This window comes from Bradysia coprophila, unplaced genomic scaffold (genome assembly GCF_014529535.1).
Source record: "Bradysia coprophila strain Holo2 unplaced genomic scaffold, BU_Bcop_v1 contig_93, whole genome shotgun sequence".
NCBI lineage: Eukaryota > Metazoa > Arthropoda > Insecta > Diptera > Sciaridae > Bradysia > Bradysia coprophila.
Window position 1 is genome coordinate 869,031 of NW_023504021.1, and position 72,089 is coordinate 941,119.

At 37.2% G+C, this 72,089-nt stretch overlaps 2 protein-coding genes and 3 long non-coding RNA genes across 5 annotated transcripts; 3 read left to right on the forward strand and 2 right to left on the reverse strand.

The window, feature by feature from the left end:
* The first annotated feature begins 26,085 nt into the window (after positions 1–26,085).
* LOC119084742 lies at positions 26,086–26,889 on the forward strand. Its single transcript, XR_005089129.1, has 2 exons — positions 26,086–26,176; positions 26,834–26,889. It is a non-coding gene; the product is annotated as an uncharacterized LOC119084742 (long non-coding RNA).
* Positions 26,890–31,436: 4,547 nt separating this feature from the next.
* Positions 31,437–52,288, reverse strand: LOC119084743. The gene is made up of 3 exons (XR_005089130.1): positions 52,277–52,288; positions 49,339–49,350; positions 31,437–31,731 (listed from the first exon to the last, which is right to left on the reverse strand). It is a non-coding gene; the product is annotated as an uncharacterized LOC119084743 (long non-coding RNA).
* On the forward strand, positions 33,576–34,045 carry LOC119084744. Its single transcript, XR_005089131.1, has 2 exons — positions 33,576–33,944; positions 34,003–34,045. It is a non-coding gene; the product is annotated as an uncharacterized LOC119084744 (long non-coding RNA).
* On the reverse strand, positions 37,309–38,588 carry LOC119084740. The gene is made up of 5 exons (XM_037194812.1): positions 38,448–38,588; positions 38,297–38,382; positions 38,118–38,238; positions 37,577–37,713; positions 37,309–37,516 (listed from the first exon to the last, which is right to left on the reverse strand). The coding sequence occupies exons 1-5, from the start codon at positions 38,511–38,513 to the stop codon at positions 37,405–37,407; spliced, it is 522 nt and encodes a 173-aa protein (XP_037050707.1). The 5' UTR covers positions 38,514–38,588; the 3' UTR covers positions 37,309–37,404.
* LOC119084741 lies at positions 41,752–42,945 on the forward strand. Its single transcript, XM_037194813.1, has 2 exons — positions 41,752–41,825; positions 42,649–42,945. Exons 1-2 carry the CDS (start codon positions 41,765–41,767, stop codon positions 42,888–42,890), a joined length of 303 nt encoding a protein of 100 aa, XP_037050708.1. The 5' UTR covers positions 41,752–41,764; the 3' UTR covers positions 42,891–42,945.
* Positions 52,289–72,089: the final 19,801 nt, after the last annotated feature.

Below are 72,089 nucleotides of genomic sequence, written 5' to 3' on the forward strand. Positions count from 1 at the left end.
TGCTATACCCAACAACACATGCACATCCGAACATCATTGACGAAAATTGAGGAGAAAATGTCAACGGTTAAATGTAATCAGAGATTTAAGTAAGTAATACTATAGCAATGTTTGTTTGTTTGTGTTATGACAACAATCAAAGAAATAATTAAAAATTTAACGGAACATGAGAAAGAATTTGAAAGAATATATAAATGCTTAAACAAAACTAAACAAAATAGTGAAAAAACTACTCACGCTCATTTAAACAATTTAAATAAAGAATATTACTCTATTCGAAATATTTACGCTAATTATGGTCACGTATTAAACAAAGACTATAAGAATACAGTGTTAAAAATAATTACAAAAAGTAAAGAGCGATTGACAAAAATTTCTATTCAATACAACGTTGTTTTTGAAAATCTAGATAAAAAACAAACAAATAACGATACCACTGGTAATCAAAATAAATCTGACAAAAATACGACTAAAGACAATAATTCTTCTGAAACAAAAGAAAATACAATGGTTCAAGCGGCAACAGATCTTTTGCGGCTTGCCGCTCAAACAATTAATAAAAATTACTCGGGGGACCCTCTCGCATTAAATGCATTTATAAACTCAATTGAACTGTTAGAGGCAGTTACTGAGGATGTTAACATAAATATTCTAAAACAATTCATATTGACAAAACTCGAAGGAAAAGCTCTGGAAGAAATTCCTGCAAATCCCGAAACCATCAAAGTTATTAAAGATGCTCTAAAATCTACTATCAAACCAGATAACTCAAAAATTATCGAAGCCCGAATGTTGGCTTTGAGAAATGACAACATGTCCGCTCAAGATTTCTCTAAAAAAGCTGAAGATTTAGCTGACTCTTTAAAACGAACTCTTATAGTTGAAGGTATTTCACAGCCTAAAGCTAACGAAATGGCTATAGAAAAAACTGTTGAAATGTGTCGTGCCACAGCTCGCACTAACCTCGTAAAATCCGTTTTAGCTTCTTCACAATTTTCTGATGCAAAAAGTGTAATTGCAAAATTCTTAGTCGAAACCAACACAGATGCCAAGGAGAAACAAGTGCTAAGTTATCATGCAAATTATAGAAATAACAATCGTGGAAATTACAAATTTCAAAATAACTATCGCGGTAGAAAAAACTATAACAACAATGGTTATACCAACAACAGAAATAACTATTCTGTTGCTTATAACCACCAATTCAATCGCAATCCCGATTTTTATAGCTCGAAGAAGTCTCAAAGAACTTATCGGAACAACAGTTACAAGAACAATAATAATACCAGAAATGCAAATATTCGTTTTACCGAGTCGGGAAACTCAGAGCTCCCTCAACAAAGGGGCTTGGGGGAACAAAGAAATTCAGAAATAAATTAAATCATAGAAAAACTAGTGAAAATTCAAACGATGCTTCAATACTGTACTATAACCTAAACTTTTCAGATTTCATCAAAATTAATTGCGACATAAGCTCCAAACCATGTACATTCTTGTTAGATACACAAGCTGACATATCAGTCATAAAGTTTTCATCAATTTATAATAACATTCAATATGATTCCTCAGACTACATTGATATTAAAGGTGTCACAGATAATCCAATTCGATCCTTAGGATCACTACACGCAAATTTAGATATCAATGGGCACAAATGTAGCCAAAAAATTTATATCGTTCCAGATGAATTCAATATTCCATCTGATGGTATACTTGGAAAAGATTTCTTAAAACTATTTCAATGCACCATACACTATAGCAACATGACTTTAATCTTACACACTGACACTGGTACCACAATTATAAAAATACTTGAAGGTCCAGACGCAAATACTTTTGCTATACCTCCTCATTGTGAAGTAATACGTAATTTCAGTATCAAGTCTGATAGAAATGAAACAAGGTACGCACCAACTCAAGAACTTATTGAAGGAGTTTTCACAGCTAATACTATAATTAATTCCAAAAAAGCATTCATTCGTATAGTCAACACTACAAATAACACCCAAATCATAGACAGAAATAACCTTAAAACACACAACTTGAATGATTATATCGTATATACATTCGACAAAGTCAATCAAAATAGGAATGAAAAATTAATTAATCTTCTCACTGACAACGTTCCTGACCATGTAAAAACAGATTTTTCACAATTGTGTACTAAATTCACAGAAATATTTGCTCTTGAAGAAGACACCATGACGGTAAATAACTTTTATACTCAACATATCCGAACTGTAGATAAAGAACCAGTATATATAAAAAACTATCGTATTCCACATAGTCAGAAAAACGAAATAAATCGACAAGTAGACTTATTCTTAAAAAGTGGTCTTGTTGAACCCAGCATGTCTAACTACAACAGTCCAGTTTTAATTGTACCCAAAAAAGCTGAAGGAAAATGGAGAATGTGTATAGATTACAGGCTAGTAAACAAAAAGATCATTGCAGACAAATTTCCTTTGCCGCGCATAGACGAAATAATAGATGGTCTAGGCCGTGCACGCTATTTTTCAATCCTAGATTTATTTCAAGGATTCCACCAAATCCCGCTCCAAGAAGAGTCACGCGATATAACCAGCTTCAGCACTGACAGCGGATCTTTTCGCTGGAAAGTACTTCCATTCGGTTTAAATATAGCTCCAAATTCGTTTTCAAGGATGATGTCAATTGCATTTTCAGGACTTACTCCTATGCAATGTTTTCTATATATGGACGATTTAATTGTCATCGGAACTTCCGAACAACACCATTTAAACAATTTAAATTCAGTTTTTGAAGTATGCAAAAAATACAATCTTAAACTAAACCCATACAAATGTCAATTTTTTCGACCAGAAGTTACTTATTTAGGGCATAAATGCACACAAAACGGTGTACTTCCTGACGACTCAAAAATTAAAACTATGACAAATTATCCAATACCTACCGACAAGGATTCAGTCAAAAGATTTGTAGCGTTTGCAAATTACTACAGAAAATTTATCAATAATTTTGCTAGTATCGCAGCACCATTAAACAAACTTACTAGGAAGAAATCATCTTTTGAATGGACAGATGAATGCACTAAGTCTTTCAATTTACTTAAACAAGCTTTAATTTTACCTCCCATCTTACAATATCCTGACTTTTCAAGACAATTTATAATAACTGTTGATGCATCAAAATATGGAACAGGCGCAATTCTTAGTCAAACACATAATAATGAAGATCTACCTATAGCCTACGCATCTAAAAATTTCACAAAAGGTGAATCAAACAAACCCACTATTGAACAAGAATTAATCGCAATCCATTTTGCAATTAAACATTTTAGACCATATATTTATGGAACTGACCAATTCCTCGTGAAATCCGATCACAGACCATTAGTTTATCTATTCGGATTAAAAGACCCATCTTCTAAACTCACTCGAATCAGACTAGATTTAGAAGAATACAACTTCGTTGTTGAGCATATCAAAGGTAAAGATAATGTAGGAGCGGACGCGCTTTCGAGAATGTCTACATCTTCTGATAATGCCACTTTGTCTCGAATGACTATCGACGATTTCAAAAAATTAAACAAAGACACAAAAAACGTACTAGTACTAACTCGATCGATGACAAATAAAAATAAAGAAACCAAAATAATAAATAACATACCTGTAAAACATACTGAGATAACAAAAGTTAATATTTATGACGAAATAGGTACCTTTAATTATAATAAAATACCAAAAATTAAACTTATTCCCAACAAGGATGACAACCATTCGAGGCTCGTCATTTATTTGAAAGGAAAAGTGTTGATAAAACTAAACTTATCAAATCTGATTAATAATGGAAAATTATCATTAGTGGAAATTCTTTCAATGCTTGAAAAAGAAGCAATTAATCAGAATAAGTTACAAATGCACGTGCAATTGAATGATAAAATATTTGAATATACTTCGGCCGAAGAATTTAAAAATATAGGTAACTCAGTACTAAAAAATCTAAAAATCGTCATAACAAAACCGGTAAAAACAATTACAAATGAAGAAGAAAAGCTAGCAATATTAAAACAATTTCACGACAACCCACTAGAAGGTGGTCATTCAGGTACAAAACGCCTATATGCAAAAATTCGTACGAAATACTATTGGAAGAATATGTACAAAACTATCACAAATTACGTAAAACAATGCCATAAATGTCAAACCAATAAAACAAAAACACATACTAGAGAAGAACTAACATTGACAAAAACACCTCAAAAACCATTTGATATCGTAACTATTGATACAATAGGACCATTAAATATATCAGAACAAGGCAACAAATATGCTGTAACATTAATATGTAATCTAACAAAATATCTTGTCACTGCAGCAAAAGCTATATTCGACAAATTCATCCTAATATACGGACCAATGAGGCAAATACTAACAGATCTGGGAACTGAATACAAGAACCAAACCCTAGAAGAGCTCTGTAAACTTTTGCAAATAAATCTTGTACACTCTACAGCACATCATCACGAAACCGTTGGTATTGTTGAAAGAAACCACAGAACATTTAATGAATATCTAAGAACTTATTTAAATGACTCACGTTCCAATTGGGAAGATTGTCTCTCTAACTTTACATACTGTTATAACATCACACCGAATTCAAGTTTACAACTTAAATACACTCCATATGAGTTAATATTTGGTAACAAATCCAACACACTAGATATTTTCTTAAACAATCAAATAGAGCCGTTGTATAATATTGAAAATTACAGTAAAGAAATAAAATATAGACTACAAATTGCTCACTCTGTAGCCTCAAGATTAATTGATATTGCAAAAATTGATAATAAAAAACAATACGATAAAAAGTCAAACCCAATATTATTGAACATTGGAGATAAAGTTATTGTAACCAATGATTCAGGACATAAACATGAAAAATTATATTTAGGACCATATACTGTAACCAAAATAATTGATAAAAATGTAGAAATTTTAGATACAAATGAAAATAAACTTCACATTGTTCACAAAAATAGAGTTAAGAAATATGTAACCAAATAAATTGAAAAAAAAATACTCATAACCACAATAATAGATTAGATAATAATCAATTTTGTTAATGACCAAATCCGTTCACCTAAAGGGAAGGAAACACCAACCCAAGGTGCAATTCAAAACCATCACCGATTTGATCATTTATACATAATTTTAACCAAAAATATTTTTGAAATAATTTTAGTATTATATAACGTAGCAGTTTTTACTGGCGATCTATATCACCTTTTTCCTGCTGTATAAGAAAATTAAAAACCAAACATAGCGAAATTTTAAATGTAAAATTCCACTTCCGCAAGAAGGGGGATGTAATGAGAATATCTTTCTTCATATGAATATGTTTCATCTGAATAATCACAACAGTTTAAGTATATGTCAATCTATCAGAAAACTACTATAACGAACTGCGCAAGCGTATAAGATTTTGTACAAAGTACACAAGATCAGATATAGCGCATCTCATCTCAGAGATATTGTATGTAACACTATGTATGAGATTATGATATGAAAAGATATGCTACATATACAAAACGTACTTAACATAGAATTTATTCAAACGCAATGAACACATTTATTTTATAATTCGCTAAACTTAACTATCTATGATTATACGACCTTAAGTCATACTTTCTTGAAAGATCAGTCCGGTGTAGACCGAGCGAGTGTTCACAGCCCTCCTATCCTGGGATAAGACTCAGCTGTAACATTCGTAGCAGAAAAGAGTTGATAGATACTGTTATTTAAATAAAGAACATTAAGTTTGGTTTTGAAAACAGTGTTTCATTTAATACTCGCTGGATGGCGCTTCACTGGAACCATTTGACGAAAGCTCCAAAATTTTATGTGGAGATAAATATCCGACGATAAATTTGGTCGCACTCCATTTCCATAGTCTGCAGACACATATAGAAGAAAAGCCAACAGATTGTTCAGAGATGAAAACGTTGAAGCGACAAGCGGCGCATTGCTTCCAAGAATTGCCTGTCTTCTTGACCCTCAGTAATTTCATTCATTTCCCTTTTCGTCAAATGTTTTTTTTTATTGCTCCAAATGTTTGTTAACAGGTACAGGTCGTTAAAGTTCGTAGACAGTCGAACAAGGAGAAACGTGATTACTTTTCGGCAACGGATGATGAAGGAGGAGGAAGAGCGATCATTGGAAGACTCATCAGGTCCATCAAAAATTGCTGTACAGCCAGAACAAAGCAAGCGTAGATTCGCTGATTTCGAAGACGAAGCAGTGGAATCGTCTGAATTGGAACGATACTTGAACTTTCTTTTGCCTGAACGTAAACCAACGGGTGAGAAAGTGAATCATCATCGCTTGATTTAGTCAATTTTAATCAAGAATTTGTCTTCATTTTTATTACAGAATCCAGGGCATATTTTTCAAAAATGTTTGAGAAATTTAAGAAATTTTTTAGAAGTTTTGGTAATTTCATACGCGTTATGTTAAAGAAAATATTTACGTAATTTCAAAGGTATTTTCTAAAAAATATTTACATGCCAGGACGCGGTAAAGTACACTTTACTTCACTTAATTTAAAAAAGGTATTTTACTCCCTTGCACCCCTGGGAAATGATTCATTACCTGACGACATTTGTCAGTAAAATAGCATACGTGCATCTTTCCGAATGGCTATTTTGACTAGCGTGGATCAAATTATATGAGTCAATAGGATATAGGATAGTTAGAAGTGATGGCTTTGTATTTGGTATAAACATCGTCAGTTAGATTCGGATATGTGAATTATTTTTAGAATCTCCAGTTTTATTCCTTACAATATTTCGAGAAATTAAATTTTTGAAGTATCCACTTACGAAATTATATTGTATGTAAGTTCGGTTAAAAATGCCACAAGTCTGGGTGTTAAGCTCCATTTTAAGAAGTGATTCATACTTTTAATCGCCCGCATAATACAGAGTTCTGTAGAGTACAAATATTTCTCCGACCGAAAATTTTGTCAAATATCTGCATAGTATAGGTTACTCTTGATACTGAGGTAACAATTTTGTGATAAAGCAAACTCTCAAGTGTGTTTTTGAGCAACTTGTTCCTGTAACTGTCTTTTTGATAAATGTGGAGTCTTTATATTCGAGATGAAGCCGTGGATACATTTACACTTGTCGAAAAACAGTTACCGACGCAAGTTGCTCAAAAAGCCACAAATGAGTTTGCGAGTATCACAAAGTAGTTTCCGGGTTAATGAAGTACGTAGCAGCTTCCAATGTATTCTGGTTTACTACCTGCCCCATGCGAAAGTTGATTTCCACATAGGGAAAGGGAAAGGAAAAAAATTAACCCAATAGTCCACATTTTCAAATGGAAGTAATTTTTATCTAGAATAGTGATACTGAACTTTTTCATCCTGGAGTACATAAAATCTTGTTGCTAAGACATTGATCTTCTCATCTCTTGCGCAAAACTATTCCGATGAAGTTTCAACTGAAAATCGGTCGATTCAAATTTGTTCGATTCTACAAAATGAAAATAAAAAATCTTTTACAAATCGACCGTAATCACCAAACTTTCAATTTTTAAGCACTAGTTAAGGGCTCCCCATAAATAGAGTGTGCACTATTAGAATGGTCCATAACGAGTGCTTAAAAATGGCAAGTGGTGGAAATGAGGAAAAAGGAAATGTGGGTCTGAGGTTCAGATTTAAAAATCAATAATGAAGAACAGCCTCTTTTTTCAGGTCAATTCCGAAAAAAGTTTGAAGACCCGTTTTTATAAGTGTTTTTATAAGTGTTTTATAAGTGTTTACAAAAACAAGGCATCAGAACAGTCGGAGCGTTTGCTGCGACTTAGCCCCGTACGACCCGTAATCCTATTTCGTCCGTAACCATAATACGTCCGTAGCCGTAATACGCCCGGAACCCTAATACGTCTACAACCCTCTAATGCGACTGTTACCAAAATGAAAGTCAAGTTGGGCATGATCAAATTTACTGAAAGTGTTCATTTTTAAAATTGCGCATAGCGCAATTACGAAAGCCCGTACGAAGTACCTCTCAAATAAAACCAACAATTTACGACATTATTTTAGAAACCCAAAATTTTTTGCAGGTACAAACTGGCAGCAAATGGCAATGGATCGTACGAAATGGAAAGAAGTTGGAGAGGCCTACATCCAGCAGTGGATAGAAACAGGCTGAAAAAGAAGAAGAAGAAGAAAATTTTTTGCCAACTTTCCATTAGGCATTCAATTACCTCTCAAATAAAACAAAAATTAGCAAAATTGGATGATATTTACTCGATTTATGTGCAAAAAACACTTAGGGCCGAGTAGCGGCCTTAATCCAAGGGCCCAAATTTAAAACTTTTTTTGCCACCATTCTATTCGGCATTCAATTATCTCTCAAATGAAACAAAAACTAGCAAAATCGGATGAGATTTGCTCGATTTATGTGCAAAAAACACTTAGGACCGAGTAGCGGCCTTAATCCAAGGGCCCAAATTTAAAACTTTTTTTGCCACCATTCTATTCGGCATTCAATTATCTCTCAAATGAAACAAAAATTAGCAAAATTGGATGATATTTACTCGATTTATGTGCAAAAAACACTTAGGGCCGAGTAGCGGCCTTAGTCCAAGGGCCCAAATTTAAAACTTTTTTTGCCACCATTCTATTCGGCATTCAATTATCTCTCAAATGAAACAAAAATTAGCAAAATTGGATGATATTTACTCGATTTATGTGCAAAAAACACTTAGGGCCGAGTAGCGGCCTTAGTCCAAGGGCCCAAATTTAAAACTTTTTTTGCCACCATTCTATTCGGCATTCAATTATCTCTCAAATGAAACAAAAACTAGCAAAATCGGATGAGATTTGCTCGATTTATGTGCAAAAAACACTAAGGGCCGAGTAGTGGCCTTAGTCCAAGTGCCCAAATTTAAAACTTTTTTTGCCACCATTCTATTCGGCATTCAATTATCTCTGAAATGAAACAAAAACTAGCAAAATCGGATGAGATTTACTCGATTTATGTGCAAAAAACACTTAGGGCCGAGTAGCGGCCTTAGTCCAAGGGACCAAATTTGAAACTTTTTTCGCCACGTTCTTTTCGGTATTCAATTATCTCTCAAACGAAACAAAAACTAGCAAAATTGGATGAGATTTACTCGATTTATGTGCAAAAAACACTTAGGGCCGAGTAGCGGCCTTAGTCCAAGGGCCCAAATTTAAAACTTTTTTTGCCACCATTCTATTCGGCATTCAATTATCTCTCAAATGAAACAAAAACTAGCAAAATCGGATGAGATTTGCTCAATTTATGTGCAAAAAACATTTAGGGCCGAGTAGCGGCCTAAGTCCAAGGGCCCAAATTTGAAACTTTTTTCGACATGTTCTTTTCGGTATTCTTCTATAAAAAACTAAATCTAGCAAAATCGGATGAGATTTACTCGATTTATGTGCAAAAAACACTTAGGGCCTGTAGAGAGAGATTGTATGTCTATCTACAATAAAACACTAGATGTGTCTTCGGCCGAAGCCGGGAATGGAATGAATTGTATTTAGAATGAACTCTGTATATAAAGGGAATGCAAAGGCAACATGATGTAAATCAATTCAATGGCAATCTTTGATGAATGCATATTGTAGAATCACCACAAGCCCCCCAACAAGCCCACGTTGCATCTTACCCAAAAACAATGTTTAACAACTTTGTTCTACTCGTCAATACCTTTCATTTGATATATCACAAGCAGCTATTGCGTGCGTATTTCGGTAGATTTCGTCGAAAGACTGAAAAACACCTATAGGGCCCTAGCTCTGGAAGGGCCGACCCTACCATGCCCATTTTCGAACTTGACCTTACTTTTGTCGATACCAATCGGGGAAAAAAAGAATTTTGAAAAAAGGTTGTGATTTACTCAAGCTAGAGGTGTCACGGACAGACGGCCAGACGGACATTTTTAGCCCCGTACGAAGTACTGGGGGCTTATAAGATTAATATGGCGTTTGTAACATGTTGAATTGGAAGCAGACGGTAAGGGCAAAGCATTTGTCTATGTTCATAGATAACGAATCCGCAATAAAAACAAGGCATCCGAACAGTCGGAGCGTTTGCTGCGACTTAGCCCCGTACGACCCGTAATCCTATTTCGTCCGTAACCATAATACGTCCGTAGCCGTAATTCGCCCGGAACCCTAATACGTCTACAACCCTCCAATGCGTCTGTTACCAAAATGCAAGTCAAGTTGGGCATGGTCAAATTTACTGAAAGTGTTCATTTTTAAAATTGCGCATAGCGCAATTACGAAAGCCCGTACGAAGTACCTCTCAAATAAAACCAACAATTTACGATATTATTTTAGAAACCCAAAATTTTTTGCCAACTTTCCATTGGGTATTCAATTACCTCTCAAATGAAACAAAAACTAGCAAAATCGGTTGAGATTACTCAATTTATGTGCAAAAAGCACTTAGCGCTGAGTAGCGGCCTTAGTCCAAGGGCCCAAATTTGAAACTGTTTTTGCCATCATTCTATTCGGCATTCAATTAGCTCTCAAATGAAACAAAAACTAGCAAAATCGGATGAGATTTACTCGATTTATGTGCAAAAAACACTTAGGGCCGAGTAGCGGCCTTAGTCCAAGGGCCCAAATTTAAAACTTTTTTTGCCACCATTCTATTCGGCATTCAATTATCTCTCAAATGAAACAAAAATTAGCAAAATTGGATGATATTTACTCGATTTATGTGCAAAAAACACTTAGGGCCGAGTAGCGGCCTTAGTCCAAGGGCCCAAATTTAAAACTTTTTTTTGCCACCATTCTATTCGGCATTCAATTATCTCTCAAATGAAACAAAAACTAGCAAAATCGGATGAGATTTGCTCGATTTATGTGCAAAAAACACTAAGGGCCGAGTAGTGGCCTTAGTCCAAGTGCCCAAATTTAAAACTTTTTTTGCCACCATTCTATTCGGCATTCAATTATCTCTGAAATGAAACAAAAACTAGCAAAATCGGATGAGATTTACTCGATTTATGTGCAAAAAACACTTAGGGCCGAGTAGCGGCCTTAGTCCAAGCAGGCCCGGACTGGCCATATATGGCAACTAGGCAAAGCACAAGTGCGCTTTTTGGATTTTGCGCCTTTTCAAAAATAAAATGTACTATTGTATCGCCTGTCTAGATTATCATATTATGAATTGTAAAAGGCGCTAATTGTAATTTTTATATTTTTTCGTTCAAAAACGCGAAAATTTTCGCCTTCGGCGCTAATGAAAATAGTTCTTAAACCTTCAACGGAATACAGTTTCACCTTCGATTTCAGGCGCAATAAATGAGTTTTCTTTAGGTGCTTGCGTCGTAGGGGCTAAATTAAGCGTGTAAATACTTCGTCTACTTGATTTTGAACAAGCCTAATTTTTGACAGAACGTGTAGTTGCACAAAAATTAGCTGCGGTTGCACACGATAGAGGTTGCACACAAGTTCTGACAATAGTTTCGGCAACTGAAGTGATCTGAAGTTAAGCTTGTAATCAATTTCTTTTGATTCTCCTAGTTCAATTATACGATCTGCGAGTTGTTGAACGTTAGTAATTTATAGTTACTCAAGCTATATTTGTTGGAAATAAAAATTTCGATGTGATTACAATTTCAATCTAACGAACCTCAGGAATTTTATCAATCAACCATTTTTTGATAGAGGTAATTACTCTATTACTTTTGGTAAAAATAGTATGTTACATACCATGTTCCGCTTCGCGTCGCTCCATCCCTGGACGTTTTCACCACCTGGGTCTAAAACACACCTTTTTGATCCGCGGTTTGTATACTATTTTTCTTCCTGGAGTACCAAAGTCACATTCCGAACAAAACATAACAACAAAACTGAACAACATACCGGTGCAAAAGCATTCCATATTAATGCCAAAGTAATCCGTATGAATGCCTAAAGAAGTCCGTTCCGTGTGCATATATTCTCAAAAATGTCGAAAAATAAGCAATCTGTAGGAATGCCGAAAGACATCCGAATGAATGCCGAAAGCAGTCCGTATGAATGCTGAAAGCAATCCTTATGAATGCATTGTCACAAAACACTAAAAACATTACATTCGCGTACATACAATAACTTGACACATTTGGGAAAGAATAAAGATAGGATCGAAAATGACATAAGCGGGAATGAAAATTGAGAGAAAATAGTAGGGGAGAATGTTGCTCTTTCGGTACTAAATTTGGTGAGTGAATGTGACGGTTTTGGTACTACAGGAAGAAAAATATATTTTTAATATAATTATATAATCTTCCAGATGAAAAGACCAATATTACTACTACTAAAAATAATAAGAAGTTCATTCTTCAGTACAAACTCTTTACTTCGCTTAGAGTCTTCTCTGATCATAATGTAAAATTTTGGTTCCAAAAATTTTGAACTGTTAATTTCAACAAGAAGTAGGACTTTTTGGATGGGTCAGATTCTTTGACTGACTGTCTGAATTTCGATTTTGGTTACCTGAATTGAAAATGAAACCCATTGAACAGAACAATGCGTTTTTATTCCATACAAAGAAACACCAAGATATCATTTCGAGAATTTTTTTAGGAATAATTCCTAGATTACTACTCAGATGTTTTCCTCGTCGAATAACAAAGTTGGAAATATGTTGAGAATTACTCAAGGTATCAAGTGACGAGGCAAATTTTCTGTCGGGAATAACTCCGAGTCACAAGTCCGTCATAGCCCATCTTCGAACTTCACATCGGAAATTTAAATCTCCGTCGTGTTATCAAAGAATTGCTAAATTCTGACAAACATTTTCTTGCATTTAAGGTTTTTGATCATACATGCATGTATTAGGGAACGTCAGATTTATCGAACAGGAACGCAATGTCCAACGAAACGGAAACACAAACTATCTTTCCTTGCAACAGACGCTTCGCTCCAAGGAATAGTGAACAATTTGTGACCAACATTTTCCCTGACTCACAGTCAAGGAAATAATCTTACGACGTTAATAAGTTAGAAACTTTGGGATTTTAAACGAAAAATCCATTTGGTCGATTTTCACATGATTATGATTTACCTATGCCTAAAAAACAGTCAAAAAGAATCGCCAAAGTCAAATCGCAAAAAAAAAAAATTCTTCAGAATTTACTTCAGACTTTGGCGTTTCATCACACTTTGGCGATTTTTCTTGGCGTTTCATTGTTTTTTATTAACTTGTTAAATCACAAGAAAAATCGGCAATGCGTGAAGAAACGCCAAGAAAAATCGACAAATTGTGAAGAAACGCCAAAAAACGTGAGGAACGACCAATTTTCCATTCTTGGCGTTTCTTCGTCGATTCTTCTTGGTGTTTCTTCACACTTTTAGTTTTTTCTGGTGATTTAGCAAATCAACAAAAGATGATAAAATTGCTAGGATCTTACGAAGCGCCTTTATGTTACATTTTGTAAAATGATAAAATTACTGTGATCTCACGATGACAGGGCTTATTATTAGGAATTTTTTTAAGAATTTTTTAAGACTTTTTAAGAATTTTTGAGAATTTTATGAATTTTTAAGAATTTTTAGGAATTTTTAAGAATTTTCAAGAATTTTTTGTTTTTGCTGTAAAAAGATAAATTTATGCAATTCATTTGTCAGTTACGTTTATATAATCGAACAATTCAAAATTCAATTTTATCAGATGAAGTTGTGTCTGATACGATTTCGGCTGATGAAGTCGCCCCTGACATAGTGCTGACCCATCTTAAACGAGCTGGACAAAACGCTCACAAACTCAAATGAAAGCATTGTCAAAGCGACAAAAAACCATTGTTAATGTTAAGACCATTTTGAGTTTGAAACTAGGCCCTACCTCTTAGGTGGGTCAGGCCGCTTGACTGACTAAATTTCCCAATAATTGCAGTCCCTTACCATTTTTAAATAAGCTGGTGTTTTCAAGAATGGTCTGTTTGCTACATCATTAATTGTGAATCTCTTTTATTTTCACTGACTGTTTAGAAAACTCAAAATTAATTTAATTTTCTGAAGAAACAAAGAGAGCTGTGAGTTGAAGGTTCAGCGAGCCATGTTTTACACCCAATAAATATGAGTCTACTATCTCTTGCCTACCTCTTGAATTAATTAAACTTCTCTGAATTACGGCCCTCGCTTCGCTCTGGCCGCAATATTTACACTCGTTCAAATATTACCTTTCATATGTCCTATAAGCATGGAAAAAATTCTTTTAAGAATATAATTTCACGCAAAAATTAACTTCTTCGAACTTAGCCACCCACTGGTCGGAACCACCAGAAAACATTTTAATGTCATGTAAATCCATGCTTAAACTTACTTTCAAAACTCACTTTTCTGAACTAAGACCGAGTGAAGTTATAAGACTATTTTCCTCCACCACAGACCACCTAAGCCCATATCTCTATAAACAATATGGCTAACAATTCGTATCATAAAACTAAATCTCCCTCTATTCGTCTTTCAGTGATTTCATGTGTATTTTATGTGTGTTTTTCTTAGTAAAAAGTAGCTTTCTTCTACAATTTTTCTAGAACTTAATGACTAGTCTACACGGAAAAAAAAGTTTTGGAAAGAATTGTTTGCTGCAAATATATTTATATTTGTGACAAATAAGTTTATATTTGCCACAAATTTTTCAGGTAATTTATTTGTCACAATTATATATAATTATTTATGACAAATTATTTCAAAATATATTCGTAACAAATATATAAATATTTATCACAAATATATTTAATTATTTGTAGCGAATTTTTTCAAAATATATTTGTGGCAAATAATTAAACATAATTGGTACAAATATTTATATATTTGTAGCGAATATATTTAATTATTCGCTACAAATGTATATTCTAATATATTCGCCACAAATTTAAATATATTCGATACCAATTTTTTACACTAAATTGGTAATAAATATTAAGTTTTTTTTCCGTGTACCAACCAACGAAAAAATGTCGTAATAATAAAAAGAAAAGAAGTTGTGTATAGAATTACTCCCATCTCACTACTTCAATATTGCTAATCTACGAACTTAACCTCATGATTTTCATTCTCCATCGAATGAGCCCAAAATTTTGAAAATCGATAAAGAATTACTTGAGTAACAAGTGTACGGACGTTTTCCGTATTTAACGTTTTATGCCAATGTAGAACATTTTCAAAATATCTGTCATAAAATCCTGACTTTCATTCAAGGAAGTAGACGAAAAATTTAATCATATTAAATGCAAAATATTTTCGAAGAATTTTTTTAGAATTTTTTGAGAATTTTTTAAGAATTTTTAAGAATTTTAAGAATTTTTTAAGAATTTTAAAGAATTTTGAGAATTTTTAGAATTTTTTAAGAATTTTTAGAATTTTGAGAACTGAAATTCCCAATAATAAGCCCTGCACGATGTGCCTTCATATTACATTTCGTAGAAGGATAAAATTGCTAGGATCACACTAAACGCTTACGTTTTGTAAATGAATAAAATATGCTAAAGTGAGAAGAAACGTGGAGATAAAAAAAATCATTTTGGTATTTTTTCACACCTCGACGATTTTTTTTGCGTTTGGTGATTCCTCTTGTCGATTGACCATTTTTTATTTATTTGTTACATCACCAGAAAAAATCGTCAAAGTGTGAAAAAACGCTAGAAAGACAAATTTTCCATTCGTAGCTTTTTTCACATTTCTTAGCGTTTATTCTCTTTTCTGGCGTTTCCTTACACTTTGTCGATTTTTCTTGGCAATTTCTTTTTTTTGTGATTTGATATTGGCGATTCTTCACAGGAATACTAAAAAATTTTCTAATAATTTAATTGTACTCCAAAGCAAGTTTTCAATAAAATTTCAGCTTTGAACGGTTCATTAAAAAAAAATCGCTCGCTCTGCTCGCCAAGTATACAATTTAGTACTTTCAACAATTTCAACTGTAGCATAACAAACTGTATCCGAAATAATATATAGTATTTGTGCAAGTAACAGCTGAAAGGAAGCATATGCTTACATTCTTTCTAAATAATAAGTTTTCGTTTCTTGCCGTTTCTTGCGCCTTTTGGCTCATCGCACAAGTGCGCCTTTTGGGAGCCAGTCCGGCCCTGAGTCCAAGGGCCCTAATTTGAAACTTTTTTTGCCATAATTCTATTCGGCATACAATTGTCTCTCAAATGAAACAAAAACTAGCAAAATTGGATGAGATTTATTCGATTTATGTGCAAAAAACACTTAGGACCGAGTAGCGGCCTTAGTCCAAGGGCCCAAATTTGAAACTTTTTCCGCCACGTTCTTTTCGGTATTCAATTACCTTCCATAAAAAACTAAATCTAGCAAAATCGGATGAGATTTACTCGATTTATATACAGAAAGCACTTAGGGCCGAGTAACAAGCCCACGTTGCATCTTACCCAAAAACAATGTTCAGCAACTTTGTTCTACTCGTCAATACCTTTCATTTGATACATCACAAGCAGCTATTGCGTGCGTATTTCGGTAGATATCGTCGAAAGACTGAAAAACACCTATAGGGCCCTAGCTCTGGAAGGGCCGACCCTACCATGTCCATTTTCGAACTTGACCTTACTTTTGTCGATACCAATCGGGGAAAAAAAGAATTCAAGTCAAGTCAAGTCAAGTCAAGTTCGAAAATGGGAATGGTAGGGTCGGCCCTTCCAGAGCTAGGGCCCTATAGGTGTTTTTCAGTCTTTCGACGATATCTACCGAAATACGCACGCAATAGCTGCTTGTGATATATCAAATGAAAGGTATTAACGAGTAGAACAAAGTTGCTGAACATTTGTTTTGGGTAAGATGCAACGCTGGCTTGTTGGGAGGCTCAAAGGTCGTTACTCGGCCCTAAGTGTTTTTTTTACATAAATCGAGTAAATCTCATCCGATTTTGCAAGATTTAGTTTTTTATGGAAGGTAATTGAATACCGAAAAGAACGTGTCGAAAAAAGTTGCAAATTTGGGCCCTTGGACTAAGGCCGCTACTCGGCCCTAAGTGTTTTTTGCACATAAATCGAGTAAATCTCATCCGATTTTGCTAGTTTTTGTTTCATTTGAGAGATAATTGAATGCCGAATAGAATGGTGGCAAAAAAAGTTTTAAATTTGGGTCCTTGGACTAAGGCCGCTACTCGGCCCTAAGTGTTTTTTGCACATAAATTGAGAAATTCTCATCCGATTTTGCTAGTTTTTGTTTCATTTGAGAGATAATTGAATGCCGAATAGAATGGTGGCAAAAAAAGTTTTAAATTTGGGCCCTTGGTTTAAGGCCGCTACTCGGCCCTAAGTGTTTTTTGCACATAAATCGAGTAAATATCATCCGATTTTGCTAGTTTTTGTTTCATTTGAGAGATAATTGAATGCCGAATAGAATGATGGCAAAAAAAGTTTTAAATTTGGGCCCTTGGACTAAGGCCGCTTCTTCTTCTTCTTCTTTTTCAGCCTGTTTCTATCCACTGCTGGATGTAGGCCTCTCCAACTTCTTTCCATTTCGTACGATCCATTGCCATTTGCTGCCAGTTTGTACCTGCAATATTCTTAATTCCGTTTGTCCATCTCTCTGGTGGTCTACCTATAGCTCGTCTTTTATATGGTCGCCAGTTCATGATCTTTTTGGTCCAACGTTCGTCTGTCCTTCTTGCAATATGTCCCGCCCAGCTCCATTTCAGAGATGCTATTCTTTCCATGACATCAACGACCCTGGTTTGTTGTCGAATCCATTGATTCGTCATTCTGTCTCTGAGTGTTATTCCAAGCATACTCCGTTCCATGGCTCTTTGTGTCACTCTCAATTTATCTTCGGATGCTTTTGTTAAAGTTAACGTTTCCGCTCCATAAGTGAGCACTGGAAGGACACAAGTGTCGAAAACTTTGCGTTTCAGACTATTATTCATTTTGCTTTTGAAAATTAGTCTGAGTTTTCCGAACGCTGCCCATGCAAGACCAATCCTACGTCTTATTTCTGCAGTTTGGTTGTCCAGACCTAACTTCAGTTTATGTCCTAGATATACATAGCTGTCGACTCGTTCAATGACAGTGTCACCAATTTTGATTTCTCTATCGTCCCCGATGTTGGTCATGACTTTTGTTTTCGATAAGTTCATCTTGAGGCCAACTTTGCTCGCCTCTTCACTTAACTGTTGTAGCATAAGCTGAGCCTGACCTAGATTCGCTGCTATCGGTACAATGTCATCAGCGAAGCGGAGATTGCTCAGGTACTCTCCATTTATCTTTATTCCCATTTTACTCCAGTTTAACTTCCTAAAAATACTCTGCAGAATCGCCGTGAATAATTTCGGTGAAATGGTGTCACCCTGCCTTACACCTCGGCCAATTCTGAATTTCTCCGTGCTCTTATGAAGTTTTATACATGAAGTAGCATTTGTACATATCGAATTGTGTTGGAGTACCTTGAGTCTACTCTACATTCGTCTAATGCGTCCAATATCGACCATGTTTCCACTGAATCGAAAGCTTTTTCGAAGTCTATGAATAGCAAGACTATGTCGATGTTGTATTCACGACACTTCTCAATAAGCGTTCTCATCACCTGCAAATGGTCGTTTGTGCTGAAACCAGATCTGAAAGCAGCTTGTTCAACAGGTTGGTAGAAGTCGAACTTGTTAGTGTTCCTCTTCGTAATGATTTTCATAAACAACTTGTAGAGTGTTGACAATAGGCTGATGGGTCGGTAATTTTCCAGCTTTGTTATGTCTCCTTTTTTATGCAGCAATGTAATTACCGCATTTTCCCAGGCTTCTGGTACTTCTTCCCATTGGAGACATTGATTAAACAAAGCTAAGGCCGCTACTCGGCCCTAAGTGTTTTTTGCACATAAATCGAGTAAATATCATCCGATTTTGCTAATTTTTGTTTTATTTGAGAGGTAATTGAATACCCAATGGAAAGTTGGCAAAGAATTTTAGGTTTCTAAAATAATGTCGTAAATTGTTTTTTTTAGAGGTACTTCGTACGGGCTTTCGTAATTGCGCAATGCGCAATTTTAAAAATGAATGCTTTCAGTAAATTTGACCATGCATTTTGGTTGCAGACGTATTAGGGTTCCGGGCGTATTACGGCTACGGACGTATTATGGTTACGGACGAAATAGGATTACGGGTCGTACGGGGCTAAGTCAAAGCAAACGCTCCGACTGTTCTGATGCCTTGTTTTATTGCGGATTCGTTATCTATGAACAAATGCTTTGCCCTTACCGTCTGCTTCCAATTCAACATGTTACAAACGGCATACTAATCTTATAAGCCCCAGTACTTCGTACGGGGCTAAAAATCATTGAAATTGACGTTTTACATTCAGAATTTCTCAAATTTCTCAAATTTTAGAAATTTGAGAAATATTTTAGAAATTTAATAAATTTGAGAAATTTTAGAAATGGCATTTTTGGAAAATAGGCCCTGTAACAGAATCCTTCGAGCTGCTATCATTTTGACGCGATGCCCGAGAATTACCGATCATTAAGAAAATTGCGATGCGTGTGTTGGCAATTCCAACGTCGGAGATAACAGCAGAAAGAGTGTTCTCTGGAGCTGGCTATGCTATGAGTCCGCGACGAACTTTATTAGATATCCAAACCTTGTCGGAAGCAGTTTTCATTCATGAAAATTACCAATTACCATAAATTGGTTGTCTTTATATTTTCTATCAATTTTGTTTTAAATATTTTTCGGATTTGTGTTTCCTACGATGTACACATTGACTGTGTGTAAATAAAAGACGTTGCCGCGGAGTTCTAAAATCGTGTTCGTTACGTGGTTTCATGCTCATTTGTAACTTATTTCACAATATATTGTTAAAATAATTTGCGAAACAGGTCAATTCAGGTCAGGTAGAAGTGATGTTCGGTCAGTGTTTTATATTTTCAGGTTCAACAAAAATCAGGTCAGGTCAAAATCTATCAGATCTGGTTCAGGTCAATTCAGGTTTCAGTTTGTTCCTATTTCAATGATTTTCGATTAAACTGTGATGACCGCCAAATTACTTACGATACTACGAAGATATGTCTGTATTTACTGTCACATAGCACATCCTTCTGACAGGAAAACGAAGAATATATTTAACGGGAAAGCGTTGAGCCACGGTTAAAGCTTAGAATTTTATTAAGATTTGAGATAAGCCTAGGAAGTGTAGTAGTCAAGCCATTTGCCACGCTCACATTTTCTGATATTTTTCAAACGTCCAAATTTGTTGAAGTCACAATTGTAGTTGGAGGAGAGATTTATTACATAATGGCGTATGCGAGGGATACCCCACTAGATTAACAAATTATCTTGCAGCTAGCATCGTAAGGTATTTCAAAATTTTAAACTGTTAACGACTGATTCAGCTATATTGTCGCTGAATTCAAGTTCGATACCTAGGTGGAGAATTTTAATTTTCCAAGAAAAATCAGCAGACTTTCGTCACAGTAATAATCTGGAAAAATAAATGTTTGCAGTTTCGGGAAAGTAGACATTAAAATTAAGAACGTTACGGTCCTAAACAATTTTTCAACCGGTAGTGATCACCGAATGGTTCGTGCAAGAGTCACGTTAAATACCAGATTTCAAAGATCACAACTAGTTCAGAAAAGTGAAAGGATTGACGTACAACGGCTTTACACACAAAATGAAGAATTTGCTACGAAAATGACTGCCGAATTAGATAACGTCAACAATCAATGTGAAACATTGGACGAATTGAATACCAAAATCGTCCATACAATAATGGGTTTCATGAAATCCAAATGCAAATCCGTCCAAGGGAAAGAATCAAAACTCAGCAGAGAAACATTAGACCTGATCGCAAGCAGAGCAGAGTTGGTAAAAAACGGAGGACGAGATTCGGTGGAATACCGGAACCTGTCTAAAAGTATCAACAGAGCAAGGAGATCAGATGAAAGAAAATATAATGTCCAATTGGCTCAAAACATAATTGAAGCTAACTGCAATATGAAAGTCCTACGGAGAAAAATGACAAACGCCAAAAAAGAAATCTTCAAATTACGAGACAAAACAGGAACGATCCAAACGGATCGAAATGCGATATTAAACATTGCAACAGAATTTTATGAGAATTTGTTTTCTTCAGCAAGACAGAGCACAACGGAAGAAACCGAAGATAGACCAATAATAAGAAACGTGGGATCGGAGGATATGCCCGACATAACTGTTGATGAAGTCAAAGCTGCAGTAGCCGAGATGAAAAACAAAAAGTCTCCCGGAGAAGATGGTGTTCCAGTGGAAGCCATTAAACTAGGTGGAGACTCATTATTAAAGGCAATCACGGCTTTGTTTAATCGATGTCTCCAATGGGAAGAAGTACCAGAAGCCTGGGAAAATGCGGTAATTACATTGCTGCATAAAAAAGGAGACATAACAAAGCTGGAAAATTACCGACCCATCAGCCTATTGTCAACACTCTACAAGTTGTTTATGAAAATCATTACGAAGAGGAACACTAACAAGTTCGACTTCTACCAACCTGTTGAACAAGCTGCTTTCAGATCTGGTTTCAGCACAAACGACCATTTGCAGGTGATGAGAACGCTTATTGAGAAGTGTCGTGAATACAACATCGACATAGTCTTGCTATTCATAGACTTCGAAAAAGCTTTCGATTCAGTGGAAACATGGTCGATATTGGACGCATTAGACGAATGTAGAGTAGACTCAAGGTACTCCAACACAATTCGATATGTGTACAAAAATGCTACTTCATGTATAAAACTTCATAAGAGCACGGAGAAATTCAGAATTGGCCGAGGTGTAAGGCAGGGTGACACCATTTCACCGAAATTATTCACGGCGATTCTGCAGAGTATTTTTAGGAAGTTAAACTGGAGTAAAATGGGAATAAAGATAAATGGAGAGTACCTGAGCAATCTCCGCTTCGCTGATGACATTGTACCGATAGCAGCGAATCTAGGTCAGGCTCAGCTTATGCTACAACAGTTAAGTGAAGAGGCGAGCAAAGTTGGCCTCAAGATGAACTTATCGAAAACAAAAGTCATGACCAACATCGGGGACGATAGAGAAATCAAAATTGGTGACACTGTCATTGAACGAGTCGACAGCTATGTATATCTAGGACATAAACTGAAGTTAGGTCTGGACAACCAAACTGCAGAAATAAGACGTAGGATTGGTCTTGCATGGGCAGCGTTCGGAAAACTCAGACTAATTTTCAAAAGCAAAATGAATAATAGTCTGAAACGCAAAGTTTTCGACACTTGTGTCCTTCCAGTGCTCACTTATGGAGCGGAAACGTTAACTTTAACAAAAGCATCCGAAGATAAATTGAGAGTGACACAAAGAGCCATGGAACGGAGTATGCTTGGAATAACACTCAGAGACAGAATGACGAATCAATGGATTCGACAACAAACCAGGGTCGTTGATGTCATGGAAAGAATAGCATCTCTGAAATGGAGCTGGGCGGGACATATTGCAAGAAGGACAGATGAACGTTGGACCAAAAAGATCATGAACTGGCGACCATATAAAAGACGAGCTATAGGTAGACCACCAGAGAGATGGACAAACGGAATTAAGGATATTGCAGGTACAAACTGGCAGCAAATGGCAATGGATCGTACGAAATGGAAAGAAGTTGGAGAGGCCTACATCCAGCAGTGGATAGAAACAGGCTGAAAAAGAAGAAGAAGAAGAAGAAGACATTAAAATTGCATCTTTATTCTTCATGTCGATCATTTCAAATTTGAAAATTGATGTGAACTGAAACTGTTGTTTAGGCTCTGAACTTCTTGTAGCGATTTCACATACTCTCCACTGTACGAAAGTAGCAGTAGTAGTAACAGTGTCATACACAGTATGAATATGCATCGGCACTACAATACTTTTCTACCGCATTCATAATATCCGGAAAGGGTGGAAAGATATGACCCGAATCTCTTCCAAATTCCTTCGATATCATCCGTAGTTAAATGAGGTTCCAGGTATTTTTGTATTTTTTGACCTGAGATAGTCGGCCGTTGATGCTAAGAAATTTTTGTTGTGCAGCCATTTCACTTTCAATATTGTAAAACAGAGAAAGCAAAAACAGTTAAAATTGACTAGCGTAACATGGATGATTATAGTTAAACTCGAAGACATTTTGTTTCTTATTACACAGAAAATCAAAAGTAAATGTTGAATCTAAATGTACTGGACAATAACAATGAATCAAACAAAAACCAGAGAGACGACCAGCCGTCATATTATCATCTCTCTGATAAAAACAAATCAAACGTCAATGTGCAGTGCTGTTACACCATGTACTTGCGTTCTACACATTCCACATGACATTTGGTATCTGTGTTAAATAAATTAACTACGATCATGGGACTTTTTGTATGTTACATTTATAGTAAATTTGAAATGCGGCTTACAGCTATAATATAAGTTACACAGCTATTTTAACTACAGTCTTCGCAATATGCATTACACAGCTATATGCCAAAAAATGGGGGTGCTAAGTCCACTTATAGATCTCACACGTATATTGGGATTTTCCGTGTAGCTTGGTTCCTAAAATTTGGGATGACAGATGATTCCTCTGGCACTTCCTAACTTCCACCTGTTTTTTTTTGATGAATTTCGATGTTTAGTCTGGCACTGCCTAACTTCCTTAAGATTCATCTGGCACTTCGTAACTTCTATCGGATTTTTTGATGGATTTGGGTTATTGTCGACATTAGTTAGGTGTCCCAAGGTTGGTTCCTAAATTTTGGGATGGGAGATGTTTCCTCTGGCACTACCTAACTTCCATCGCATTTTTTGATAAATTTAAGTTATTTTCGACATGAGTGAGGTGTTCCAAGATTGGTCTTTGGGATTCAGGTTGATTTATCTAGAATTTTTTAATTTGCATAAGGTTTTTTGATGTTGTGTAAATGACATACTACACTCGCGGAATTTTGAAAACCGACACATTTTCTGTTTCGTGATTTACTGTTTTTTTTGTGAATTTTGAATGTATTTTCATATGAAGAAATCAGAAAGTCAAGTAAAACACAGTTCAGTGTGTGTACAAAAGTGGTGATATCAGTCAAAAAACCCTTAAAGGGTAAATGTGACGCAAGTCCTTTATCTTACTTACAAAATAACTGATATCGCTGAGGATGACGCATTGTGCGCCGTACGCAAAAGTTTTATCAACAAAAAATTACGTAAACTTAAATTGAAAAATCTATACAAAAGTGTATGCCTGAGTACAAGGTTTTAGCAAATGTTTATCTCTCTTAATCAGGTTTCTTTATGCTGCTATGTTTCTATATGCGTAGAAAGGAGTTTTTTGTTAAAAATTTTTTGTTGGAACTTTGGGTTTTTCTTCTTACTTGCACTGTACGACGGTGATTTTGTTTCTGCTGCTACGATAGGGTTATCTTCGAATGATAGCTTTCTATAACGTATCCTATTTCCATCAGTCGATGGCAAGTGTTTTAGGCAAATTTTTGAATACTCGTCCAAAGAAAAAGTTTGCTGTCTTGGGAAGGGTATCGATGGATACAACTGAGGATGGTCAGATCACGCTGGCCTGGGACCGCCATCGATACCCGAGGTCGAAACAGCATTTGTCTTTTCTGTATACTCACTTAACGTGAACCCTTGGGTACGTTACTCTATTTTCTGTGCAATGGAATGGAGCGCGGCAGATGGCAGACGATGTTTCTCTTATTGTCTGTTGATGCAGATAAGAGGAAGAAGAAAGAAAACAAAATTCAGTGAATCAGTCAAACCTAAGACCTTATGTGGAATTTGGGTGGAAAATGGTGTATATCACATGTTTCAGGAATTTATAAAGTGGAAAATCTTTCCTGTTTCAAGTTTTTTAGTCAAAAGACGAGACACGGGTATCTTTATTTTCAATTTCTAGCTGCTTTATGTAAAAAATTTGGAAAAAAAAATCATTTTGGCGTAGTCTATAGACTTATTACTTATAAATTTAAGTTTATCTAAATCTCTTATTTGCGAAAACCTTCTACTACGATCTCACTCCTACATCGAAGATGGACTGGAACGGTTATTGCATAAATCGAAAGATAATAGTAGTCAGTTTGCGTAAATGACATAAATTATAAGTTGGAAATAAGAAACCTGCAAAACATCTAGTATGAAGATGTGACTTAAAATTTTCAACTTATAAGTTGACTTATAGCTTATATGTCATTTAAGCAAACTCACTAATCATTCTTGGATTCATTAAGTTAGATGTTTTTAAAATAATAGGTCAGTGATTGTACATTCAAAATATAAAATTCCCCTTGTATAAGTGGTTAATACTTCAGATCGCAAGATAGTAAGAATTCAGTGCTCGGAAAAAGGATTGCGCACGCTTTTTCAAATATTTTTGCATTATTTTCGAAAGTTTAGATTTTTTGTAAATTTATCGGCGCACCGCCGCCGACTATAAATTTCTCCCGGCGCGCCGCCGCCGATTCCTTACCAGTCGGCGCACCGCCGCCGACTATTTTAAGATCGGCGCACATCTCTAATAGGAATGCAATTTTCAATAGTTGGAAAAAACCAATATCTGGGGAGCCGGAGCTTTCCAAAGTCTCCATTCAAATGAAAAATATAAAAGCCAATTTGCGCAGCCGCAGATGTGTCACCCTCAACGATGTCAGTATTTTTGGAAGTAAACAAATTTAGACTTGAGTCACATTTACCCTAAGGGGTTTTGTACTCAGAGTTTTGGAAGTGGAGCGGTATGGTTTTGGGGGTAAAACTAATATCGGGTAGTTGGAAGAGTGGGGCCTTGGGACCAGCGGGACACACCTAGTTGAGGAAAAGAAGTCACGGTACAATATTACATCATTAAGCATTGAAATTTAATGTTCACATCCAAATTTCATTTTTCACGAAAAAAAAAATAGAAAAAACTTTTAATAGTCATCCGTTTCCGGATGTATCTAACAGATCGTAAATTTGATGGTTGATAGCCATAACTTTTTAATTGGCATCGTCAATTGGACGAAACTGGGGGCAGATGAAAGATAACGATATTTTTGATTTATTACCAAGATTTTCCATTCATCATGTATATAAATGATTCGGAACGGGCTGATATTCAAACATTCGTTTCGGTGTTTTAACAACAAGAAAAAATGCTGCAACTAAAGCTTCAATTTTTGGCTGTCGTCTCTATAATTCTGATGGTACTTTCTAGTGAGTATTTCTTCGATAAAAACTGTTTGCATAACGCGATTCCATCAGCTGATCTTTTTGCATCGTTTTTAAAAGAAACTGCATAGAAGCGCCAATAAATTCAAAATGAAACGTTCTTACATTCAGTGATTTCCGCGCAGATTTTGAATGTTTCGTTTTAAAAAAGTGGCCTCAGAGTCATCCGTGTACGTGACAGTTGAAAGTTCAAACAATAGGTCTAACAAGAGCTAAATTGTTTGAAATGTGAAAAGTGTTAAGTTGAATTCACAGTCGTTCGTTTTGCCTCCGTTTACGTGACGTTTTATCGTTAAGATGACTTTTGCATGGTTTCGATGCCAACTATAAAGTAAACGGCTGGAAAACGGAGGCAAAAAAGCTGTATAACCGACGACTGTGAATACAACTTAACTTTTCTAAATTTCAATGCATTACGTTGAATTCTCAGTCATTCGTTTTTACTTCGTTTTGGTTTCGTGTACATGACTGTTGACATTTCAAACAATTCAGCACATGTTAGCTGTATTGTTTGAACTGTCACGTAACACAAAACGTATGACTCTAACCCAATCTTTATGCGTTGCAATGCGTTGAAATGAAAAATAGAACTTGCAGAAATTGATCTAAGTGATACTTATTCAAATTTGATTTCTCACACAGACGCCGATGCCGATAAGCCAAAGTGTGCTGATTTAGCCGACTATTATCATCCATATGAATGTCGAAAAAAATGCCCAATAGTCGGCCCACACTTTGGTCACGAAAATGAAAAATATGTCGACTTGATAACAAATAAAGGAACTTGCGACGGACAATTGAAATGTTGTCAATTGTATTTTTATCGTATAAACAGTGCGCCTCCAATTTACACCAATACGGGAACTACTTGGCCAACTAAAGATTTTCAATGGTGTTGGCTTATAGCTAGTTGTTAAACATCACTAATGACAATAATTGAATGAATAAATATAAAGTGCAGCATGTCTAAAAAAATGTTTGTGTCACAATCTTGCTGTAACCAGCGTTGAGATAAACAGAAAAACCGTCCAGATCGGACTTACTTCAGGAAATTTTCAGAAAAAGAATAAAATTGTACATTATTATATGAGAGAAGTAATCTGATATCTCGTATCCAGATGAACATCCGAGGGCTTCAGCATGAGTTACTTTTACTTATCGTGATACGAGATATCAAATTATTTCCCAAGTGCAGTGAACTCGGCTACGTCCTGATCGGCAAATTTCACACAAGAAGTAGCATTTCCATCATTTGCCCCATTATTGTTAAGTAATGTACTATTACTATACGTGCGACAGGTCATTGGTGTAAATGTAATGGGAATACATAACAAGGAATAAGTAAGGAATGAATCTTACTTGACGTTTGCACCAACTCATGTCTCGTTATATACTTCGTGTAGCTGTAACATACTATTGCATCGACAGAGATCTTATTCTCAGCAATGCATGGAAACCAATTATACCAAAACTTGCAGACACCAACACCAACGCAACACATCTGATTCATTTGCCTTAAAGTTTAAAGATATAATATGGTCTTGCCGATAACGAACAGAAGAAATTTTTTTACGAAAATCCCTAAGCTGGATGAGCTAGAGCAATTATAGCGAGCATAAGTGGCATGACTACTCGGTCGTTACAATATAAGGAGTTGTCTGTTGTAGATCGACTGTGTTTTCTACAGATTTGCTTAATTTTTCCTTTGATGCAGAAGTCAGAATGCTGCCCTACAAATCATAAGAAACTTACAGACCGGTTAAGACAAAAGAATTAGGCAGAATGGAAGTGCCGCGCAGCGAATTTTTTTTTGTTTCGAAGCAAGATCTATAACGTTTTTTACCGACGGAATATTTATGAATTCGATGATGAAACATCAGCCTATTCCAGCGCCCCATTTTGTCAGCGCCCTGGACCATGGGGCATCGGGGAATTCACCTTCTGTAGGGTAATTTGGCACATGTGCCAAATTCACCTTTTTTAGTGGTCTGGGACGACACACGCGAGAGCACATAACAAAATTTGTGTGGGAGTTTTCGGAAAGAACAGACTAAATTTTGTACGAATGATACCCAAATATGCGTTGACAACAGAACCGGAAATCGAAATTTTTGAGATGTCTGATCTAGTTGATAATAGCCACCGATCAGCTAAAGGTTCTTATTCAACTATATTAAGAGATGGCGTCACGGTATAAAATGTTTTAAGTAAATTGGGACTTGAGGTAGAAGTGGGCGACGCCTTCCGACAAAAAAATGAGTTAAAAAATTGTACGGAGTCCACAATGGACAAAAAAAAAATAAATAAAAAAACAAAGATCACGAAACGTCAAAATGTATGAACAAATTTAGTGTTTGTCCGTTTTTGTTTATTCTAATTAAATTGCTGCCTGATAAGTTACTGCATTCAGTGTTATTATGTGTGCAATTATAGTACAAGTGATTTAAAATTCATTTCGGTTGTGTAAACATCACAGTAATTAAATAAGTTAAATAAAACTGAAATCTTCCATATATTTTGACAGTAATTAATATCCAGTAAAACGACATCACTCTGTTGTGAACTAAAACCGTCGGTTTTGATTCTTAACAGATGTCGTTTTACTGAAGGTTTTGGTTTTATCGAATTTATTTGATTCCTTCGATGATTGAACGTAACAGAAATTAATTTAAAATGGCGACGAAAAAAACGGTTTTTTAGAAATTATTTTCCGTTTTCGCCTCCTAGTAGTAAAGTTGGTTACGTGTTTGTCATGCACGGTTATTTTTAGGCACTTTCGCTCGCAACCTACGATCAACCATGAATGACAGATACGTAAATAACTTTATCTGCCTAGAACGATAATCTCGCATTTATCTCTCTAGGGAAAATTTGTTTATCTCTATATATCTGTCCTCGGCAGATAAAATAGCGTATGACCCTCTTGCCAAAAGTGTTATCTTGACGTGTGGGCCCGCAATGCCCACACGTCTCGATAACAATTTTAGCAAGAGGGGCATAATCTACTAATTCAATAAGGTAAGCGAGGTAGTAGCTGACCGGCTAAGCAATTTTTCAACTTTGGTCATCAGTATCTCAGGATGATTTCGATGAAGCTAAGTTTTTCCTTCGTCAGAATTTAATTTGATCTGTTCCCATTCCGTAGAATATCAGAAATATTGACAATTAATTAATTTTTATTGTAAAAAACTGATTTTACTGAAGCACTGTTTTTGATGCAGTAGCTGACCACTTAAAAACGGATGTTTTTATACCTGACCAGTCTTGTTGCAGTAGTTGACCGCTACAAAATTAAGATATTTTTCGCATTTTTCGCAATAATTTCGCATTATTCGACACATTTTCACTCTTAATTCACTGATATTAACCAAATGATAAAAACTCATAAAAACACAAAATATCAACGAATTTTAATCACACCATTTTGTACACAACAATGCACATGGAAGGTGAATTTGTCACATGAAGAAAAATGTACGGAATTTGGTGCGGTCAACTACACAAACATGGCATATTTTTAATGCAATGTTTTGACCACCATGTAATTAATCAAATATTAACTTTTAGACGCTATTTATGTTAATCATATTAATTGTCGAACTATTTACTACCTAAAAACACCAAAACTTTGTCCAATAATAATTCTTTTGTCAATAAAAACCTTAAATTAGACCACACCGATCTTACGATTTTCTTAAGAAATGTGCAACTTTGTACTGAGATGGTGCACTGGTTTCATTTTATGGTTTTATCAAATAAGTAAACATAATAATCGCATTATTTTCATGAAAAAATTAATCTTTAGGCTCTAAAGATTAATTATAACGTTAATTTGCGTATTTTCATTTGTAATTATTTTCCAAAACTGATAAATAATGTAGCTGGTCAGGTACACCTGCACGGTCAGCTATACCCTCGCTTACCTTACAGAGAGATGCTAATATCTTCGACTGAATGGATAAAGTAACAATTTAATCAAAGTCGACGAAATACGACAAAAAACTTAATTCGTTCATACATTTTGACGCTTAATGATCTTTGAGTTTAATAGTAATTTTTTTTTTCACGCAATTTTGTAAATCATTTTTTCAGAAGATGTTGGGCACTTCTACATCAAGTGCCAAAACGCTTCTTCTTTGAGAAATGTCACAAAAATACTATGATACTATTAAAGCAAATATTTCCCCCTTTTACGAAATGTAACAAAAATCTCACAAATTATAATAGACTATAACATTCTTTGTTTTCATGGACTTCTTTTATTGTTGGTAGGCGCATTCCATACAAATTGGCAGTGTGCCAGATTCACCTCTTAGGGTGAATTTGGCACTGTGCCAGATTCACCCTAAGAGGTGAAGCTGGCACTGTGCCAAATTCCCCTACAGTGGGTGAATTTGGCACTGTGTCAAATTCACCCTGAGAGGTGAATCTGGCACACTGTCAATTTGTATGGTGTTCCAAATTACCCGTCCCCGACCATGGTCCAATTGGTCCCTGTGAAAATGCGGCACTGCAGATTCCGCCAATAACGGTCTGTTGCGTTACAATTTTTAAAACTGAAAACTCTAGTTTCAGGCATTAGACTGGTCCTTTTCTATTGCCTCAAAGTGTTAAAAATTTGATCTGAGGTAACTGGTCATACAAAACTATTGCAATTGGCAGAGGTATGCATTTTGAAAACCATCGTCTCCAGCAAGTTTTATTCGCTTACCATTGAAACTCAGGCGTCCGCTGATAAATGATTTTACAGATTCTCAAAATTTACCATCAGCGAACCGCCAAGTTATGTGGGGGGACAGCCAAAACTTTCGGGGATGGAAAGAGCTGGAAAAACTGTAGAACAAATCCGTTATTGGCGGAGAAAAAATTTTGAAAGCGAAGAATTGCCGAGGCTCTAAAGTTCCAATTCAAAAAATATGCCCTTAAATACAAGTCAGATTCTGTTTTTAATTGATCAATTAGTTTTGGTGCTTCTTTTATAAATTTTTCTCGCGTTACTCGATTGTAGAGTTCGACTCTACTTTGCACAAATCGAATTCTTTTTTCTCAAAGTAATGCGTAATGCGTTGTGCGTAATTTATTCCACAAATCGAGTCCATTGGTGGTGTATTATGTTTTCATTTGCCTAATGTGGGACAAATATAAAATGCCTAAGAATTTCCCAAAGAATAAAACACTTTTAGGATTGTAAGTAGTCTAAGTCCTGCATTATGAAAATGTAATGTGCGGGCAAAATACCGAAGCTATTAGGTAACGTCAGACTTTTCGACGCAAAATGTAAAGACGGTTACACTAACGCTAATCGCTAAATGCTTAAATCGTGGACTGTCATCTAAAAAATCATTAAATTTTAATTCGACAGATTTTGACCAAACACAATGCCAATGTGTAGCGTATGATCTTAGGACTCTAGTAAAAATCAATAATTTTTTCAATCGGAATTGTATCTGCGATAAGATTTTCAAATCATGACAAATCAATCAGTAAAAAACATAATTTAAAAGACTTATCGCACAGCAGATATAAGTCCGATCGAAGTCCTGCGATCATGCGCTACACTCTGGCATTATGTTTGGTCAAAATCCGTCAAGTTGAAATTTTATTATTTTAAGTCCACCATTTACACATTTAGCGAATAGCGTTAGTGTTACCGTTTTGGCATTTAGCATCGAAAAATCTGACGTTACCTATTATCAAAAGCCGAGTTAGAACAGACATCTGAAAAGAATTGCGTAAGTCGCTCGGTAAGTCGCCTTTCGATGGCACACACTTGGTGCATGGCATTTCTTTTATTTATTCGCGTTATTCGCGTCCGATAGAGTAACGGGTCTGGTAAAAAAATTAGTTTGTGTGTCCGCTGCTCGAGATATGCTGACAATACAATACCATTGCAATAATTTAGTATACTTTAGTATCCTTTATGTTGCAATACTGCAGTATGATTTACTCTATATATAATATAATATATAGTTTGTGTGTTTGTGTGTTTGTGTTCTGACACGTTATATTACACTTGCTGTTTATATATTGCAGTACTGCAGTATTATATACTATACTTCCTACGGCTGGTTATAAACTGGCACGCTTTCTCGCCACCATCTTGAGGAAAGCGTTCAAATCGAAGTACGCCATCAAGAACTCAAAGGAATTTGTTAAACGAATGCGACGAAAGGCTATCACCGAAGGCAATGTATTGTATCTTTTGACGTTGTTAATTGCTTTGGTAACATTCCAGTCGATTTGGCACTGGAAATGATCGAAAAAGATTTCCATTTAGTTGAACTGCACACTTGCATTGAAAAGGACGACTTCATCAAGTTGTTAAAGTTGTGCTTGAACGAGGCAAACTATTTTGTGTACGAAAATAAGTTCTACCGACAACGGCGTGGCATGTTCATGGGATCCTCACTAGAACCTATCTTAGTGGAAAGAGTCGTGGAATACATCGTGGACAGGTCACTGGAAGAGCTTAAAATACAACACGATTTCTGGTTCATGTATGTGGACGACCATTTAACATCTATCAGACGTGATGACATTCAAACACTATTAGACAAACTGAATTCATTCGATCCGATGGTACAGTTCACCGTTGAAATCCAGAAAGATGACAAGTCGATTGAGTTCCTGGACACGACTGTCTACAATTGTGGCCGCAGAACGAAAACAAAGTGGTTCCACAAACCGATTGCGTCAAACAGATTGCTAAACTACTATTCGAAACATCCAAGGAATATGATAATTAATTAATTAATATGATAATTAATCAAACGAGTCCTCACCATCAGCCATTCGTCGTTCCACCGCGAAAACAAAGTCACCATCGAGAAAATTCTCAAGAAGAACAATTTTCCGGACAAGCTAATTCAACAATTGTTAGCCAAAGTCAGCGGTGGAGCAATTCGCAACAACCATAGCCACACGATCAGCTATCCGTTCATTGAACAAACGGTTATTGGTCACCAAAGCATTCATCCGAATAATTCTGGCATTGTCGTACAAAACGGAAACGACACTGTGGATAACGCAAACGCACCGAATGCAAACTCGACCGTGGTGGACAAACCGAAACTGTTCGCTGGTATGACATAAACGATCAAAGAAAAGTCACCGGATCTGAAAATTGCACCCCGTCCAGCAGTTAAAGTTGGTGGAATTTTCACGGCACTAAAACATAAGCTAACTGTGGATCAAGAATCATGTGTTGTGTACCGGATACGGTGTCGTATTTGCTCCAAATTCTACATTGGTGAGACATCCTGGTGCCTCTGTGATCGTAGCAAAACGCACCAGAATGACATCAAATACATGAACAACAAAGTCGGAAATTCGAAGAAAACAGCTCTAGTCAAACATGTCTTTGATACTGGACCAGCACACCATGAATTTGATTTTGATGGAAAAGAAATACTGAAAAGAGTTCGGAAGAAAGCCATGCTGAAGATCCACGAAGCCAATCAGATTGTTCTGCATGGCGACAGATCACTTAACTTCAAATCGGACGCTGCGCACATTACACCTGTTTTTTACAACATTATCAAAAATAACGCGAAACGTCCTATTGTAAACCCCGAACTTCCAACATCATACGGCTCAGTAAATACATCGACAAATAATGTTGCTGATAACCCTGCTAATCAGCTGGTCAATGTCAACAACACAAATCAAAACAAACAAACGCGATACAATCTGCGAAGGAGAAAATAAAAAATTTAAAAAAAAAATTTTGTTCAACAACTACGTGATATCGATTGTAAGTTTAATTTAGATAAAAATTTATGTACCAACGCTTAGCTTTGGATTGTTTATAGCCCTGAAGATGGTCGTTTGACCGAATGCATGGAAAATAAATAATCGCAACAAAACTTAGCGTTTCAATTTGGATGCATCAAGCAAAACAACAAGTAAAAGTTACTTCCTATATACACAGCAGTTTTTCTGTTCGCACCCGTCCCCAGGGCCAGCTGAGTTTGTGTGTCCACTGGCCTCTGAGGGGTCAGCCGGTGGGACCTATGAGGCCATTTTCAAAAAACGGCGTCTGATGGGTCAGCCAGTGAACATCTGAGGCCGTTTTTCAAAAACGGCATTCAATGTGTCAGCTGGAAGGACCTCCGAGGCCGTTTTTCAAATATGGCTTCCGATGGGTCAGCTGGGAGGACCTTTGAGGCTGTTTTTCAAATATGGCCTACGAGGGGTCAGCCGGTACGACCTACGATGCCATTTTCAAAAAACAGCTTCTGATGGGTCAGCCTGTTGGACGTCCGAGGCCGTTTTTCAAAAACGACCTCCGATGTGTCAGCTAGAAGGACGTTTGAGGCCGTTTTTCAAATACGGCTTCCGGTGGGTCAGCTGGGAGGACCTCTGATGCCATTTTACAAATATGGCCTCCGTAGAATCAACTGGAGGGACCTCCGAGGCCGTTTTTCAGCATTTTTAAAAAACACAAAATAACTTTGTGAAATCGTCTACCGATTAGAATATAACAGTCTCCCTTGAATTGGTTAAACTGTTGACTATCCTGAGTGATTTATGGAACAACTTTTACCTTTAATATATTTTCTGTTGCTAGCTGATTGGTTAAAATGTTGCCCGGAGAACGACTTCGGAAAATACCTCTTTGAGAGTGTACTTCGAAAATCTTCTTTGTTTATCTAGTGTCGAAATATCGCGACTTCGTCGCTCATTTCCGACACACTAAACAAACAAAACCTAACTTATGTTATGATTTAGGAAATAGTAATTTATGCAACTAGTTGCGAAAAGTGATAGTTTTTGTCACTTGATGTGTTGTTATCAAACGAGCAAAGCGAATTTGATAACCACATTCTTTGACAAAACTACCAATTTCAACGTTTTCTGCAACAAGCTTCAAAAAATGATCTTTTGAAATGCAAAACTTAACTCTGACTTTAACGTAAAATTGGTTTACACTGCGATTATATATATCAATAGCCGAATGGTGAAAAGTAAAACATAGAAAACCAGAGAAAAAAGACCCTTCGATAGCCATCCAAATTATGCATTCATTCAGTGATTCTATCACTTACAAATTTTCAATCGAACAAAAAGTCACGAATCATAATGGATTTATTGGTGGAAAGTTTATAGATAATTAATGTAAAAATTGTGTAAAAGGTATGGAAAAGTAATGCATTAATATAGATGTATCTATCTACACTATTTGATAAATAGTCTTTATCCATTAATTTTCCATAACTTTTACTTGATTTACACTAATTTTCCAAGATTTATCCATGAATTTCACACGGATCTTGATTGATGTAAAGTTGATGGATAAATCACGGCTGTCCTCAACGGAGATAAAGCTTTTGAAAATGTACCCACAAAATGACTTCAGATCGGAGTTCTGGGACCTAAATAGAGATCGAACCCACTTTACTTAGTCTTCAACTAGATCCGTCCCCATAGTCGACTGCGAAGAAAACGATTTTTTCCATAAAGTCAGCTTAGGGTCCTAATTCAGTACAATTTGGTACATGATAGTTGCTTCATAAAAAAACGGAAGATTTTACAGACATGCCGTAGAACAATTTTTTGCTCAGAATAACGGTCTTCATCGATAAAAAATATAAAAACGTCATTAGGCCTCAACTTTTATTCGTCGCTTTCAGAAAATGTATGGAAAAATCTGGCTTTGTCTTCGTTCGAGGCAAAAGTTTTGTTCTGGAGTAAACATGCCACTGAAACCTTGTTCCAATTTCACTGATTTGATGGCTCGATTGGTTGATCGGATCCCGGATAGGAGCTATTCCAAGCCTCCACCCCATCCTGATAATCCGCAATATCCTCAACTTGCAGCGTAGATTGTTGTAACATGATACTAACAAGTTGGGAACATGCATTAACTGATGACAAAAAAGCTGGTAGAGCGGTATCCTGAAACCGCCTAGTTGCAATGCCTCCAGAATTGATCGGTGTTCCATGTTGTTCCAGGTCGGTGTTGTTCTTAACAGGAAGACCAGCTTTGGTATAGCGAAACCTGTGAATTCGTTAAATAATTTTGATTTAAAAATAGTTTCCCTAAGAAAAAGTATGTAGAAAAGGCCAATTCAAACGTTGCACTGTCGTTTAATTTAAAATTTGAGGTCGAATAATACTCCGCTGAGCTTTAACAAACCTCCGCTGAGCTCTAATAATTTTCCGCTGAGCTTTGACAAACCTGTAATGAGCTCTAATAATTCTCCGCTAGGCGCCAGTAAGAATTCGTCAGGCCTTATCACGTCAAGGCAATGAAGCTAAGCGAACACTCAATAAGCATCAGCGGATACCTAATAAGTGTTCGCTATGATTTAATAAAACTCCACTTAGCTGTTGTAGATCTCCGCTGTTAATTGAGTGTCCGATTAGCTGCATTAAGCCTAAATTTTTAAATGCTCTCCCATCGTTGAAAGAATGTCCGCTGAGCTCTCGTAAAGCTTTAAAAAATGGTCGATGAGCATTATTAAATGTATACGCTACCCTTTGTCACCTGTTTGATGATTTTTATATAATGTCCGACACTTTTTTGAATGAAAATATTTTACCGCCGAAGTGAACACAGCAGACATTCATTCTAGTACTTATAATAGCGGAGTGTCACGGTTGTGTCGAAATATTTTCTGTGTTTTGTCGCGACAAAACAAAAAAAACTTTTTGTCTTTGCAACGAGTAAAAAGTGTTTTAGTGTTCTAATATGCCTTGGCGACCTAAAGAAACTATGCCCGAATACAATAAAAAACATAAGAGGTGAGTTTCTTTGATTTTTTTCGGTGAATTTTTGTGATAAAATTTTCCATACATTTTCGGGAAACTGTCCTATCATTTCCCAATGACGGGCCATAACAAGGCGCCAATTCTCATGAATTTAAGAATTCGTAACTTGACAGTTGTCACCTTAATGCTAAGAGTGCTCCACACAACGATACAACTCGTAACTTTTAAGGTGACAACTGTGAAGTTACGAATTTTTAAATTCAGGAGAATCGGCGCCCAGGTGAAGAAAGAAAAAGATATTGAAACGATCTCGTACTGGTTCACCTCAGTGTGGCCACGAGAAGGTGTTTGCTATTCTTAGGTTTTAATCCAGTTTATTTTTGACCAATTTCAAAAACTCTTCGTTTTTTGTGTCGAACGCAAAAATACGTGTGACAGATTTTATTTGTGAAAATATTTGTTACAAAATTTTCAGCATCCACTTGATATTCACAATAAATCTATAGGTACACGGTAACGATATAGGTTAAGTAGTGAACACCAAAGCCATCATAACCGTATTTATGACCTTCATCTGCTAGACATTTTGCAGTCACGTAAGCAGTTTCGCATCTACATTTTGAAAAGAACCAAGGATACTCGCAAATTCGAAGCTTAAACAACAGCACTTACTCATTTAATGTCGCATAAACGCTACATGATGCAGCAGCGGCTTCAACCGCTTCCCAATATTTTGCATCGGTTTTGTGCGGTAGGCCTTCCATATATTCAATATAACCGGACGGTTGAAACAATCCACTTTCGTCCATCTACAATAATTGAACGTTCAACGTTCGTAAATTACAACGGGCAAGCCACTCCACAGGAAAACAAATTCTCATCAAGCCATGGCGACAGTGGCAAGGAAACAACTAACCGCAAGAGGCTGGTCATACCCTGTTCCATATACAAGTCTAGCGAATCATAAGCGAAATGAAGGACAATTTTCATATCGATTCATCACTAGCCATGCGGTCACGTGCGAGACATGTGGGCAAGCTACCAAAAAGCTGCTACATACCAACGAAAACATGTACAAGTGCAAGTGGGGTTCTTCGTTCTTTCCTGCACTACACTTGCACGTGTTGTTTTTGTTGTTTTAACTCTTTTTATTTTCTTTGGTTGTTTCCCCTCGGTGAATTTCAAAAAAAAAAAACAATAAAAAAGTTTTTACCCATCCCTTAAGTTTCATTTGACACGCCAGCATGCATTGGGTAGCTTTATTATCTCGTGGTTTTCCATCACATAGTACATTCAAATCACCGTCAGTCGCGTTCAAAACGGTGCCGTAGTGGCTGTAAATGTCTTATGAAATATCATCTATTTGAGTATTTGAGAACAAGTAGAACAAACCCAGTGGCAAGTTGTTTTCTGCATACATCTAGTTGCTGGACGCATAAATTTTTTGTATATTCCGCATAATCTTGCTTGTAGTCAGCCTAAAAACCAGTTTAGTTTGCGAATCAATTTTAATTAAAAGTAGTTTGCATTTGAACGTACTGACCTGCACAAAATTAGGAAAGATGGCTACTGAATATGCGCCGATGACATAGAGAAAAGCTTTTGACATAATGCGATTTCCGGTTTGATGATTTTTAATAAAGAAACGAATCTCAAGAAGAATGTTGTGTCTAAGTTATTCGAACGTTTTTGACTGTTGTGTAATGAGCGCTGACCCAGCTTTTATACGAATAAAAAAATACTTAAAAGAGCAAGCTGTCTAAGTTATACGATTCGTTTCCGGCTATAAATAAGATCATAAATCTTGTATTCATGATTCGGTTGTTAAATTTACAATTCATGCAACAGACCGTTCTTGCAACGGATAAGAATGGGGTGTCCTATAAATGCGTATCAGCGTTCGTATGCTTGAAGCTGTTTAACATCAAATCGATTCAATAGTGATCTTGTGGTTAAAAGTCCTTTTCTAATTAGAATATGCAACGAGACTAAAGCATTACATTGCGAAACCGATCCCACTTACTAGTAACGCCTTCTACTATACGGCAAAGTGCAGTGCTTCACCTGTTACCAATTGATGACATTCGAAGCAGAGGGTAAATGTAAAATAGAGATGTGCTGGCCGAGGTTTTTTCGAGGTTCACACTGACCCGACTAATTAATGGCCCGGCCCGATCGGATCGAGCCGGACCTTTTCCGGGCCGCCCGCGCCTGAACAAATTAAGTAATTGAGCCTAGTAAGTACGACTCCTTTACTGTTTGCATTTCGATTTTCGTGTAAATATTGATTCGATAAAATCGAAAATTTCTCTTTGAAATTTATTTACCATTCATTCTAAAACGATGTAAATGACAAGAAAAGTAGCGAAGTACAAATTAAATATTTCATCCAACGCTTTTTCATCAGAGAATGTTCCCATAACAGATGCTGCAAGGACTGCGATACTTATTCTTTGTAGTGAGAATTCTTTCGAGCTACTCTCACCCGTTACGTCTTCAATTCGCTTTGCAACGTCATTGATAAACTTAAGACCATCCCTGCAAATTCCTATTTTGAAAGTCCATCCGGCCCGAGGCTGTGTGTCTGTCCGTTACGTAGATATCTTTAGTACATCTAATCCGTTAAAAAACATAGCTAACGTCGACCCGTACCTATCCATTTTTTTCCTTGTTATCATGTACAAAGAATTTGCCGGAGGCAATATAAACAGCCCCGTACGAACTCTTTCATAAATTCCTATTTAAACAAATATATACCGCTATATTTACCTAAATGTCACGATAAATAAACATTTCACAGATGAATATGCCATTATATAGCTGAAAAGAGCTCTATATGCCTAGATATAGCTCAATATAGCTGTATATAGATATATGTAGATGTCCACATATGGAATGCCTGAAACATTCCACACATACAATTAATTACTTCTCAATTAATAGAAACTCTCTAAATACAATTTTTCACACTTTATATCACTTTTAATAAAATCCAATATGGCCGCCGGAAGCCATTTTGTTAGGAGATCGGCAATAGTACTGACGCTTTATATTCGTTAATACCTTTCAAACAGAAAAAAATCATGAAATTCGCTCAAAATTTATTCGATATATTGACAAACTACTCCACGTTCACTGTACGGCCGAGTAGCCGGATATGAGCTCACTCTAAGAGACCTAGCTCACGCTCCAGTGAACCGAATTTCGAAACAATCAATTTTTTCCCTGATTAATACGGTCAATACCTATCTAACAAAGCGAAAGTAGACGAAATATTTTCAAATTTGGCTAACAAGCAAACACTGCTTCGCGCCCTGTACCTGGTTCACATCAAGGGCTCTAACTCACGTGTCGGTTATCCAATTTTCATAAACGTCGATCGGTATTGTCAATCCTTTCATTTGACGTATCACTGGCAAGTCTAGCGTTTATATGTATGGAGATAGCTTCGAAAAACACTTAGCCACTTATTGCGCCCCAGCTTCGGAGAGGTCGATCCGAAATCACTCATCTTCGAACTTAGCCTGTCTTTTGACATTTCAAAACAAAAAAAAAAGAATTTTCAAAATCTAATACGTTTTACTCAAGTTAGAGAACGGAGAGACGGACAGACGGATATTTTTTTTCGTAGTGACTATTCGCAGGCGCCTGCCAATAGCCAAATTATTACTAAAGATGCTCCCTTATACAAAATGCTATTGGCAGGCGAACTTGCCTGCGAATAGTGTTTTCCCTTTTACGGAGGCTATTGGCAGGCGCCTGCCAATAGCATTTTCTCTTTTTTACACAGGCTATTGGCAGGCGCCTGCCAATAGCATTTTTCCTTTTACAAAGACGATTTGCAGTTGAAATGGCCTGCCAATAGCATCTACTTTTTTTCGCTGATTTAGCATCTATGGACAACCACAATAAGTTTCCCCTTACCAGGGAGTCCAATTCAAATTCCACCGAAAGAAAGGAAATGTTTGAAGGTCTTTTGAGTATATCAACAGCAAAACAAACGATGCAAATTTAAATAAAACGTCAAACGTACCTATGGATTGACGATACCATACGAGGAAAAAACGTTTAGGAAAACCGAGTGGATCATGAGTTAGGGCCTAGGGATGCTCGGCCCCAAGTGTTTTTTGCTCATAAATCGAGTAAATGTCATTCGACTTTACTAGTTTTTGTTTCATTTGATAGATATTTGAATAGCATGGTGTCAAAAGAAAGTTTTAAATTTGGGTCCTTGGATTGAGGCCGTAAGTGTATTTTGCATATAACTCCCACTTTTTGACTGCCTTTTAACCATTGACAGTTTTTAATTAATATTTTAGGTCAATTTGAAATTTGTGTTAATTTGAATGGAACTTCGTATATGCAGCGCCGTGCGCAAATTCGAAAATCTTCACATTAGATAAGAATTTTAATTTTACTACGTTTACGGACTCAATTATGCTTATAATGGGGTTCGTACGGGGCTCAGTCACAACAAACGCTCCGATTGTTCTCATGGCTCTTTTTTTCTGCTCGGAATCGGATGTTAGTTCTTTACGTTTATTTTGAATCTGTGTAATGCATTGCGAAAATGGATTTCATTGGCTCCGAATATGAATTTCGGGTACCTATACAATTCCATTTTGAGTCAAAAACTAAAATTAAAAAACGTTTAATGTTCATTCGTTTCCGAACGCAATTTAGGAATTCACAGTGCCATAACTTGCGCCAGCCATAATTTTTAAATTTGCATCGTAAAATTGAGGAAACGATAAGCTAAAGCTATAATTCCATTTATGGAAGAGACTTCCGCCCATCGTGCATATATAAATAATTCGAAATGGACTGATGTTCAAAACAATCTGTATTTTGAGCAAAAAAATGCTGACATTGAAGTTTCAATTGCTAGTTGCCGTTTCACTTTGGCTGTTGGTGTTTACCCGTGAGTATTTCTTTGATAAAAACTTTGTGCAAGTGATCAGATCTGGTCTTTTCTCACTTTTTAACCCAATTTCAAAAAAGTGTCACGCACGATCAATTGACAAAAATTTTGAATGCGTTGAAAGGTGAAAGATTCAGCATTTGACAGCAACGTAACCAAACGAAATTTCGTAGGCCATCATATGTTGTTCATGTAATGTTGGTGCCACTGACTGTCACGTTCTAAAACAGCATTACACACTCACATTTTTTTTGTGAATATTTCGGCAATTTCAGCTATTTTCTAGGTTTTTTTTCTACATTTTAACTCATTATTTCTGAGAAGAAACTACGCGACCAAATACAGGCACTGGTGCTATTTGCTGGTACCAATAGACGCCATTAGACACCAATAGTACACCAATACTTACCAACAGAAGGAAATTGTACGGGCAATTCATGGTAATAATCACAAATATAGACGGGCACATGAGCATGTATCGGCGCACTATTAATATTTAAGTATTGGTGTAACATTTCCTTATATTGGCGTCTAGTAACTTTTGGCATCTATGGGTGTCTATTGATGACATGGTGTCTAGGAGAGAACTACGCAGGAAAATACTGGGTCAGGTAGTATTTGCTATTGCTGGCAATAGCACCAACAGACGCCAATGGAAGTAGATGGGACGAAATTTGCTCGCGTTGTTTCCCCCTCGATGATTTCTATCACTTTGAGAAAACGATTTTGTAATTATTCCTTCGAAGAACACAAATAACAAAGATGAACTATACCAAGTTGATATTGATATTTATTCAAAATTGATTTCTTACACGACTAACAGACGCCGAGAAGCCACCGTGTGATCAATTAGATTCCAAATATCATCCGCATGAATGTCGACCAAGTTGTCCCACAGCCGATCCACGCAAGACACGCAAAGGTGATAAAGTCATCGAAAATGTAACAGACAAAGGCACTTGCGAAGATGGATTGAAATGTTGTGTATTGTGGTATTATGATGACTTCGTTGGGGATTTAGTAATGGTCGATTCATTAGAAAAGAGGCAGATAGAACCATGGTAAACGGTAAAAAATTTTAAGTGGGGCACACAACACAATGGAATATAAAAATGTTTGAGCAAAAAAATTTGGTTTTAATTTAAACGCAAACGAAGTAGCTCATGGCGGTAACGGAGGCCGTGACGATAGCTCTTTTCCACACAAAAAAAACAAACGAAGTAGCTTTGCGCGTGCCACTTTGTGTACCCTTAAACTTTAGTAGACATTGGTTCCATGTATGTTGACGAGGCTAGGATAGTCGATGCACCAGAGTCCATTGATATCAGGAAGTGGTAAGGTTCTGACAACATCTCATATGTCGTGCTGATTTTCAATAAAATAATTCTAGATCTGACTAGACGTGTGCGCCGCCAACGGAAACGTTGTTACGCTACCGCCGCCGATCGAGGTAGTAGCGGTGCATATATCTGAGGTAGAGTGTGTCTCACGCATACTCTCGTTATTACATAGAGCCAAATGGCTATATTGCACACAGAACTATCTCTTTAAAGGCTACGTCACACTACACACAAGAATTACGAAATACTTTGTCTGTACGTGTATGCTCCCACTGAAGGGTACGCTAATAGTAGTTGCCTGTGTTGGATCTGTCGATATTACAGGAAAACAAAGAAGAGTATACCCAAAACAGTCAAAGTGCTCGTACACAAAGATACACATGCTCACAGTAATATCTATCTTCATTTATATTCGGAATCTTGGCGGGTTAACAAATTCAGCGTACAGTCATACGAGTTCTCCTATTCTTCAACTCATCGGGAAAGTTCTTGCTAGGTGCTGGCTAAAGGTTCAGGATAAAATTATCCAAGTGGCTACAAAAACTAAGGTAAATATCATGGAGTAATAAACGTGACAAGCAAACATAGTGCTCTTATGAACAAAGCGTCTGAGTGTTGCATAACTGTCAAACTGTGTCGTGCCCGCAACCGCGTGGCTCAAAATTGAGGGTTACCATTTGTTCGCGCTTATCGCTAAGAACGTGCAATCTAGGTATCATCCGAGGTGATGAAATGATTATAGTTGAAAAGGAGTTGAGTACTTTAGCAATGAAAAGACCTAGAATTCTGAACATCGTTAACTATCGTATCAAGTGTAGTCTAACCTTGAAACACAATTTAATGCCGCAGCTACAATATTCAGGAACTGTTTCTTTCAGACCACACATCAACTGGCCACAGGACTTAACGACAGCAAATCACAGTACATCAAGATACGGATATATTCCTGAAAGCGATATTGACCTCAGAATTGGAAATTATAAAATCAAGCAGGGCGTTCGTAGCTGGTTTTGCAGGAATATTCGTCTAGAAGCATTTGCTATCAAGGTAAGGAAAAGGAATTACGTAATCAATCAGAATGGAAGTCTAATTAAGCCCTGACACAGTCCTTCAGCACATAAGGGCGAGAATCGGCTGGGCATGTCGGATGAGCTAGAGGTAACGCTAACTGAAGACGACAGATTTTTGGAATCGGATAACGAAGAAAATTACCCAGCACCGGTACCGATTGAAAAAGACGAGGAAGTCATCGATCCATTAAAGTCGATTACAGTGTCGTCAGACAAGGATATTGCATCAATAAGTAACTCAGCGGCGACATCCATCATGTAACATCCAGATCACCTATACGGTTTCAGTATTACAAATAAATTACTCTTCAGAATTCCACTTGCCGACTTTCAATGTAGGAATCAATCGTAATGCAGTACTCGTATGGAAGTATAGCTCATGGGCTTATCTTTCCTCAAAATTCCTGAGAAAATATGGTTTTATGCAACACTGTTTTGTGCTACTACGCACAATCAGTGACAGTAATGGACGGTGATCTGAACATATTCCAGATCAACCTACACAAACGCTCCAATCTCTGAACTAAATACTCTAATTTCTAGCAGATCTTCATTTATAATATTAATATAATAATACAGGAACCAGTGTCAAGGTCTAATAGGATATTAGGATTAAATAGGAAAACTAGCGTCAGCATTCAGGCTGGCAGTACAGGTAAACCTAGAGCTATCTTATGCATCTCCAAAAACCTAAAACGCACCCGCTATATCACTTATGTACTCCATATCAATTATTACTTTAAAGAAAAACGGGAGTGACAGACACATAGTAGTCTGCTCGAGTTATTTCCGTATGATACCGCCAAGCACATCACCGACATCAGAGTTTATGTCGGTCATAGAATACTGTAAGAAGAATAACTTATCACTTATATCGGGTATGGATACCAATTCACACCATGTAGCATGGGGTAGCTCAGACACTAATGCTAGGGGGACAATCTAATTGGCAATAGACCAACGTTCATAAATAAGCAGCGCAAAGAGGTATTTGACATTACGGTAAGCTCTAAAGATATATCTTCGTATATCTATGACTGGCAGGTCAATAACGAAATTCTAACCTCGGACCACAGATGTATAAGCTTTAAATTAAGCCTCGACCCCATACCTCCCTTGATGTTCAGAAACCCGAGCGCTACTAAGTGGGAGCTCTACACTAAAATAATTTCGGATTATAAACTAAATAATAATCCTAACAATGGCCATCTCACGACTACACATGATGTAGATATACTGGCTGCTAATCTACAGAAGATCATAACAGGAGCGTATGAAGAAGCGTGCCCGATTAGAAAACATAAAGCAGGGAAATCAGTCCCATATTACACATCAGAAGATCGCAAACAAAGAAAAGTAGTAAGACAAACATTCAATAAATGTAAGAAAACTAAAATCTGGGAACCATATTATGCTGCATTACGTATATATAGTAAGAACCTAATTTCATTTCATTTATTTCCAAAAAAAACTTAAATTAAACACACAGCGTAGCTCCAGTATGCGTTACAATTCTAAGGAGGTACAACAGTAACCTAAGATTAAGAGAACGCATTGGCTGGAAGGATCATTGCAATTCCATCAATAGTGTTCATGAGATATTATCTGAGGATCCGGCCCAATCAGTTGGTTCACTATTGTTGCCCTCAGGAGAATACACAAAAGATCAAAATGAAACATACAAACACTTACTAGAAGTCCATTTCCTAAACTGCGTCCAGTTTGATAAAAGCACAATGCAGCAATCCTTATTGCACGTAGATAGCGTGGTGAACACAGATCTGATTGATAGCTTAGTCGCTGAGGACAAAGTTGAGTAGGCGCTGAACTCGTTTTTGCCATTCAAACCACCTGGCCTAGACAATATCTTCCCAGCTTTGCTACAAGAAGCGCCCAACAAGATAACCAAAATACTTTGCCTTCTTTTTAAGGCTTCATTTAGTCTCAAATACATTCCGATTGCATGGCGAGATACTGAGGTAATCTTTAGTCAAAAACCTGGAAAAACTAATTACTCACTGGCAGAAAACTATAGGCCAATAAGCCTAACGTCGTTTATACTGAAAACTTTAGAAAAATTTATTGACAGATACATAAGAGACGTACCATTAAAAACAACGAAACTACATTGTAAGCAACATGCCTACCAAAGCGGGAAATCAACGGAGAATGCTTTACACAACATAGTGGAAAACATTGAACTCTCATTAGCGCTGAATGAATATGCTGTAGGTGGGTTTATCGATATCTCTGGTGCATAAACAGCTATAGGGATGGCCTGTGAAAAACACAAGATTGAGAGAGGTATTGTAGGTTGTATTCTGGCAATGCTAACAAGCAGAATTGTATAAGTTCATCTAATTAAATCTTTGCAACCAAACGACATCCTGAACTACATCAGTAGTACAGGAAGATTCGTCGAAACAACATAGTGCTGCAAAAAACAATAGTACGCACAATGGGCCCGATGGTGGCCTCCGTGCATGTCCTACTAGGACAGCTATTTTTAATTTAAAAAAATAAATAATAATCTCGAGGTTCCTGAGTCGGGGGGATTTTTGGGATTTATAAAAACAGGGGGGATTGGAATTTGACTGCGGTGGATTTTTCCCACGAGCTTATATGTTACTTTAGGCCCTGCGGGTACGACGTTCCTTTCAAATGTAATATCCATTTCAAATTGACCTAAAATTGTAACCCGTAGGGTATGTTGAAGTAGTCTATGTAAGTTTGGGACAACATTTGTAAACTATATATTTTTTGTTGATTCCAGGCGATTGCCACTGGTAATGACTACGAAACGTAGTCGAAATATTTGGTAATACATACTAATGACTGAACACTTCCGACTAAACTTCATTTAATACTCGAGTTATATCCAAAATAGATTAGTCCAAGGACCCAAATTTAAAGTTCAACAACATTCGATTCGGTGTTCAATTACTTTCGAAATGAAACAAAATTTAGGAAAAATTGATTAAATTTACTCGAGTTATATGTAAAATTCACATAGGGCCGAGTAGTCTTTCACTTCTAGGGCCCTAGCTCATGGTCCACTCACACAATTTTAATAAACTTTTTTTCCTGGATCGGTATCGACAATACCTATCTTTTGCCGTTTCATTTACATTTCCATCGTTTATTTTGCCGTAGATATCCTTAGAAGGCCTTAAAACACTTAGGCGGCCACATGAAGGGCCGACCCGAATATGCCCATCTTCGAACTTAGCCTGACTATTTCAGAATCTTTTTTTTTTAATCGGATTTACTTAAGATATCGACGTTATTGACGGACGTACAGACAAAATTTTATTGCGGATTCGTCATCTATGAACATAGGCAAACACTTTGCACGGTGTGCCTGAACCAAATTTAAACAAAAATTTTTCTTCTTATTTCTCTTTTTTGGGTCATAACAAACAACTTTGTTCGAGGGGTAGGTTGGCGCAGCGGGCGCTTTTCGAAAAAATTGCGAAAACGTCATCTGAAGTCCATTATTTTGCCGTTTCCAGCACTTTTAATAACTGTTGTGGGCTAAATGACTTATTATATACATTTTGGTAGGTCATCTGATCATTGAAAGTGATCAAGAATACTGTCAACTAGTTACAAGTACTTAATGTGCCACTAAATGTGATAATTAGGATGGGATTCATCAATATATGTGAGCAGCGCTCCAAAATTTCGGAGTAGCCGTTACAGCATTGTAGGACCAATCAGAGTTTAATATGACTACAGTTTCCTAATGTTAGTATCTTTTCGATGTCTTCGAAGTATATAAAAACGATTTAAATTATATATTTTTCGTCTTTTTGTCCAATATTGCAACACTAAAGAAAAAATGTAGCTAAGTCGTAACGAAAAATATAAAATTTAAACAGAGAATCGCTTTTATATACCTCGAAGGCATCGAAAAGATACTAACATTAGGAAACTGTAGTCATATTGAACTATGCATTTTTTTTTAAAGATAAGCGAAAAAAAGACCGCTCAAATTGCACAGCCAGTAAAAAATCGATCTTTTCAAAAAACAGAAATTACAATAAATAAAAATCGTTCACTATATTCCTTCCCAACGTTCCAAGAATACATGCTGCATTTCCTCTTTGAATAGCAATTGAAATTCTTTGCAATAAGTAATCTGTTGAACGCTTTTCCCCTGATGCTTTTTTCATCAAAGATCCTAATTTCGTGACAAATTTCTTTGTTTCCGGGCCCATGCAACCTAAAGATTCAAAAGCAAGCGGGGTGAATAAATAATTTTTTTTAAGTTTTCTATAATGATTATGCTTTAATCTCTCCGCTTTCTCTGCAACTGAGCGTGCTTTTTAGAAGTTTCACCAATGTATGAAGGAGCCAACGTATCACGCACTGTCATATCCCATAAAAGAGATTTACCATGACTCCACGGAATTAGAGTCATACCATCAGGTCTTTTACCGTCATCTCTAGAAATTCCTGGTGGCTGTAACAAAGTTGGAAAATCTGCAGCAGAAAAAGCATGAGAAAACTCTCTGTTTACAGAATCATATCGCGGCGTTATCCCTGTCTTAAGCTTGCATGATAATCCATGCAAACCGTCCTTTTTAACTAACTCACCACAGACACACCTATATTCCTCGCATAATTGGGATCCTAAACGCAGACCAACAGCAATTCTCGCAGCATTGTTATCTAATAACAAACCTAGCTGACTCGACGGGACAACTTGCAGCCACTTTGAAGATTCTTTAGTAGATGACGCAGCAAGCAGTCTCGCACGATCAACAGATTCACCAGATTCAAACATCCCACTAAACTTGCTATTGACCAACGGAGAGTCCCAATTCCTCTGTACCTTCCTCTCATCATCACTACCTGGAACAAATTCACTAGGAATCGAACTTACTAATCCCAAAATACTATCATCGACCACCTTAATATTAAACCTACTCAAAATCTCATCAGACAGACTGGACGTCGAATATACAGACGATAGATACGCAGGAAGCGCCAATTCCTCAACTTTCCGAATACCTAATCCACCGTGAGCTAACGGCAGGGTAGCCTGATCCCAAGAAAAATCTAACAGCCTAACATTAGCAATCGCATCAAGCGTCGAACGAAAAACTTCATCTACATTCTTCAAACAAGCACTCAGAGAAAATGCCTTAGAAGTACACAACAAATAGTTAAACCTACAGCTTCCTAAAGACTTCCTAAAAACGCACAAAGCCGGATGGACATCCATCAACTTCAAACGTTCGCACATCACCTTTACTTCTTCAATCTTAGAATAAAACATCCTCTCTAACCCTAATTCAGTTCTTCAAACCATACGGACGTATTTAAAATTAGCTGCCGAGCAAATTAAATTAAATTATTTGAATTAAATTGTGCCTATTCAGCAACAAAAATATAAAGTGCTTACAATTTCATGTGACACAGTTTATGTGAATAATAAATATCTACAATGTCAACATCGAAACAAGTTGAACCACCTGACAAGAATGCTGAGTCAGGGGAAAATTCGGATCAAAAAACTCATAGTGAATCGAACACAAAAAATGCTACGCTTCGTGATATAGACGATGATGATGATAACGAAGTCCCTGATGATGCCAAAAGACCTAAAAGACCAACCCGCCAAATGTGTCAACTGCGATGGCAACCATTCGGCCAACTTCAAAAAATGTCCGGTATATACCAAATATGTTGAAAACTTGAAAAAACCACAAGGAAAAACAGGTATAAATAAATCAAATACGAATATTACTAATAATGCTAATTTATCTAGTAAAAAGTCAATGCTAAACAGTGGCGTATCTTACAGTCAAGCCCTAAAGCCCTAAGAATGAATACTACAACCAAAGAAAAAGATGATAATTTTAATTTTTTGAGTGGTGAAGTCAAACACTACCCCGTCGGGCACTGTGCACTTTGATAGGCACTGTGGTCCCGGAACGTGCAGAAATGTGCGGGTCAGAGCTCGGGGATTACCGGGGGCGAGCAAACTAAAGCTTTCATACTCACCAACCCGCAGTAGCAAGCGTGGTGTTTTAATGCTAAAAACCTTCAAACGAAGCCACAACGAACTATACATTGCCACATATAATGCCAGAACATTGTCGTCAAGACAAAAAATGCAAGAAATGGAAGAAGAACTAGAAAAGATAAAATGGGATGTGGTGGGAGTGAGCGAAGTGAGAAAACCTGGAGAGGAATGCCTGAAATTACAATCAGGGCATACATTCTTCTACCGAGGAAGTGACAGTCAGATGCTGATGCACGGTGTCGGATTGTTCATAAACAAGCGGTGGTCGGATCGCATAACTCACACGAAAAGCATATCCGATCGAGTGATATACGTAAGCCTGAAGATAAATAACAGACACAGTGTCAAATTAATTCAGGTTTACGCACCCACGTCCACCCATGATGACGAAGAAGTAGAAAGATTCTATGAAGATGTCGAGAAAGCTCTGGACGAAAACCCATCACATTACCAATATCTAATCGGTGATTTCAATGCGAAGCTGGGAAAACGAGAAGAAGACTCAGAAGTTTCTATTGGTAGTTTTAGCAACGACCAAAGAAATGAGCGTGGAAATACTTTACTCAACCTCCTACAGCAACACAATTTGTACGCAATGAATTCATTTTTTGCCGGAAAGCCTCAACGGAAATGGACTTGGGCTAGTGCAGATGGTGTAACGAAAGATGAGATCGATTACATCATAACTGGCTGTAAGTCAACCGTTAAGAACGTTACGGTCCTAAACAATTTTTCAACCGGTAGTGATCACCGAATGGTTCGTGCAAGAGTCACGTTAAATACCAGATTTCAAAGATCACAACTAGTTCAAAAAAGTGAAAGGATTGACGTACAAAGGCTTTACACACAAAATGAAGAATTTGCTGCGAAAATGACTGCCGAATTAGATAACGTCAACAATCAATGTGAAACATTGGACGAATTGAATACCAAAATCGTCGATACAATAATGGGTTTCATGAAATCCAAATGCAAATCCGTCCAAGGGAAAGAATCAAAACTCAGCAGAGAAACATTAGACCTGATCGCAAGCAGAGCAGAGTTGGTAAAAAACGGAGGGCGAGATTCGGTGGAATACCGGAACCTGTCTAAAAGTATCAACAAAGCAAGGAGATCAGATGAAAGAAAATATATTGTCCAATTGGCTCAAAACATAATTGAAGCTAACTGCAATATGAAAGTCCTACGGAGAAAAATGACAAACGCCAAAAAAGAAATCTTCAAACTACGAGACAAAACAGGAACGATCCAAACGGATCGAAATGCGATATTAAACGTTGCAACAGAATTTTATGAGAATTTGTTTTCTTCAGCAAGACAGAGTCCAACGGAAGAAACCGAAGATAGACCAATAATAAGAAACGTGGGATCGGAGGATATGCCCGACATAACTGTTGATGAAGTCAAAGCTGCAGTAGCCGAGATGAAAAACAAAAAGTCTCCCGGAGAAGATGGTGTTCCAGTGGAAGCCATTAAACTAGGTGGAGACTCATTATTAAAGGCAATCACGGCTTTGTTTAATCGATGTCTCCAATGGGAAGAAGTACCAGAAGCCTGGGAAAATGCGGTAATTACATTGCTGCATAAAAAAGGAGACATAACAAAGCTGGAAAATTACCGACCCATCAGCCTATTGTCAACACTCTACAAGTTGTTTATGAAAATCATTACGAAGAGGAACACTAACAAGTTCGACTTCTACCAACCTGTTGAACAAGCTGCTTTCAGATCTGGTTTCAGCACAAACGACCATTTGCAGGTGATGAGAACGCTTATTGAGAAGTGTCGTGAATACAACATCGACATAGTCTTGCTATTCATAGACTTCGAAAAAGCTTTCGATTCAGTGGAAACATGGTCGATATTGGACGCATTAGACGAATGTAGAGTAGACTCAAGGTACTCCAACACAATTCGATATGTGTACAAAAATGCTACTTCATGTATAAAACTTCATAAGAGCACGGAGAAATTCAGAATCGACCGAGGTGTAAGGCAGGGTGACACTATTTCACCGAAATTATTCACGGCGATTCTGAAGAGTATTTTTAAGAAGTTAAACTGGAGTAAAATGGGAATAAAGATAAATGGAGAGTACCTGAGTAATCTCCGCTTCGCTGATGACATTGTACCGCTAGCAGCGAATCTAGGTCAGGCTCAGCTTATGCTACAACAGTTAAGTGAAGAGGCAAGCAAAGTTGGCCTCAAGATGAACTTATCGAAAACAAAAGTCATGACCAACATCGGGGAAGATAGAGAGATCAAAATTGGTGACACTGTCATTGAACGAGTCGACAGCTATGTATATCTAGGACATAAACTGAAATTAGGTCTGGACAACCAAACTGCAGAAATAAGACGTAGGATTGGTCTTGCATGGGCAGCGTTCGGAAAACTCAGACTAATTTTCAAAAGCAAAATGAATAATAGTCTGAAACGCAAAGTTTTCGACACTTGTGTCCTTCCCGAGGTCCTTCCAGTGCTCACTTATGGAGCGGAAACGTTAACTTTAACGAAAGCATCCGAAGATAAATTGAGAGTGACACAAAGAGCCATGGAACGGAGTATGCTTGCAATAACACTCAGAGACAGAATGACGAATCAATGGAAAGAATAGCATCTCTGAAATGGAGCTGGGCGGGACATATTGCAAGAAGGACAGACGAACGTTGGACCAAAAAGATCATGAACTGGCGACCATATAAAAGACGAGCTATAGGTAGACCACCAGAGAGATGGACAAACGGAATTAAGAATATTGCAGGTACAAACTGGCAGCAAATGGCAATGGATCGTACGAAATGGAAAGAAGTTGGAGAGGCCTACATCCAGCAGTGGATAGAAACAGGCTGAAAAAAAAGAAGAAGAAGTCAAAAATCTCTTTGATTGTTCTCTAATTGATTTATTACATAAAATTCAGACCTTCGTATCCGAATACAAAAAGGTAAATGATCTAACGCATAAAAAAATGATGATTATAGATTTCTTGACTCAATTCACGTAATAATGTTGCATGGCGCTTTGAAGATAATAGCTTGGAATGTAAACTCTGCTAAAAGTAAAGTAAAACGGGAGGAAATTAGTCAAATTTTATCAGATCAGAAACCTCATCTTTTGTTGCTGAGCGAGACTAAACTCAACAGTAGCAATTTTGTGCAGTTCCCAAATTACAAAATTTATAGAAATGATCGTTTGTCCGATTCTGGCGGAGGAACTGCAATTCTGATTGAGGAACGTTTCAAGCACGAAGTGGTAAATACTCCCTTGCTGGAAACTTCCGAAGCAACTTGTGTAAAGATTACTCTCAGTAATTCTAAGTCTTTGATTATAAATTCGTTTTACTGTCCCAAAAAACTCTCGAAGAAGGACCTTCTGAAGTTCATGAGCCTACACTCAAATGTCTTTATGGGGGGCGACTTCAATGCTAAACACTGCTACTGGCATAACTCTGATAATAATAGTAACGGTAATGTCTTGTACAGATTTCTTGTTGATGACAATGTCGCTGAACTGGTTCATCCGAATGCATACACCTGCTATAGGAGTAAATCAAATCCTAGCACAATAGATTTGGCTTTGGCTAAAGGTGTTAGAGCGACTAGTAGTAATATTACTGAGCTCAACCCTGACCATTGCCCCGTTCAATACATTTTGAACATTGATGATGACGTATCATACGAGGCCCCCGTTAAACAATTTATGTACAATAAAGCAGATTGGGCTAGATTCAGGGAAGTAGTTGACGATGGACTAAAATTGGGTACATTGATTGATTCCAATGACATTGATTGTTGCGTTGAGCATTTGACTGAAGTGAATGGAATTGCAATGGATGAGTCTATACCTAAGAAGTGTTTTACTGGAATGAACCATTTCTCACGACATTTGAGGGACTGCATTGCAGAGAAGAAGAGATTGAGGAGGGCATATTTTCGGCGAAAACTTAATGATGCCGGGTTGAAAATTGAAATTGATCGTTTGAACAAGTACATAAGGGCTAGTATTGATGCGAGGGACTCCCATATGCTTACGAATAAGCTGAGGCAAATCAGACCAGACAGTAAAATGTTCAAAAATATCAATAAACTTTTGGGTGATAATAGAAAGACGGTGCCCGAACTGAAGGCAAGTGATGGCTCTCTAATTAGTAATCCATTCGATAAAGCTAACGCCATTGCTAAAATATATGGCGACATTCACCGACAGAATAGAGAAATGGGTGATCCTGATTTTGATGTAGTTGTGTTGTCTGAGGTGAATTCGTTCTCTCAGTTGGCCGCGCAAAATTTATTTGAACCTCGATTGACAGACGCTGATGAAATCAGCCGTATCCTTAAAGGTATTAAAAACAAAAAGTCTAGTGGACCTGATGCTATTCCGAACGTTGTTCTGAAGAAACTTCCTGTTTCAGCACATGTACTTCTGGCTAAGTTGTTTAATTGTATTCTGAGTTTGGGATACTACCCCAGTTGTACCGATTCCGAAGCCGGGTAAACCGGCAAATGAGGCAAAGAATTTTAGACCCATCAGTCTCTTAAATGGCCTGAGTAAAATCCTAGAAAAAGTTCTCTATGTTAGAATGCTAGAATACTGTGATGAAAATGATCTATTACCCAACAGCCAATTCGGCTTTAGGAGCAAGCACTCCACCGTACATGCTCTCATAAGGTTATTCGAAGAAGCAATCATTGGTTTTAACGATCTCAAAGTGACAATAGCAGCATTCCTGGACACAGAGAAGGCTTTCGACACGATGTGGATTGAGGGACTCATATATAAATTGATGAAGATGAACTTCCCAAATTATCTCATCAGAATTGTGTTTTCCTATCTCAAAGAACGGAGCTTTAGAGTTAAGTTGGGAGACCAGCTGTCTGACTCAGTATCTGTGAATGATGGGGTTCCACAAGGATCTATATTAGGTCCTTTGCTCTTTATTATATTTATGATAGACCTCCCGACGCATATGAACACAACTCTAACAGTCTTTGCAGACGATACGAGCATTTTCTCAACTCGATTGTCGCATAGTAGAGCAAGATCAAATGTTCAAAGCCACCTCGATAAGTTGCATAGATATTACCAAACCTGGAAAATTAAAGTGAATGTGCAAAAATCGGAAGCACTCTTCATTCAGAGATCAAACCGTTCGCGTATTGTCAGTGAAAACTCGTGTGCTATTTTAATGAATGGCACAAAAATCCCATTCAAGAAGAGCGTCCGTTTTCTGGGTTATTATGTTCAAGCATAACGAACATGTGAATAGAATGTTACTCAAGGTAAACACTAGGCTGCATAAACTGTATCCTATCATGAAAGCGAATAATTTTTTTTTTAAACATGGAATCATGAAACCATGTTTTGACACCTTTATTGGTATGCTATAGTACAATCTTACCTTATATGTTAATTTATCACTATTGATGACAATTTTACCAACTGTCTCTCTGTAGGAGACAACCAGCCGAACGTGTGCGAGTTTTTCCATGCCATTGATTGGATCTCATTGATGGTAGCATCGTTCACTGCGACATCTGTTTTTCAGCAACCCAGACCTTGAGAACATTTTTCTTCAACGACATAGCTAAGCATAAGCACCTTACTATATCGCTTGCTGATTGCTGATTGAAGAGCTTTTTTCTCATGATAATTCCCCACACCCAAGAACTTCTTTTTTTGAGAATGTCTTCTACGACGTAGCCAAGCACCTTACTAGATCGCTTGCTGACTGCTGACCGAAGAGCTTTTGTTCCAACCATTTGCTGATAGATGGCGATTGGTGTCTGATGTATTCGCTCGTTGGATTCGTATATCACATAGCATTAATAATTTTTTTATTAATGTGTCAGCGATTTCGAACTCACGAACTTCCAACACAATAATTCGGTGTGAGGCTAACGACTTACACACTGCGCTATTGAGTCGACATGAAAGCGAATAATGGCATTTCACAAGATGTGAAGGTTAAAATCTATGTGACTATACTTAGACCGGTTCTCACCTATGCTGTGGCGGTTTGGCATACCTTGCCAAAATACTTAATTAAAAGGCTGAAGGTTTTTGAGAATAAATGCCTTCGTATGGCAATAAACTTCAGAAGGTCAAGAACGAATTATAAATTTATATCTACTGAGGAACTGAGAATTGCGAAAGTACCAAGACTCAACGTGTACTTATACAAATTGGCTAAAAATGTGCTTAGCAAGACCTATTTACATGATAACACTGTTATCAGTAAATTTTTATAATTTTTCAAACGAAAGAATCGCTAACTGTATTTACAAACCCCTCACTCGCAGATAAGAGGCCTTGACTCTAAGCTGTTGTCTTTAGACACACGCGCATCTTGAAATTTTATTTCCCATTGACAATAATAATTATTGAAAATTAAGAATCTATTGATTTCTTTCTACTTTGATTTGTTAACAACAGATTAGTTGTATCTCTAGGTTAAGTAATCCCCCCCCTTCAAAAAATAAGAATATTGATTGTTTTTATATACTTTTTTCAATCTATAAGGTGATATGCCTACTGAAATTTCATTTTACAGAAAAAATTTTACTCTCTGAATTATCGAGTCCAAACACGAATCAAAATGTAGAAATCTCGAAAAACTAATTGTGTACTTAATTTGATTGAATAAACTAAATAAATTTAAAAAAAAAATCCTCTCTAACCCTGACTCAAAAATCGGCGAACCTAAAATCTCAAGGGAGGACTCATCAACTTCCTTTATCCCTGGCAACAAAGCTGATATCTCAGCATACATATTAGCCTTATCCCCTTCAGAAGCGTTAACAAAAAAAACCTCACACTTCTTCGCATTCAGTGGCAAACCTGACAATGCACAAAACTCTAACACTTTCCTAATATCTTCCATCACCACTGAAAGAACATCACCAACTGAACCATCATCTAAATACCAACCATTAAGTCTTGACAAAAGAGAGTGCGTCATTCTCATAATGCCAATACAAAAACCAGGTGGACCCAATGGATCACCCTGTTGAAACCCCCTCTTCGACAACATCAAGATAATAAAGATTCGAAAAAAGCCTATAAGACTGTTGCAACAAAGGAAGCAACTCTGGGTAGATATCCTCAACTTCGCCTAGCATAAACTTCCTAAAAAGATTATTAAAAGCATTACCAAAATCAAACTTAACCAATGCCATGGGCTTGTCATGCTTAGCAGTACAAAAAGCACGTACCGCATGAACCAAAGCTTCAGCACCTCCTTTCACACCAAATCCTAACTGAAAAGGCTTCAATTTCCGTACTAAATTATCCCTGACATTATAACACGCGACCTTACCTGCCAAACGTCTCCAAACAACACCCACAGCTATTGGCCTCACATCATCTTCACCCTTCATAAGAGCGGTCAAAGATGCTCCAAAAAACACCTTAGTTACGTCCTTATGAACATTCCCAAACTTAATAAAATCCACCAACGAAGCCACTGCCCTCAATAACCTATTAGCAGACTCACCACAAGTAAAAGAAGTTAAATCTTTTAAATGTCGTGGTCTTAAGCCCCCTATTCCTCCTGATGAGTTCAACGGAAAGCTTCTAATAGCCTTCACAACATCCTCAACCTTAGTTGCCTCCAACTCCTCAATTCAACCTCCTCGAAGACTTCCCCATTATCATCTGGATGCTTTGCCCTCAACTTCGAAACCGTGTCTAAAGTCTGTGGCGCCACAGAATCACTAGAACACAAGACCCTTATAGCTCCCTTTATATCTCCCTCGCTAACTTTTCTAGTCGCAACCTTAACAGCAACACTATCAACATCGGGAGACTTATTTACTCTAAAAGGTACACTTGACTTCACCAAAACCTCTGACAAGGTCCCATTAACATCCCTACAATCTCTAAAAAACTTCAAGTTTGACTAAATAACGTTTACGCCATCTTTCCCCTTTGATTTATTACAAAGAACGATGTATGGAAAAGCAAGCAGCTTCATCCATGAATCAACATCATTCTTTTGCAATAAATTTTCTAACACTAGGCAAGCTCCTGACAAACAGCAGTCCTGACTGACTTCTGTATGATTCTTGTCAAAGGAACAGAAACCCTACACCGGTTCAGCAGCGAACCAAAACTCTCCACTAATCCTGAAACGTCATCAACAACTGGCATAACACATCCACCTCCCTTACTTCCAGACACATCATTATCATTGACGCGCTTATGTTTACCCATATGAATACTTAAACCACGAGCATTCTTCGCTAAAAAACCACAAATCTCACAATTGACCCTATCAGAAAGAGAAAAACCTACTGATTCAACTACAGATACACTCGCTACCTCCTTGCCTTTACATTTCCTATTTAAGCGCTCGCGTACCGGACGCACTCTACCGTGAACAACACCGGGACCAGAAACCTTCTGACATTCAACATTCGAACAGTACCAATCATCATCATCGAACAAAACATCACAAACATTAACTAAATTACACTTCTTGTGATACCATTTTTCGCATCCTTTACAACAAACCCAATTTTCATGATTGTCGTCCTTCTTCTTCTTCTTCTTCTTTTTCAGCCTGTTTCTATCCACTGCTGGATGTAGGCCTCTCCAACTTCTTTCCATTTCGTACGATCCATTGCCATTTGCTGCCAGTTTGTACCTGCAATATTCTTAATTCCGTTTGTCCATCTCTCTGGTGGTCTACCTATAGCTCGTCTTTTATATGGTCGCCAGTTCATGATCTTTTTGGTCCAACGTTCGTCTGTCCTTCTTGCAATATGTCCTGCCCAGCTCCATTTCAGAGATGCTATTCTTTCCATGACATCAACGACCCTGGTTTGTTGTCGAATCCATTGACTCGTCATTCTGTCTCTGAGTGTTATTCCAAGCATACTCCGTTCCATGGCTCTTTGTGTCACTCTCAATTTATCTTCGGATGCTTTCGTTAAAGTTAACGTTTCCGCTCCACAAGTGAGCACTGGAAGGACACAAGTGTCGAAAACTTTGGGTTTCAGACTATTATTCATTTTGCTTTTGAAAATTAGTCTTAGTTTTCCGAACGCTGCCCATGCAAGACCAATCCTACGTCTTATTTCTGCAGTTTGGTTGTCCAGACCTAACTTCAGTTTATGTCCTAGATATACATAGCTGTCGACTCGTACAATGACAGTGTCACCAATTTTGATTTCTCTATCGTCCCCGATGTTGGTCATGACTTTTGTTTTCGATAAGTTCATCTTAAGGCCAACTTTGCTTGCCTCTTCACTTAACTGTTGTAGCATAAGCTGAGCCTGACCTAGATTCGCTGCTATCGGTACAATGTCATCAGCGAAGCGGAGATTGCTCAGGTACTCTCCATTTATCTTTATTCCCATTTTACTCCAGTTTAACTTCTTAAAAACACTCTGCAGAATCGCCGTGAATAATTTCGATGAAATAGTGTCACCCTGCCTTACACCTCGGCCAATTCTGAATTTCTCCGTGCTCTTATGAAGTTTTATACATGAAGTAGCATTTTTGTACACATATCGAATTGTGTTGGAGTACCTTGAGTCTACTCTACATTCGTCTAATGCGTCCAATATCGACCATGTTTCCACTGAATCGAAAGCTTTTTCGAAGTCTATGAATAGCAAGACTATGTCCATATTGTATTCACGACACTTCTCAATAAGCGTTCTCATCACCTGCAAATGGTCGTTTGTGCTGAAACCAGATCTGAAAGCAGCTTGTTCAACAGGTTGGTAGAAGTCGAACTTGTTAGTGTTCCTCTTCGTAATGATTTTCATAAACAACTTGTAGAGTGTTGACAATAGGCTTATGGGTCGGTAATTTTCCAGCTTTGTTATGTCTCCTTTTTTATGCAGCAATGTAATTACCGCATTTTCCCAGGCTTCTGGTACTTCTTCCCATTGGATACATTGATTAAACAAAGCCGTGATTGCCTTTAATAAGGAGTCTCCACCCAGTTTAATGGCTTCCACTGGAACACCATCTTCTCCGGGAGACTTTTTGTTTTTCATCTCGGCTACTGCGGCCTTGACTTCATCAACAGTTATGTCGGGCATATCCTCCGATCCCACGTTTCTTATTATTGGTCTATCTTCGGTTTCTTCCGTTGGACTCTGTCTTGCTGAAGAAAACAAATTCTCATAAAATTCTGTTGCAATGTTTAATATCGCATTTCGATCCGTTTGGATCGTTCCTGTTTTGTCTCGTAATTTGAAGATTTCTTTTTTGGCGTTTGTCATTTTTCTCCGTAGGACTTTCATATTACAGTTAGCTTCAATTATGATTTGAGCCAATTGGACATTATATTTTCTTTCATCTGATCTCCTTGCTTTGTTGATACTTTTAGACAAGTTCCGGTATTCCACCGAATCTCGCCCTCCGTTTTTTACCAACTCTGCTCTGCTTGCGATCAGGTTTCTGTGCTGAGTTTTCTTCTTATTGTCCACTAAGCATAAACAAATACAATCCTCAATGATAGCAAATCCACTAGATGTTTGACCCATAATTCAATGAAACTTCGATTTCCAGCACCAAATTTTCAAAATATGTTTGGATTTGTCTTGTCTTGTATTTCAGCGCTTAGCAATACTTTTTCTTTTATTAAAATTCAAAAAATTCAAATATTTTCAAAAATTTTAGCGGAGCGAAATTTTTTATGTCTTTTTGATTTCACAGCCTCTGATTGGTCCTACAATGCTGTTACGTTTCATCATTTTTACCGATTTATATCGTTTTTATTAAAATCCAATATGGCCGTCGGCAGCCATTTTGTTAGGAGACCGGAAATAGTACGACCGCTTTGCATTCGTTTATACCTTTCAAAAAAAAAATTCATGAAATTCGGTCAAAATTTACTGAAGATATTGGCAAAAAACACCACGTTCACTGTATGGCCGAGAAGGCGGATATGAGCAAGGTCGGAGCAGTAAAAAAGATATACACCATCATTCTCCTCTCTTCTAACCAACGCTTTCGTATATTTGAACAAATGCCTCACTCCCGATGCCTAAACTATTTTTCTAAATTCGGAAAAAAGATACGGGTCCAATATTTAAGCCTTCCCGACCAGAAAAACACCTATTCAGTCCAATATCCCACACTCCCCGGAGTCAGAGCAGGCCTATTGGTACAGTCAATACCTATCTAATAAAGCAAAAAAAATCGAAATCTGTTCAAATTTAGCTGACCTATGTGGGAAAACTACTTGGTGCCCTTTGCCTGGTTCACACCAAGGGCTCTAACTCACGAGTGCGTCATCCGAATTTTAAAAACTATTGGTATTGTAAATACCTTTCGTTTGACGTATCACTTACAACTGTAGCGTTTAAATATCTGGAGATATCATTGAACTTAGCCTTTCTTTTGACACAACCGAAGGGGAAAAAAAAAGAAATATCAAAAAAAGTTGTGATTTACTCCAGCTAGAAGGGTCGCAGACAGACGGATGGACATTTTTAGCCCCGTACGAAGTACTGATGCAACGTGGGCTTGTTGGGAGGGCTCAAAGGTCGGTACTCGGCCCTAAGTGTTTTTTGCACATAAATCGAGTAAATCTCATCCGATTTTGCTAGTTTTTGTTTCATTTGAGAGATAATTGAATGCCGAATAGAATGATGGCAAAAAAAGTTTTAAATTTGGGCCCATGGACTAAGGCCGCTACTCGGCCCTAAGTGTTTTTTGCACATAAATCGAGTAAATATCATCCGATTTTGCTAATTTTTGTTTTATTTGAGAGGTAATTGAATACCCAATGGAAAGTTGGCAAAAAATTTTGTGTTTATAAAATAATATCGTAAATTGTTGGTTTTATTTGAGAGGTACTTCGTACGGGCTTTCGTAATTGCGCTCTGCGCAATTTTAAAAATGAACACTTTCAGTAAATTTGACCATTTGGCGTATTACGGCTACGGACGTATTATGGTTACGGACGAAATAGGATTACGGGTCGTACGGGGCTAAGTCGCAGCAAACGCTCCGACTGTTCTGATGCCTTGTTTTTATTGCGGATTCGCCATCTAGGAACATAGGCAAATGCTTTGCACTAACCGTCTGCTTTTAAGTCGACATGTTACAAACCTATAAGCCCCCAGTACTTCGTACGGGGCTAAAAATGTAGCTAAGTTAAAGGACCTCCGTGAAACCGAAACCACCAAAGCCGACACTTCCGTAACGAAAAATATAAAATTTAAATAGAGAATCGCTTTTATATACCTCGAATCCCATCCTAATTATCACATTTAGTGGCACATTAAGTTCTTGTAACTAGTATTCTTGATCACTTTCAATGATCAGATGACCTACCAAAATTTATATAATAAGTCATTTATCCCACAACAAGTATTGAAAGTACCAAATAATGGACTTCAGATGACGTTTTCGCAATTTTTTCGAAAAGCGCCCGCTGCGCCAACCTACTCCTCGAACAAAAGTTGTTTGTTATGACCCAAAAAAGAAAAATAAGAAAAATCAGAGGAGCAAAAATTTTTGTTTAAATTTGGTTCAGGCACACCGTGCACACCGCCCTTACTGTCTGTTTCGAATTCCATCCATTACACACGGCATCGTAATCCTATGAGCCCATCTGTACTTCGTACGGGGCTAAAAATAGAAAAACCTTTTTATGTTCAGTTCATCCGTTTCCAGATGTATCTAACAGAACATAAATTTGATGGTCGATAGCCATAACTTTTTAATTGGCATCGTCAATTGGAGGAAACTGGGGGCAGATGAAAGATAATGATATTTTTGATTTAATACCAACATTTTCGGTTCATCGTGTATATAAATGATTCGGAACGGGCTGATATTCAAACAATCGTTTCGGTTTTTTTAACAACAAGAAAAAATGCTGCAACTAAAGCTTCAATTTTTAGCTGTCGTCTCACTAATACTGATTGTACTTTCTCGTGAGTATTTCTTCGATAAAAACTGTTTGCATAACGCGATTCCATCAGCTGATCTTTTTGCATCGTTTTTTAAAAGAATCCGATTCATTACAGCACAAGTGATTTTGAACGTTTCGTTTTATAAACGTGACAGTTGAAAGTTCAAACAATAGGTCTAACAAGTGCTAAATTGTTTGAAATATGAAAAGTGTTAATTTGAAGTCTTCTGCTCTCGTTGTAGACAACATCGCAGATCTCTCGGATGACCTCAAAGTCGTTTCCGAGTATTTTCGCGTCAACAAGTTAACTTTGAACTTGAGTAAGACTAAGCTGGTTCACTTCCGCAAGCCCCACGTGAAGGTCGATGACCTTTCTGCCCTTGCGTTTAATGGCGTGACGATCGAAACGTGTTCCTCGGTCAAGTGTCTGGGTTTGGTGCTGGACGAGCATGTCGGTTGGAATGAGCACTTTGTCAATGTTAGTAGCACCGTCTCGCGCGGCACTGGTGTTATTAAGAGGTTGCGTTTTCTCCCAAGAAAGATCCTCAGAATTATCTACTACTCGACTGTGCACCCTGCGTTGACGTACTGTATCGGTGTGTGGGGTTCCGCTAACAAGAGCATGATGGATGAGCTCCAGGTCTTGCACAAAAGAGCCCTTAAAGCTACTCACAAGCTTCCGTTGCGCTTTCCGACTAGGCTTCTGTTTAGTGCCGAGTTTCCGCGTATGCTCACAGTTTCTAAGATGTACGAGTTTGCAGTCTGCAAGTATGTGCATTGCAGCTTGAACGATGTGAAGCACCATTCGACTATTTTTTCCGACAATAACAACCGTTTTCGTATCTTCTGAAGAAGCCCTCCGTTCAGTCTAATTACGGTAAGCGTAGCTTACAATACGCGGGTCCCACATTGTTCAACGCTCCGCCTTTGACCCTTAGAAACTTGCCTCGATATGAAGAATTCTCACGTGAACTCAAGACCTATTTGTTAGGTCGTAGCGATTTTAATTTTTAATTTTGATTATCCGACCTTGTTAGAGCTTAATTCCATTATTATTGTGTATTACTTCCATTAAAAACTTTAACTACGACTGATTGCGATCATTGTGAATTTTTACTTCCTAATTGTTGTTTTTTTTTCTTCAATTTTAATTATGAATCTCGCAATACCCATCCTTCACCCTCACCCTTGCTTTAGTAAAATTTTATTGTTTCAATTCGTTTGTTGTTATGAATTTTTATACTTTGTTCAGCTGATTTAAAAAAAAAATCGTAGCTCTTTCGAATTGACTTCGTCACACTAGAGCTACGCAGATGTTTTTTGTATTTATAATCGAATTTAAACTGAAATAAATGAAATGAAATGAATTCACAGTCGTTCGTTTTGACTCCGTTTAGTTTTCTGTTTACGTGGTTTCGATTCCAACTATAAAGTAAACAGCTGGAAAACGGAGGCAAAAAAGCTGCATAACCGACGACTGTGAATACAACTTAACTTTTCGTTATTTCAATGCATTACGTTGAATTCTCAGTCATTCGTTTTTACTTCGTTTTGGTTTCGTGTACATGACAGTTGACATTTCAAACAATTTAGCACATGTTAGATGTATTGTTTGAACTGTCACGTAAAACAAAATGTATGACTCTGACGCCATTTTCATGCGTTGCAATGCGTTGAAATAAAAAGTAGAACTAGCAGAAATTGATATAAGTGATACTTATTCAAAATCGATTTCTCACACAGACGCCGATGCTGATAAGCCAAATTGTGCTGATTTAGGCGACTATTATCATCCATATGAATGTCGAGAGAAATGTCCAATAGTCGGCCCACACTTTGGTCACGAAAATGAAAAACATGTCGACATGATAACAAATAAAGGAACTTGCGACGGAAAATTGTATTGTTGTCAATTGTATTATTATCGTTTAAGCGGTTCGCCTGTAATATACACCAATACGGGAACTACTTGGCCCGACACAAATACAAATTCAACAAATATCGTAGCAACACACACATAATAACAAACCAAGTATGTACAATATCTTAGTTCCCTGACGAAGTCTATTGATTGTAGTCGTAAAAATAAATTAAATTAAAATATAAAGCCACGCATTCCAATTAATACACAATGGAAGCTTTTCCTCATTTAAAACCTGAAGAAAATTTGGTGTGAGTTTTCGCTATGGGTTCCATACCTTCGTTTCAGCCCCGTACGAAGTACTGGGGGCTTATAAGATTAATATGCCGTTTGAAACATGTTGAATTGGAGGCAGACGGTAAGGGCAAAGCATTTGCCTATGTCCATAGATAACTTGAGTAAATCACAACCTTTTTTGAAAATTCTTTTTTTTTCGTTTGGTAATGTCAAAAGAGAGGCTAAGTTCGAAGATGTGCGATTTTGGGTCGACCCCTACCAAACTGGGGCCACATAAGCGGATATCTCCGGACATAATATAAACGCTACAGTTGCGAATGATACGTCAAATGAAAGGTATTTATAATACCGATCGAAAAAAAGTTTATGAAAATTGGACAAACGACTCGTGAGTTAGAGCCCTTGATGTGAACCAGGTACAGGACGTGAAGCAATTTTTGCTTGTAGGTCGCCCAAATTTGACCAGATTTCGACTGTTTTTGCTTTATTAGATAGGTAATGACCATACCAATCAGGGAAAAAAAAGTTTATGAAATTCGGCTCACCGGAGCATGAGCTAGGTCCTTGGAGTGAGATCATATCCGGCTACTCGGCCGTACAGTGAACGTGGTGTTTTTTGCCGAATTTCATGATTTCATGCTCTGCTTGCGATCAGGTTTCTGTGCTGAGTTTTCTTCTTATTGTCCACTAAGCATAAACAAATACAATCCTCAATGATAGCAAATCCACTAGATGTTTGACCCATAATTCAATGAAACTTCGATTTCCAGCACCAAATTTTCAAAATATGTTTGGATTTGTCTTGTCTTGTATTTCAGCGCTTAGCAATACTTTTTCTTTTATTAAAATTCAAAAAATTCAAATATTTTCAAAAATTTTAGCGGAGCGAAATTTTTTATGTCTTTTTGATTTCACAGCCTCTGATTGGTCCTACAATGCTGTTACGTTTCATCATTTTTACCGATTTATATCGTTTTTATTAAAATCCAATATGGCCGTCGGCAGCCATTTTGTTAGGAGACCGGAAATAGTACGACCGCTTTGCATTCGTTTATACCTTTCAAAAAAAAAATTCATGAAATTCGGTCAAAATTTACTGAAGATATTGGCAAAAAACACCACGTTCACTGTATGGCCGAGAAGGCGGATATGAGCAAGGTCGGAGCAGTAAAAAAGATATACACCATCATTCTCCTCTCTTCTAACCAACGCTTTCGTATATTTGAACAAATGCCTCACTCCCGATGCCTAAACTATTTTTCTAAATTCGGAAAAAAGATACGGGTCCAATATTTAAGCCTTCCCGACCAGAAAAACACCTATTCAGCCCAATATCCCACACTCCCCGGAGTCAGAGCAGGCCTATTGGTACAGTCAATACCTATCTAATAAAGCAAAAAAAATCGAAATCTGTTCAAATTTAGCTGACCTATGTGGGAAAACTACTTGGTGCCCTTTGCCTGGTTCACACCAAGGGCTCTAACTCACGAGTGCGTCATCCGAATTTTAAAAACTATTGGTATTGTAAATACCTTTCGTTTGACGTATCACTTACAACTGTAGCGTTTAAATATCTGGAGATATCATTGAACTTAGCCTTTCTTTTGACACAACCGAAGGGGAAAAAAAAAGAAATATCAAAAAAAGTTGTGATTTACTCCAGCTAGAAGGGTCGCAGACAGACGGATGGACATTTTTAGCCCCGTACGAAGTACTGATGCAACGTGGGCTTGTTGGGAGGGCTCAAAGGTCGGTACTCGGCCCTAAGTGTTTTTTGCACATAAATCGAGTAAATCTCATCCGATTTTGCTAGTTTTTGTTTCATTTGAGAGATAATTGAATGCCGAATAGAATGATGGCAAAAAAAGTTTTAAATTTGGGCCCATGGACTAAGGCCGCTACTCGGCCCTAAGTGTTTTTTGCACATAAATCGAGTAAATATCATCCGATTTTGCTAATTTTTGTTTTATTTGAGAGGTAATTGAATACCCAATGGAAAGTTGGCAAAAAATTTTGTGTTTATAAAATAATATCGTAAATTGTTGGTTTTATTTGAGAGGTACTTCGTACGGGCTTTCGTAATTGCGCTCTGCGCAATTTTAAAAATGAACACTTTCAGTAAATTTGACCATTTGGCGTATTACGGCTACGGACGTATTATGGTTACGGACGAAATAGGATTACGGGTCGTACGGGGCTAAGTCGCAGCAAACGCTCCGACTGTTCTGATGCCTTGTTTTTATTGCGGATTCGCCATCTAGGAACATAGGCAAATGCTTTGCACTAACCGTCTGCTTTTAAGTCGACATGTTACAAACCTATAAGCCCCCAGTACTTCGTACGGGGCTAAAAATGTAGCTAAGTTAAAGGACCTCCGTGAAACCGAAACCACCAAAGCCGACACTTCCGTAACGAAAAATATAAAATTTAAATAGAGAATCGCTTTTATATACCTCGAATCCCATCCTAATTATCACATTTAGTGGCACATTAAGTTCTTGTAACTAGTATTCTTGATCACTTTCAATGATCAGATGACCTACCAAAATTTATATAATAAGTCATTTATCCCACAACAAGTATTGAAAGTACCAAATAATGGACTTCAGATGACGTTTTCGCAATTTTTTCGAAAAGCGCCCGCTGCGCCAACCTACTCCTCGAACAAAAGTTGTTTGTTATGACCCAAAAAAGAAAAATAAGAAAAATCAGAGGAGCAAAAATTTTTGTTTAAATTTGGTTCAGGCACACCGTGCACACCGCCCTTACTGTCTGTTTCGAATTCCATCCATTACACACGGCATCGTAATCCTATGAGCCCATCTGTACTTCGTACGGGGCTAAAAATAGAAAAACCTTTTTATGTTCAGTTCATCCGTTTCCAGATGTATCTAACAGAACATAAATTTGATGGTCGATAGCCATAACTTTTTAATTGGCATCGTCAATTGGAGGAAACTGGGGGCAGATGAAAGATAATGATATTTTTGATTTAATACCAACATTTTCGGTTCATCGTGTATATAAATGATTCGGAACGGGCTGATATTCAAACAATCGTTTCGGTTTTTTTAACAACAAGAAAAAATGCTGCAACTAAAGCTTCAATTTTTAGCTGTCGTCTCACTAATACTGATTGTACTTTCTCGTGAGTATTTCTTCGATAAAAACTGTTTGCATAACGCGATTCCATCAGCTGATCTTTTTGCATCGTTTTTTAAAAGAATCCGATTCATTACAGCACAAGTGATTTTGAACGTTTCGTTTTATAAACGTGACAGTTGAAAGTTCAAACAATAGGTCTAACAAGTGCTAAATTGTTTGAAATATGAAAAGTGTTAATTTGAAGTCTTCTGCTCTCGTTGTAGACAACATCGCAGATCTCTCGGATGACCTCAAAGTCGTTTCCGAGTATTTTCGCGTCAACAAGTTAACTTTGAACTTGAGTAAGACTAAGCTGGTTCACTTCCGCAAGCCCCACGTGAAGGTCGATGACTTGCCTGCCCTTGCGTTTAATGGCGTGACGATCGAAACGTGTTCCTCGGTCAAGTGTCTGGGTTTGGTGCTGGACGAGCATGTCGGTTGGAATGAGCACTTTGTCAATGTTAGTAGCACCGTCTCGCGCGGCACTGGTGTTATTAAGAGGTTGCGTTTTCTCCCAAGAAAGATCCTCAGAATTATCTACTACTCGACTGTGCACCCTGCGTTGACGTACTGTATCGGTGTGTGGGGTTCCGCTAACAAGAGCATGATGGATGAGCTCCAGGTCTTGCACAAAAGAGCCCTTAAAGCTACTCACAAGCTTCCGTTGCGCTTTCCGACTAGGCTTCTGTTTAGTGCCGAGTTTCCGCGTATGCTCACAGTTTCTAAGATGTACGAGTTTGCAGTCTGCAAGTATGTGCATTGCAGCTTGAACGATGTGAAGCACCATTCGACTATTTTTTCCGACAATAACAACCGTTTTCGTATCTTCTGAAGAAGCCCTCCGTTCAGTCTAATTACGGTAAGCGTAGCTTACAATACGCGGGTCCCACATTGTTCAACGCTCCGCCTTTGACCCTTAGAAACTTGCCTCGATATGAAGAATTCTCACGTGAACTCAAGACCTATTTGTTAGGTCGTAGCGATTTTAATTTTTAATTTTGATTATCCGACCTTGTTAGAGCTTAATTCCATTATTATTGTGTATTACTTCCATTAAAAACTTTAACTACGACTGATTGCGATCATTGTGAATTTTTACTTCCTAATTGTTGTTTTTTTTTCTTCAATTTTAATTATGAATCTCGCAATACCCATCCTTCACCCTCACCCTTGCTTTAGTAAAATTTTATTGTTTCAATTCGTTTGTTGTTATGAATTTTTATACTTTGTTCAGCTGATTTAAAAAAAAAATCGTAGCTCTTTCGAATTGACTTCGTCACACTAGAGCTACGCAGATGTTTTTTGTATTTATAATCGAATTTAAACTGAAATAAATGAAATGAAATGAATTCACAGTCGTTCGTTTTGACTCCGTTTAGTTTTCTGTTTACGTGGTTTCGATTCCAACTATAAAGTAAACAGCTGGAAAACGGAGGCAAAAAAGCTGCATAACCGACGACTGTGAATACAACTTAACTTTTCGTTATTTCAATGCATTACGTTGAATTCTCAGTCATTCGTTTTTACTTCGTTTTGGTTTCGTGTACATGACAGTTGACATTTCAAACAATTTAGCACATGTTAGATGTATTGTTTGAACTGTCACGTAAAACAAAATGTATGACTCTGACGCCATTTTCATGCGTTGCAATGCGTTGAAATAAAAAGTAGAACTAGCAGAAATTGATATAAGTGATACTTATTCAAAATCGATTTCTCACACAGACGCCGATGCTGATAAGCCAAATTGTGCTGATTTAGGCGACTATTATCATCCATATGAATGTCGAGAGAAATGTCCAATAGTCGGCCCACACTTTGGTCACGAAAATGAAAAACATGTCGACATGATAACAAATAAAGGAACTTGCGACGGAAAATTGTATTGTTGTCAATTGTATTATTATCGTTTAAGCGGTTCGCCTGTAATATACACCAATACGGGAACTACTTGGCCCGACACAAATACAAATTCAACAAATATCGTAGCAACACACACATAATAACAAACCAAGTATGTACAATATCTTAGTTCCCTGACGAAGTCTATTGATTGTAGTCGTAAAAATAAATTAAATTAAAATATAAAGCCACGCATTCCAATTAATACACAATGGAAGCTTTTCCTCATTTAAAACCTGAAGAAAATTTGGTGTGAGTTTTCGCTATGGGTTCCATACCTTCGTTTCAGCCCCGTACGAAGTACTGGGGGCTTATAAGATTAATATGCCGTTTGAAACATGTTGAATTGGAGGCAGACGGTAAGGGCAAAGCATTTGCCTATGTCCATAGATAACTTGAGTAAATCACAACCTTTTTTGAAAATTCTTTTTTTTTCGTTTGGTAATGTCAAAAGAGAGGCTAAGTTCGAAGATGTGCGATTTTGGGTCGACCCCTACCAAACTGGGGCCACATAAGCGGATATCTCCGGACATAATATAAACGCTACAGTTGCGAATGATACGTCAAATGAAAGGTATTTATAATACCGATCGAAAAAAAGTTTATGAAAATTGGACAAACGACTCGTGAGTTAGAGCCCTTGATGTGAACCAGGTACAGGACGTGAAGCAATTTTTGCTTGTAGGTCGCCCAAATTTGACCAGATTTCGACTGTTTTTGCTTTATTAGATAGGTAATGACCATACCAATCAGGGAAAAAAAAGTTTATGAAATTCGGCTCACCGGAGCATGAGCTAGGTCCTTGGAGTGAGATCATATCCGGCTACTCGGCCGTACAGTGAACGTGGTGTTTTTTGCCGAATTTCATGATTTTTAGCCCCGTACGAAGTACGAAGGGGCTTATAGGATTACGATGCCGTGTGTAATTGATGGAATTCGAAGCAGACGGTAAGGGCAAAGTGTTTGCCTATGTTCATAGATAACGAATCCGCAATAAAAATTTGGGCCGTCTGTCCGTCTGTCCGTCTGTCCGTCACGTCGATATCTTGAGTAAATCAAATCCGATTTCAAAAAAATAATTTTTCCCTGAAAGATAGTCGAAATAGTGAGGCTAAGTTCGAAGATGGGCATATTCGGGTCGGCCCTTCGTGAGTTAGGGCCACCTAAGTGATTTAAGGTCTTTTGGTGATATTTATGGCAAAATAAACGATGGAAATGTAAATGACACGGCAAATGATATGTATTGTCAATACCAATCCAGGAAAAAAAAGTTTTTTTTAAATCGGGTGAGTGGACCGTGAGTTAGGGCCTTAGAAGTGAAAAGCTACTAGGGCCCTATGTGTATTTTACATAGAACTCAAGTAAATTTCATTCGTTTTTCGTAATTTTTGTGTCATTTGGAAGGTAATCAAAAGCCGAATAGAATGTTGTTGAAAAAAAAATTAAATTTGGGTCCTCGGACTAAGGCCGCTACTAGGGCCCTATGTGTATTTTACATTGAACTCGAGTAAATTTCATTCGTTTTTCGTAATTTTTGTTTCATTTGGAAGGTAATCAAAGGCCGAATAGAATGTTGTTGAAAAAAAATTAAATTTGGGTCCTTGGACTAAGGCCACTACTAGGGCCCTATGTGTATTTTACACTGAACTCGAGTAAATTTCATTCGTTTTTCGTAATTTTTGTGTCATTTGGAAGGTAATCAAAGGCCGAATAGAATGTTGTTGAAAAAAAAATTA

Coding starts and splice junctions, on each gene's coding strand:
- LOC119084740 (XM_037194812.1), bottom strand. CDS start 38,513: ATGTCAAAAGCTTTTCTCTATGTCATCGGCGCATATTCAGTAGCCATC. Junction 38,383..38,447: donor TCTTTCCTAATTTTGTGCAG/GTCAGTACGTTC, acceptor ACTGGTTTTTAG/GCTGACTACAAGCAAGATTA. Junction 37,714..38,117: donor AAATGAAACTTAAGGGATGG/GTAAAAACTTTT, acceptor CAATTATTGTAG/ATGGACGAAAGTGGATTGTT.
- LOC119084741 (XM_037194813.1), top strand. CDS start 41,765: ATGCTGACATTGAAGTTTCAATTGCTAGTTGCCGTTTCACTTTGGCTG. Junction 41,826..42,648: donor TTGGCTGTTGGTGTTTACCC/GTGAGTATTTCT, acceptor CACGACTAACAG/ACGCCGAGAAGCCACCGTGT.